Raw genomic sequence first — 72,089 nt, 5'->3', positions numbered from 1 at the left:
ATAATTTCACTTAGATCATGTATTTAAAATGGCCAGACTCAGAGAAAGTATGTACATCAACTGACAAGGAATTATATATAATGTGTGTATATATATATATATATATATATATATATATATATATATATACATATATATATATATATGTGTGTGTGTGTGTGTGTGTGTGTGTGTATGTAAGTGTATATATATATATGAAACGAAAGATTCAATTATATAAAGTGAAATAAGTTCTAGCGTATAAGTCAATATCTAATAATATATGTTATTTCTCTGAATATATGCTAAGGGTAGATTGAATGTGTGTGCATGTTTGTGTGTTTGCATGTTTAAATTTTAGTAGGGGCAGAGAAGGATCAACATGAAATTGAAAGCACTACAAAAGTGTAGTATTGTTGCTTTGGTAAGTATTTTAAATAGAAACATTGAGAAATATCCATTTACCCTAATTGTGTTCTTTTGTTTTACAATAATGGGCATAGCTGAGTAGTGATGATTTCAATCTTTGAATGTGAAGTATCATTAGGCCAAGTAGTATTCAAAGTTTAGAATAAATTATGGGTTCCTTCTAAAATCCAGTGTTATAGAGTTCTTTTAATATTTTTAGAGTTGTTCACAGTGTCAGATCTTCCCATCAGACAAGTGCCCAGCCGACTTAAACTAACAGGAATTCGTATCATTCCTACGATCTGTGCTGCTGATGCCTCCAGGCACTGCTCAGTTATGCCACATGTGTGAGGATTAAATGAAGAGTAAGTGCTTTTGATTGAGATATAAGTTTGGCAATAATAGAGGAATATGTTTTATATTTCTCCAGCATTTAAATGGTAATTACACACTCTTGCCTTTTTCAGATTTGACTCTTTCAGAACCTTAAGCACATTGACCTATTATCTACTTGCTCCAGCATACAGTAGAAAACATAGCCTAAAGGCTCAGTGTTATCTTCATATAAAATTAATTAGTTGTTCATTTACTTTAGAATTTTAGAAGTTAAAAAATGTAAACCTCAAGTTAACTTCTGTGAGTCAATAAGGAGGAAAAAAAATCACAGGGGGCCCCATGCTAGACAAAGAACTACAGGCAAGAAATGATTGTCAACTGGGGGAGGAGAATTAGCCCCTCCTAGGCATGAGCCTCCTAACTGGCTTCCCAGTACAAAATTGTCAGCCATGAAACTATACACACACTATTTTACACACTTGTACACCCATATCTATTCATGTATATATGCAATAATAGTAAAAAAGAGGTTATCAAATTGAGATACAGGAGGAGGCACGTGACAGAGTTGAAGGGAGAATATTTAGGTGGGGCTGAAGTGACGAAAGAAAATGGAAATGTGATAGAATTATATTTTTAATGTAAAGTAAATAAAAATACAGTATATAGTAAGAATGATTTCAAAGTTATAATGAAAAGAATACTTTTCCGCCTGAGCCAGGCGGTGGTGGTGTACGCCTTTAATCCCAGTGCTTGGGAGGCAGAGGCAGGCGTAGCGCTGTGAGTTCGAGACCAGCCTGGTCTACAGAGCGAATTCCAGGACACTTAGAGCTGTTACACAGAGAAACCCTGTCTTGAGTAACCAAAAATAAAATCTTATCCTTAACTTGTAGTATCAAAAGAATGTAAGTATAGAAACCGGCTCCTCATAGACTTAATGTTTTCTTTAAGCACAGCCCCTCATTTTTTTTCTTTTTCTAGGCACTTAAATAAGTGTGATTTGCTTTGATCCTGGTATATTAGCAAAGCCTGTGTCTAAAAACTCAATGAACAATGTATTGTTTCTCCAAAACTACATACTGAGCCAATGCCTGTATTTCTGCAGACATGAGTAGGGCATCAGGACTATCACGCCTTTAGGGGTATTCACATATTCCTGCGGACAGCAATTATTTCTACTTTTCTCATATTCCTTCCATTCTTTCCCTTTCCTTTGTTCTTCTAGCATTCATTACTAATTTTAATTTAGAATATATATGTATGAATGCACATGTGTATGTCTCCCCCCCCCTCTCTCTTGTGTGTGTGTGTGAGTGTGTGTGTGTGTGAGTGTGTGTGTGTGTGAGTGAGTGTGTGTGTGTGTGTGTGTGTGTGTGTGTGTGTGTGTGTATGTGTGTGTATGAGTCAGACAACTTGCAGGTGCTAGTTAGTTCTCTCCTCTACCATGTAGGTTGCAGAGGTTGAACTAAAGCCATTTGGTTCAGCAGGAAGTGCTTATATTTGTTAAGCTACCCCAGTCTCACAAATGTTAATTTTAAAACCAAAACTTTGTTTACAGTTGTGTTTTTGAAAAATAACCATGATTTATTCCAATGTAAATATATTAAAAATATCTCTATAGTAGTTGACCAAAGAGCACTGACTTCATTGGCAAACATATTTGTTTATTCAATTTTATTATATATGAATATTAATCACAAGTATTTGTGGATAGAGTAGTCCTAAGGATGAAATAAATGCTACAGTTACTCAAGGTCAAACAATCAGTTCAATGGGTTACTCACAGACTTCATTAAATAGAAACCTCAATAACTTAAAAAAATGCATCACCTTGAATCAATAAAACAAATTTTTCTTCTTTAGCAAAGAGTATGTTTCATTGTGACATTTACATGCGAGTACATAATGTACTTCTTATAATTCACTTTTCTCATTAGCCTTGCATTTCTACCTAAACCACTTCCCACTGGTCCTCTTCTTCCTCCCCTGAAGTCCTCTTTCTACATTATGTCTTTCAACTCTTTTTAAAAATTTTTTTAAATCAATATTTTGGATCTGAATGGAAACTTGGTATTTGCCCTTTTTCATATGATTCATTTTCCCTAGCATGATAATACTCAATTCCTTCTACTTCCCTAAAATGCACCTTTTGAACATTTCTAGAACACAGATGTACAGTGAAACCAATTACTCTAATAAAAATCAGAGCATCTGAATTGCTAATTGATTTATTTTCTACATCAGATTTGTTTTTTCTAGAAGTGCTTTGATTAGCAAAAGGGAAGAATCTATACATCAAGAATGAGGTGACTTTGGAAGACTTGGAGACGGAGGCTGCTGCCTGCTGCCTGCTGAGTACACTTTATGGGCCATGGGCTGCTATATGTGCCTGAAATAATTGAAATGCAAATGTGGGGAGGTTTGCCATTAAAATGCTTGGCTAGATTAAAGGCTTGATTAGGATGGCTTTTCAACAAGTTGGAGTAAGCACATAATCAGAGCTTTGGTCTGGGAGGCCATATGGTCCATCTCAAATATCATAAGGAAAATTGGTTCTAATTTATTCTCAATTCAGTGTCCAAAAATTCAGTTTCATCTCATGAGCCATGCAACAGAATGGAGTCCTCAACCCAGAAGAGAATGCCATGCTCACTTTTCATAATGTTAGGTGGGATGGGAAAATGAAGTTTTCAACATATATGGATGTCAGGTCAAGGCTACTCTTCCAAAATAGAATTTCTTCCTTTGAAAAGCTGGTAAACTGGCCGACTTTTGTGTGAGCGTGCATGTATTCTGTCTCAATAAGAGCTGCAGGCGAAAAACAATGCACTTGAAAGTAACCTTGGGGCGCTAGCAGTTCAGATTGCCAACATTATGATGCATAATAGCAAGATTTCACTTCTGGTCGCTTACATTTCTGCACATCTGTTACTGTAACATTGCCCTTCCTTCAATTTATGGCCCTTCTACCAAGCCTCTATATAAGTGTACCTTTTAGCCGTCTGACTAAAAGAAGAAGAAAGGGAAGAGTTATCTTTTGGATGGACTGTGGTTAAGAACAGTCCATAGAAACCTGGCTTGCCAAATACACCTTTGATTCTTAGTATTATAAACAGGATGAAACCTTTGTCCATAAACTGGAAGAGAGCAAGATGGAAAGTCCAAGCCTGTGTGGTACAGACCATATCCTAGCAGAGACTCTGAGAAAGAAATCTGCTTATTGATATCAGAATTATAGCCAAGTTGGGGCTCAAAATGGGACTTTGAGATCTGAGCAGTGAAATCTGTCAGCAGTGAGGAAAGGAGCACAGCTCCACTCTCCCAGCCTGAGAGGCTTCCTTAATCTTTCAAAGGCTCCAATTGAGGCAAAGCCAGCAGCATTAGTGGCTTCTACAAAGAGTGAATGTGGGCTTTGTAAACAAGAGTTACAGTTTGTTGAAAGACATATAAAATGGACTTCAGTCCTCTGGAGGACTTTGGAGACTTCTTCTATTCCTATTATTCTTAGGTTTGGTCTTTTTATAGTGTCCCAGATTTCTTGGATGTTTTGTGTCAGGGACCATTTAGTTTTAACATTTACTAGTCACATAATACAGGATAACCACACTATAATCCACCAACCTATAGAAGCTAAATAACAGGACCCTTGGGAGAATGCTTATTTCTCATTCAGAAGGACAGACAAAGGAAGTGTTGAAGAGAAGGAACAAGACTGGAGGCTACCACAGAGGTCCTCTGAAAGACTCCACCAACAGGAGATTGAAGCAGACACTGATCTCATAGCCAAATTTTGGGTGAAGCACAGGGAGTCTTATGGAAGTGTTGGGAGAAAAAAGGGTCTGAGGGGACAGGGACTCCACAAGGAGACCAACTGAGTCAACAAATCTGAACTTGGAGTTGTGGAGAGGCTGCAGAAACTGATGCACCAACCAAGAAACATGAAAATAAAAAACCAAAAATGGCCTTCAAATACAGGGGTTTGGAGAAAAACAGACACTTTGGGAAAAAATAGGAGACTTACAGAAGGTGTGTACGGGGTCTCCAGAGGGGAGCTGAAGGAAGCATCTTAGTGTTAACCATAGTATCAATTTGGTGACTCTCAATTTACATCTCAAAGGGTTTTGAGAAACATTCCCCATCTTTCTTTTTTGATAAGTGAGATTATAGATGTCTTGAGTGAAGGATTTATAAAGTATGACTTTAAACATACATTTTTGCATCTCAGTCAGTGAGAGGCTTCAATCAGATTCTTAGCCAAAGAACTTTTTTCTTTCTAATGTCTCAACAATTGTTTTTGTTCTCTTTTGTCTTAGCCACTTTACAGAAAATATTGTTTCCTGTGTTTATGTCAATGTTTGTAGAATGAATGTGGTCTTTTACTACTTGAAAATATTTCAGACCTGACCTGAGAAAGATGAGGCTTTGAGAGAGCTAAGTATGGTCCCAGAAGTCAACTCAAATTTGTCAAGATCTGTCTTACAGTGTCTCTTTTTTATACAGAGAATTAAATAGTGATGAAAGAACATAATGTTTTCATTTTTTTGCGATGGATAGTTCTAGAGACTTCCATAACATATGTGGAATCTAAAATGTTTTTAATATGCAGCAAGGGTGTCCAGAGATTCATCTTGAAACCAATTGTAAGATTTGAAAATCTTCAAAGTCAATTTACAACTTTACTGTGAATTTTTAATTAGCACTGCATATCTGTACAAATGATTTATATGCACTTATTTGGTTAAAATATAGTAATGAATGAGAGTAGTGAGAAAATTATTGGCCTCACTTGTTTGTAATTTCAGAGTTTTCTGTCTGATGGTGGTACAGTTGATAAAATTACTTTTCACCAGACACACATTTTAGCTGGATTTCCACTATGTACTGTAGTGGCTGTAAATATGTTTTTGTTTTGATCTCAGTAGGGATATGAAACAGACTTGTGTGAGGGTGTGCAGTGTTTTTCCTCTGGAAACAGACTTGTGTGAGAACAAGTGTTGTTTGTCCATCAGAAGAGGAACTGCCTCTTTTGGGGGCATTGTCTTTGCCAATTGATAAAGATCCTAGTATGTACTCTTAGAATATATGTTCACACACACACACACACACACACACACACACACACACACACACACACAATCACACACATACACACACCCAGTGTGAGTCTCAAGGATCAAAATCAAGTCAACCAAACTCTTGGGAATGAGTGCCTTTACCAAGTGAATTATCTCTTTTCCCGAGTTTAATTGTCTTGAATTAAATAAATTTTAATTTTTTAATTTTTAACTGGAAAACAAAATATTTTGTTTAGAAACTTTGGTTTTCTCTCTGGACTTTAATAATCTCAATGAGACACAAGTGTGTTTATTTGCAAATAAAATGAGCTTGCAATCTTGTTCACAAATGAGAAAATGTAATTTCTAATAACATCCTTCAGATTTAAAAAATGTACAATTGAAAATTGTATATTTCTATGTTGACATGCTTGAAAAGATGTTCAAATTGCTCCACATTTATAATTGTGACATATGACTTTAGACAAACATTTCTACATAGGCAGTATTTTGTTCTCTTTCCTATTTTTCAAATCTGAACATTCTATTACTCAAATGTTTTAGGTTGCTTCCTCTTTTGCCTTTCCAATATACCTGAGGAGATAATATAAATGGGGAGAGTAAAGGTGACATGCTAAAAAGAATCCAGAAAAGCCCAATGACTTGTTTCAGCAGCTTTGCTGGAAGGGAACTAATACTGTTATAAAATTGAATTCTTATGTGAAAAGAAAAACAAATAAGGAAAATAGTATGAACTGTGCATTTCATTGGCAAGTACGGTAGTGGATTTGACAATTTTGTCATGAAGTCATAAACCTCCAATTATGTCCTGGGCCCTAGAATCATTTTAAGATAATGAATTGGGACTTCATTCACTTCCTGTCAAATCACTCAATGTCCTGACTAGTTCAACAGTGAAGGTGGGAAGTGGGAATAATTTATATAAGTTGACATTATGTGAACATCCAGAGCAGAATTATAAGTGTAGCAATATGGTTTAATGATGGAATATATCATCAGTGCTTTTGTCATTAATTATTGTCATGTCATTTTTTGAAAATCCAATTGATGACTAGCAAACCCTGCAGGCTTGCAAACAGACAGATCATATGCCCATGTTGGGTGGGACAGTTTGCTTTCTTCTAAAGAGTAGTAAGAGAAATAGTGATATTAATTTACCACATAAGTCAAAATGAAAACAAGTATAATCATCTTAATTCAAGGTATTTGCTGTAATTTTACATGAAATCTTATTTCTACATATGCAACATCAAGATGTTAAATGCTTAATACATGCCTATGTTTGTACAGTCGGATTACATCTAATGATAAAATGTCTAAGTACATCGTACTGTAAAGTTGTTTTGCACTGATTTACATTTCCTTTCTTATTTAATTCCTAAAGAAAAACTAATCATTTATGGAAAAATTGGTGCAAATTAGTGGCTGTCTGTAATTTATGTAGTAATGTGCTAGAGCTGTATTCAGAGAATTCCAGCCATTAGAGAATGATGGAAGAGCTCTATTTGATCATCCTTTAAGGAATCGTCATTAGGTTACCATGTAAGAAGCACATGTGTGGAACTAATAATGTAGGCACTTCTGTAGATATTTTTATTTTTGTTTAATATTGGATCAAAGTGGTTTGGTCTAAAACACATTCAACAAACTTTTTGAACCTGAAATAAAATCTGTACTCATGGTTCCATCTCCTCTGCATCGACAAATCTCTCCACTATGGCCCCTTACTAATCCTGACCTCTGTTCTATTCCAACTGAAGCATAAATATCTGAAGACTCAAAGCTAATTTCACAAATCAGAGAAAGCATGCAACATTCATCTTTCTGGCTCTGGGATACCTCACTCAAAATCATTGTTTCTGCTTCACCAACTTACAGATTTTATAATTTCATTTTTATGAAGAGATGAATAATATTACAATGTGTTAGTATACCATATTTGCATTTTACATTCATTAATTGAGGGATTTCCAAGGTACTTCCACTTCCTGGCTATTTTGAAAAGGGCAGCAATGAACATGCATGCATAGATATTTATTCATAGTATATAGAGTCCTAAGTTTTATTTTTTGAACTTTGGAGAACCAATAGATTGATTTCCATCGTGGTTGTACCAGTTTGTACTTCTACCAGCAGTGAACAAATGTTCTGATTTCACCACATCAGGGTCAGCATTTGTCATCAATAGTGATTTTCCTTCCTCCTTTTCCTTTTATTCTCTTCCTTCTTCTTCTCCTCTCCATTCTTTTTCATCTTAACTACTCAGAGTGAGGTAAAATGAAACACTGATATTAAAAAATAATTTGTGTTTTCCTCATGGCTAAGTATGTTGAACATTTAAAAAATATTTCTTAATCATTTGTATTTTATCTTTTGATAACTGTTTAGGGATTACTTTTTTAATTGATGTTTAGTCTTTTGGATTTAAAAAGTACTATATATACCAATACTCTGAAAGATATATAGATGCTAAAATATTTTACCATTCTGAATGCTGCCTCTTAACTTGAATTATGGTGTCATTTGCTGTACATAGGCTTCAGTCCCGAGGTCTCACTGGACCTGTTGAAGAATTCTAAACAGAGTTCTTCTGTATTCCAGAGGACAGGATGTTATGAGTTGCTGCATGCTACAACACATGCCCACAGAGGAATTTTGAAATAATGATTTTTCTTGTAATTGTATGTTGATTTTTCAAATTTCACAAGTTTTTAGTAACCTGTATTATTTTTAAAAAACACAATTGTTAGCATTTTATAGCTCAGTACATAAAAGTTTTGCCTTGAGCACATAAAAACTAGAGTTTGTTCCTTAGTACCCACATTGAAAAGCTAGGTGTAGTTCCGTACTCTTGTAATTCCACCACTAAGAATGTGAGACAGGGAATTACAGGTGAGAGCCTAACCTACTTAATGAGTTCCAAGCTAGTGACACATTCTTTCTCCAAAGAAAGGTAGACCTAACTTGAGTAAGTACACATGATTTTGTTCTCTGGCCTCCACATTCATGCAAATACATGTGCATCAACACACACACACACACACACACACACACACACACAGAGGAATACAATAGAATAAATAAAATTATGAAATGTTGGAATTGAATACGTGTTAAAGAAATTTTAACTCTATGATTTTTATCATTATGCAAAAGAATCTTCCTCATTGGTGTAGAGACCTCACTCTTTCTGCCCTGCAGTCAATGCTGCTGGCCTCACAAAACAGATTATTTTTTGATTTGCCTAATTTAAAGACTAATTGAGAACTTTAAAAATGCTTCTATGTATTATTTTTAATTCATTAGCTAATAAATTAATTTACTGTAGAGGAAGATTTGGATTCTTTAAAAACTCCATTATGTTATATAAACAGGTCTTTGTTTTAGTCCCAAGTGTGAGATTTGGAAAAGCTTTTAGTTTTTCCACAATTGATAACATGCACTAGGAGAGGGGCATGGTCTTGGCAGCTGAGGGTAGCCTTGTGAGGACTCGGAGAGGATGTAAATATGAGAGCAGATTGAAAAGGAGAGGCTTTGAGATGCTCCAGGAGATGCTCTGAGGAGCCTGCTGCTGATTCATTCTGCAACTGTGTTTGCTGTCTGCTGATCGCTGGTTTAGCTGAACAGCTGGTTATACTGACTACAAAGATTGGAATTACCCTGAGGAACTAAATCCAAAGAGGCCTATATCCTTGTCACTTATAACTTTCTCTCTTTCCTACTTAGCGTCAGGGATTGGAAAGGGGGGTAGAAGGATTAAAGAACCACAAATAAAGTAGCTTCAAAAACGAGCACCTCCAATTTATTTTACATCCCTCCCCCAGTTTCCTCTCCTCTCCTCTCAGACCTTTTTCTCAACCTCCCCCTACCCTATCCGTTATTCCTCCTTTTCTTTTCAGAAAAGTAACTGATGGAAACAGATGCAGAGACCCATGCCAAACATTAGGCAGAGCTTGGAGAATCTCACCGAAGAGGAAGAAGGATTGTAGAAGCCAAATGGGTCTAGGGCACCTCATGAAAACCTACAGAATCAACTAACTTGTGGCCATAGGGGCTCACAGAGATGGAACCACTAACCAGGGAGCATGCATGGTACAGACCTAGGCCCTCTGCCCTATTTAAATGATGTGCAGCTAGCTCCATCTTTATATGAGATGCCTAAGAGCAGGAGGAAGGACCTTCTCTGACTTTATTGCCTGTCTTTAGGACTCTTTCTTGTAGTGGATGTAAACATGTTTTTGTTTTGATCCCAAGCATGAGATGGGGAGGGCGCTTTTTGCGTCTTGGTATTGTCTGGCTCCACTGGAGTCTATTGCTCCACTTCTATGTGCTCCTAGAGAGAACCACTCCAGTGAAGGCTTTGAGGCTCTGGCCTCAGGCTGCTGTTCCAGGTTCCAGCAGCAACTTTGGTGGAATTGCTGCTGGTCTGCTGAAATCCTGCCAACTGTGCCAGGGGAATCACTCTCAGGAACTGAATTCAACAAGGTTTAGGTTTACTTCTCCTGTTCCCCTAAATTTCCTTTCTCTCCTATCTAGGGTAGGTGGGTTGGAAGGGAGGCATAAGCATTCAAAGAACCCCAAATAAAGCAGGTTTGGGAAAGTTGGAGCCAACATTTTCCCCGTACTGAGCTGTATTGACTAGCCTCAGTAGGTGAAGTTGTGCCTGGTCTTAGGGCAATTTGATATGGAAAAGCATAATTTTTGTTTCACAGAACAGCAAAGAAAAGAAGCAGCAGTGATTTAGTGGATCAGGCCTTTAAGACAGCTACAGAGGCAAAGTTCTTTTGGTTGGAAAACAAAAGAGATGTGTGTAATATTATTCTCACACAGGTATGTGGAGCTAATACTTTCAAAATTTGAAAATAGGAGACTTGGAAAGAGGGCTATTTCAAGTTAAATAAATAAGAATAATAGTTTGTTGATAGTATTATCGCTTTAATTTCTATGAGCCACATACATTATAGGAAAATGAGACTTTTGTAAGGAGGCATGGCTGATTTTAACAGAAATCCAAAATAGTACATTATTCTTGACGCACAGTCATAGTACCACGCCGGAGGACTCTGGCCAATGGTAGACTCCAGCTGTTCTTTCCAAAGCCCTTGTTATCTAGTTCCTTTTCCAAAGTTTCAGGAACTTTAGAAAACAGTCTAATTTATTGAACACAATACAGGATTAGAAAAACAAATTACTTCTTAAAAAGTAATTTATTAGAAAAATTTTAATGAGGGAGTACATTTATACAAAAATTGTATTGGGGCATAGAATACAATTTTCATCATCAGATAATACTTTTTCCTTACGGGTGAGCAGAAGAAATGTAGTGGCCTTGATGATCCCTCTCCTGGTTGTCTGAGAAATGCCACTCACCTACACAGATCATCTTCTCTGACCCTGACTTATACCAGTGAAGGTTACAGATGAGTAATGCAAATATCATCTCATTTTAATATATACAATTGACTACTAGATTGATTGAAGTACTTATTATTAAATTCTTATGCATGACCTTCTCTCTGTGTCCAGTTATTTCAGAGCTAGCACAGGGAGTCAGCTTCTATTTCCACTACACACATATAGACACACACACACACACACACACACACACCACACACACGAGAGAGAGAGAGAGAGAGAGAGAGAGAGAGAGAGAGAGAGAGAGGGAAAGAGAGACACAGACACAGAGACAGACACACACACACACACACACATACACACACACACACAGACAGAGACAGACAGACAGACAGACAGACAGACACACACACACACACACACACACACACACACACACGAGAGAGAGAGAGAGAGAGAGAGAGAGAGAGAGAGAGACAGAGAGAGACAGAGAGAGAGAGACAGAGAGAGACAGAGAGAGAGACAGAGAGAGAGAGAGAGAGACAGAGAGACAGAGAGACAGAGAGACAGAGAGACAGAGAGACAGAGAGACAGAGACAGAGACAGAGACAGAGACAGAGAGAGACAGAGACAGACAGACACACACACACAGAGACAGAGAGAGACAGAGATAGAGACAGAGAGACAGACAGAAACAGAGACAGAGAGAGATAGAGAGGAAGGAGAGTTTTTTTCTTCAAAACAGGGTTTCTCTATGTAGCTTTGGTTATCCAGGTATATACCACTGTGGCAACTTGAGAGTTTATTTTTTTTAACACAGATCCTTGTAGTTCAGACTAGACTCAAACTTGCTTTATGTCTTCTAGAACCTCTGACTTTTTGGCGTCTACTCCAGAGATCTAAGATTACAAGAATGGAGCACAGTCCATGGCTTTATGCAATGCTGGGCATTGAATTTAGGGATCTGTGCATGCTAGAAAAGCACTTTATATAATTCCATCTTACTTTAGAGATTTATTTTTAAAGGCCTCTCTAGCTTTAAACTCATGGAAAAGTGTGATATTATAGTATTCTGATGATAATGACTCTTTTCTGTTTCATGTACCAGTATACATTGTATATGCTTCTAATTTTATTTTTCTAAGTAGATCAAATCATTTCTACACACTTTTTTTGGCTAGATTCTTTCCCACACTTTGAGATGACACATTTGTCACATGCTAATATTCAATGCAAGGCATGCTTACATTCTCATTTTCTTTCACCTGGTGAAACATCCTCACTATATCATCACATTTACTCCAAAGAAGGTTTAGATTCATATTTCAAAGGTTTAAATGTATTTTAAGTTACCAAGGAAATTCAGTGAAATTTCTCTCTGAAATTTACTAAACTAAGGTACTGATATAGAAAATTACATCACACATGTAATTCCTTTTATGTGTGGGTCTTTAATTGGAAACTCAACTATAGAACATATAAACATAAAAATATACTAACTGAAGGACATGGGAAGGAAATTTGCAAAAATTAATGCATGAGTGCTTGAAATTAATTTCTAAAATTACTTTTAGAAAAGTAAATGGCAAAATATATCTCATCTTTCAGGTTCTGTTACTACTAATTACTTAGTTGAATTTTGCAAGAAGAGAGGCCTATGAAAAATAGGAACCATATGGATACAGGAGATGAATTGCTCCTTAGAGCTCATTTGACCTTTGGAAATACAGGTGTGGTCATATGCTCAGAGCATGTCCAGACTTTCAGTGCCAAAATTTCACAGCACGTTCTTTTTAAATTCAAGATAAGCATACTCTATCTCTGATAAATGTGAGTATTTTTTCGTTTGAAATAATGCAACTGATATAAATAGAATTTTTGTTAAAAAGCATGGATGTTCTGATTCAAATAGCATTTTACAATGTATACTATAAACACCTTTCAAAGTGTTTGATAGTCTCTACCCATATGCAAATCCAAATCCAAGTCTTAGCAAATCAGTCACCCAAGAGGATAAGAGGCTACAGCACTAAAATGGTATACTCTCTTGGGACAAAAAGATTAAAGAAACATAAACACACTGTATCAGTAGCATTGGATGTTTGAGCACAGAGCAAATTGTAAGCAGTAATGCATAAAAAATGACAAGGATGCAGCAAAACCATCACTCCTCCCTTGTATTCATTTCCAACCCGATTCCCAACCTCTAGACTCTATTTAATACCTCAGGTATAAATGCCAATTAACCCTCCTATACATAAAAACATGGCTGAATATCTGGAAAACAAAAATTACTAAGCTGTGAAGATATACAATCTGTACATTTAATACATATACATATAGTATTATATAATTCTATATTTATTAAACTATAATATATTAAGTTAAATGTATATTTGTGTATATGTTATTATAAGATCATAATAGATCTTAAGCTTCATATCATTTCAAAACAATTTTGGATAATATTGTATAAAAATGTAAATATTTAAAAACTTATACAATGCTTTGTAATCCTACAACTGTTTTTGAAAATGATAACCAGAATTATCTGAAAAAGTAAGCTCTAGCAAGTGCACCACATGTATTGATAGTATCAATGCAAAGCGATAGGTTCTAATATATTTTGTGTAATTAGCACAATAAGACATTGTTAGTTTTAGCAACTACACATTGAAAATTTTTAAGAGAATTCTTGGATGGAGAACTTGCAAATAATATAAAATTAACTTGCATATTTCCAATCAACATATTTATGTTCTTTAGTATATTTATGTATACTTATGAAATATCTTATCAGTGTATAATAGATTACTTGTCTTAACACACAACTTGAAAAATCTCCTCAGGATTGGCAGTGGGAAGCCATTCTCAGCAGTCATCTGCTTTGCTGTTCATCACTTGACTGTGCCCTCTTTCTCTCAGTACCCCTCTTCTAATACTATTCCCTCTCAATTTTATTTATTTATTTATTTATTTTATTAATTTGTTCTTGTTACATCTCAATGGTTATCCCATCCCTTGTATCCTCCCATTCTTCCCTCCCTCCCATTTTCCCCTTATTCCCCTCCCCTATGACTGTTCCCTCTCAATTTTAGATATGGTAGTTTTAGGCTTATCTTATTAATTAAAGCATGTGAATTTTATCTAGCTCTAAGTGAAAAGGTGATATCTCCGTGGAAAACCGACCTACGTAGAAAAGAGGACGCGCGAGTAGAAGTAGACGCGACAAAGATAGGAATCATCAGAAGTCGGAGAGAATCAAGAGAGCAAAAGGAGGGCAATATAATTTCAATACACTGCATGTGTACATGTGTGAAACTACCTAAGATAAAACATTAATAAAAATTGCGCCACTGACTTAAGACATTAAATGCAAGTTGCTTATGTACACTTGTTGGTGTGCCTTTCCAAGGTCATGTATAACCATTACGTGTGTACAGATGGAACATAAAATAAGTGTAGGATAACATTAATATTTACTATAATGTGTGAAAAAACCATCTCTGGTGAAGCTTTGTATGAGAAGACGTATGTGCAGTAGCTACAAATATGCTTTGAGTTGAAATCCCATTTTACATTGTTATTGGAATTGTGAACTAAACTAATTTAAGAATTTGTAATCAAACACAGGTTTACAGTTCTCTTATTTTTTCATGAAAACCTTTGTTCTAACAACAGAAATCTATTAATTTAACTAAGTGATAAAAAGCTTCTACACAAACACACAACACATGAATGTCTTCTATTAAATAAAAGTTTCCTACTATTTGGTGCCCTATACTCAAAAACAGTAATCCAGTGAGGATAACCAGTCACAAACAGAAAAACTCACCACAAAAGTATGATAAAGTTAAAAAAAAAAAGACACAACAGAAAAAACCTCTACCTCTACAAACAAAAATACAAATATCATTACTGTCAGGCATTCCAGGCAAATATTAGTAGAGGAAAATAAGATATAAAGGTACTTTATATGAAGTGAAATTCAGTCTGAATCAATTATTGAAGGAATATTATGTGTCAGACATTGCATTAAATACTAACCAAACTAGCACAGAAATGTATTTTCATTTATGTAATCACTTTACATTCCTTTCCCAGCCCCCTCCCTCCTCTCCTCCCAGTCCATCCCCCAACCCTGCTCCTCCCATTATCCCTCCTTCTACCTCCCAGAGAAGGGGAAGACCCCAATGGGTACCAATCTACCCTTATCTATCAAGTCACTGCAGGACTAACCACCTTCTCTCAAGCGTGGGAGTGACAAGGCAGCCCAGCAGGGGAAAGTGACGCAGCAGTAGGTCCCTGCTCATATTGTTCATCCCACATCATACATAGCATAACTGTACATTTGTTACATATGTGTAGGGGATCTAGGTTCTGTCTGTGCATGCTCTTTGGTTGGTGGGTCAGTCCCTGTGAGCCCCGTGAGCCCAGGTTAAATTATTCTGTATGTTTTCTTATGGTGTCCTTGACCCCTCTGGCTCGATCTGTTCTTCCTCCCACTCTTTCAGAACACTCCCTGGGCAAATATGACACAGATTGAGAGAAACCAGTGACTGGTCCAGCTTAAGACACAGCCCAGAAGAGAGGGCAGAGCACAGTCATTATTAGTGTTACTCTGCTGTGCTTGCAGACAGGAGTCTAGTATAACTGTCTTCTGAGAAGTTTTGTCTGGCAGCTCATGGAGACAGACACATAGACCCAAGGACAAAAATGCTTTTTATTCAAATATAGTACATGTGTGAAAAACATATATGGATTAAGACTTTTTGCTAATGTGGTATAGAGACAGTGGGAAAATATCAGTGAAAATTAGAAAGTAGAATGGAACCTTGTCAGATCTCCTCTGTCTGTGTTGGCATGTTGACTGGTGCTTCATGGTGCAGGTGTTCTGCAGATGACTGTATTGTGTTTTCCCGGGTTCTGCTTCTCTTTTATGTATAGAAGACATGGTCTTTTGGCTCTCCAAATCTTTTCGTTTCCTTTTCTGTGAGTTTATCCTGAGCCTTAGGTATAGGGCTTGCATTTTAGATGTATCAATTGAGACTGAATACCCTATGGTCATGGCCACGTTTTTTCTGCATTTGACCAGTTGTTGCTTCCTGTAATACTCTCCATCCCATTGAGGATATCTTCCCAGGTTGTCCTGGCTGTGGTTCATATGAATTATAGCTGGCATGACTATTGGCTTCTTTAGCGTTTAGCTGCTTTGGAAAACAGTGCTTTGGAAACTATGATAACTAACTATCCAAGAAGGCTTCTAGATTAGTTCCAGATTAGTTTTCTGTAACCACGAGTGAATTGTACGGTGTCTTCAACAATAGTAGCTGATCTTCTGGTTGAAGAAACACATCACAGAAGACCCCTTAGCACTTTCTGAAGCATGAATTTCTCAGTACTTTACTGAAGTAGCTATAATTTTATTAATAAATATTTACTAGAAAAAGATAAATGAAATTAGAATCTCCTCCCTGTGGGGAGGAGAGCAGACAGGAGGAGTACAAACTTGAGAATTCCCTGAGCTACATGCTAGTACCATGTTTAAAAAATAATAGACAGAAAAACTGAAGCAAAACCAAAAGTTGAGTTTTTCAATTGAATAACCTTTTCATCCTAGGGTGCATATTACTGTTTTACTCTTATGTATCCCTCCCTCTTTTGTTAACGTCTGTGTAGTCCAACATTGCTTCACACACACACACACACACACACACACACACACACACACACACACACACACACACACACGACAGAGGGTGAGAGGTTAATGGCATTAATCATTGAATGCAGGGGTATAGTGTTTAATGGAAGCATACAAATTTGTCTTTGACCAGTGAGTAGAGTGTATAAACTAGGCATGTTTTCTGATTTACTGGGGTCTGAACTTTGGCCCTGACAGGCCTAGGATAGGCCCAGTTTCATCTTCAACAGAACAGTTAAAGAAAATTAATACTGAAAAGCAGGAAGCAGAGATTTATTTACTGTGGCCAAATTGGGAAGAGAAAAAAACAGCCCCAATCAACCATACCCCATGTTGAGGGTCCTAAAATGAAGTTGAGTTTTAAATAGAAGGCAAAATGTGTAAGTCAGTGGTCCAGGTCATGATGTGGTTCATCTCTGATCCAGGCCCTCTAATAAGGTAACCTGACCTGTTTTTCTGGGAGACAAGTTCATCCGTTAGCTCATACAAAGCTTCAGCTTTTGGTTTCTCCTGGTGTGTGAGGTTTCTGGAAAAACTGAAATTTCTTGGGCTCTGTTGTTACAACAGACTGGCAGCCGAAAAGAAGCCTACAACAGTGTCTTTGGTATATCTTTCTTCTGGCCAGGGCAGTTACAGATGGGGGTGAAGAGCAGACATGACAGATCTAGATATTATTACAGAGGACATACTATAGGTCCACAGTATTTATATCAATAGGGTATTTTAACAAAGAAAATAATTTACCAAACAAATGTATTTGTTAGTAAAATTATATTTTTCAGTATAACTATAAGTGAGAATAATTCCTAAGTCAATGGGATAGCTCAGTGACTAAGGGACTTTCCATGAAGCCAAGCCTTTGAGTTACATGGTAGAAGGATAGAACCCCCACCTCGGCAAGCACAACATGGCACATTTTCTTCCTTCTAAATAAGTTAATAAATAAACTTAATGAAAATGTCTTATGAAATTGAAAAGTTTGGTTAGGCACAAAGGGACTGAAATCCATCTGTATAATTTTGTTATCTGTTAGGGAATCTGTGCTGTTTAGAGAACCATAGGCCAAGTCAGGAATATCCTATCTTGGGCTCTGTTGTTACAACAGACTGGCAGCTGAAGATAATCCTACAACAGTGTCTTTGGTATAGAATCACCAAGAGAAGAAATGAGGCATCAGAGAAGGGTCGTATACTTCTTTTATCTTGTTTATCATGTCTTAAAACTTTCATATTAATTATTTGAAAATTACCTGGAAAAGGTTTTGATAATATACGCTCACTTCAAATTCTTCCTTTAATTTGTGTTGCCCATATACCATGGGGTATGTGGTCTTCCAATGGATCATGGCCAGCTTACCATAGTATAATACATAACTCTCTCTCCCAGTAGCTATTAATAGTCAACAGATCCTCAGTTGTAGGTGAGACGTGATTCCTATTTCATCCCCATATTGGGATTTTGTTTGGTTTGAGATTTCACAGGTCTTGTGCAGGCTATCGTAAGAACTAGGAATGCATATATGCGTATGTGATACTACTTCGTTTTGTCTAAAAAGACAGTTCTCTTTTGTCCATCCCTCAGTCTCTTATACTCTTTTCCTGTCTTCTGAAATGGCCCCCTAGCTTTAGAAAGACAGGAGAGGGGTATAAACATCACATTTAAGGGTGAGCATTCTATAATCTCCTATGTTTTCTGTACTTTGACCAGTGTGAGTCTTGTTTTAATCACCATCTGCTGCGGATAACAGCTTCTCTGATGAGGGCTGAGAGCTGCAGTGCTCTATGTGTGTAGTGAGAAGTTGTGAGGAGAGGGGTTGATATTACATCCTGTAGGCAGAAGTATAGCTGTGGCATCTCCACTGGGGTCTATAACCTGTCTAGCCTCATGTTCTCATCTCCAGTAAGGCCAGGCATGGGCTTCATCTTCTTTTCAATCCAGGCAGAAGGTGCTTACTCCTATTATGTTTGCTCCACTGCTGCACCAGTGGGAAGGTTTTGTAAGGACAATCATTATAACAGCTTCAAGGGTTTACAGTTGAGTAAGATTAATGATTACTTATTTCTCTCTTGTTGGGAATTAGAGTGAGTAAACTTCCATATCAACACCAGTTGGGTGTCTTTATGTAAAGTATTTTGGTGACCTAAGCAATTGGGTCTTCTTGCCAAGTGGTATTGAAGCTGGAGAGTCTATGGACAAGTCAGAATTTCAAAGATGATTTGAGAAGATGAGAATATTCATTTCCTGTACTGGAGAATTGCTCAGTTGGTGAAGCACTTGTCAGGCAAAACTGACTAAGTGCGATTGAATGCCCAGAATCCATGAGGAATGCCATAGCACAAATGTCTGTATTCCCAGTGTTCTCTGCAGGAAGATGTTAGGAAGAAACTTGAGATTCCTTAGAAGTTACTGGCTAATTATATACATTAAAGGCATTGGGCACCCTGTCTCAAACAAAGTGATAGGTGACAGCAGAGATCCAGGCTTGTCGTCTGACGTCCACATTTGTGAGGTGCACATACCATCCTTCATACACATGAATACACACACATTGCATAACATGCACACACACACACACACACACACACACACACACACACACACACACACATACACATTTAAATCTTAGACAGAAGCTACAAAGAGAAGGGATGAGGACATCTATTGAAAAAAATACCACTTAGAGTTCAGTGTTGTTTAAAATCAGAGAAAAGAAGTATAGGTGGAGAAACAAGGACAGACGGGAAACAATTCCTGGTTTTCTCTGTGTTGTTTCTATCTGTTGCTTTAGAAGAATAGCCATTGCTCCGTTTCTCACAAGCTACGTCAGTCACTCTTATCCTCTTGCTGTTAAACAAATTTAAGCTCAGAAGATCCTGACCTACTGCTCCCAAGCGAGGTATATTTCCTGGAAAATAATTTTTGCTTAACCAACATCACAGAGTAAAAATTTACTGCACCTTAATTATTCTTGATTTTTTCCAGATAGTCTTTAGATATAGTGAATGGGCAGGATAATCAAGCCATAAATTTTGATTTACAAATACAAGTCTGAACTTAGTGTGGAAAATGTATTTTAAGAGTGCAATAAGAACTATTTTTTCTCTAACAATTTTTAAGTTATAGTTTTTTATTCCTGAGAATTTCATGCATATATACAATGAAATGTGATTCTATAATCTCTCTAGCTCCTCATTACTCCCTCTTTGCCCAACATTCCCTCATATTTATGTCTTTTGTTGTTGTTAGTGGTAGTGGTTTTTCTATAATTTTTTAATGAATGAATTGTTTTATTTGTACATAGATATTGCATTTTCTTGATTCACTAATTATTTGTCAATATCTACTTTGGTTGTTTCTGTATATTGGCTACTGTGAACAAGTTTTTCTATCATTTTTAAAATTTTTGAGGTAATATTAAATTTTTCCTATTTATTTAAAAATTTCCACACAACATACTTTAATGATATTATTTCCCCCTCACTCCTTTCACATCTTCCCACATCTCTACCCACCCAACTTCATATTTTCTTCTTCCATCTCTCTTTCTCCATTTCTCTCTCTCTCTCTCTCTCTCTCTCTCTCTCTCTCTCTCTCTCTCTCTGTGTGTGTGTGTGTCCTTGTCTCAAAAGAAATAAACAAAAAATATAAAAACAAAATATACAAATAACCAAGACCACATGCATAGACCTGAACAGGTACAAACTGATAAAAATCCCAGCACTGATGAGGGGAAGTGGACACAAAGCCCCAGCCAGAACCAAGAAACCATTTGCAGCTGACAACTGCTGGGAGAGGGAGGATCAGTTTTCTCTAATGGAGTGTTGCTGGGTCACCACACTCCAGTACAAACTCTATGGCCAAGAACAAAAAAAGGAATATATGATTTTTGGTCTTTTTTTCTTGTGGTATTTATTTATATGTTTTGTTAGTTAGTTAGTTATTGTTTTTTCTGAGAGAGGGGCTTGGTTATCCTGGAACTCACTCTGTAGACTGGGCTGACCTTGAACTCAACAGAGGTCCTCTTGTCTCTGCCTCTGAGTGCTGGAATTAAAGACATGCACCACCAAGGCCTGGTTCCTTGTGGAATTTATTTGTATTATATGTTATTTTGGCACTTTTGTCTTATTGGTTTTTGTTTATACTTAAAAACACTCGTAAGGCTCAACTTAGGGTCCTTGTTTTGTCCTTCCTGTGAGGAAACTGAATGGGATGTAAGACAAATATAACAATGGAGATAAAGAAGATATTTATGAAATCTATTCAAAATAAGAGAGAGAGATATGTAATACATATGGGTTTGAACTAACTAAAAGGCGCCAGATCAATCCACCTTGTGGTAGGAATTACAGCCACTCTAAAGACAAAAGACACGAAAAGAAAGCAAAGAAACACCTGTGTACCATGGTCTTTACAGGTAAACCATAACTTGTGACAAATGTTCTTCATAAAATGAGAACATCGGAAGAAACACACACACACACACACACACACACACATACACACACACACATACACACACATACACACACATACATACACACACACACATACACACACACACATACACGAGAGAGAGAGAGAGAGAGAGAGAGAGAGAGAGAGAGAGAGATTTTTAAAAAGATGTCATAAATTTGAAAAAGAGTACTAATGTGTATATGGGATGGTCTGGAGGAAGGAAAAGGAAGGGGAAAGTGGTGTAATTATGTTATAACCTAAAAAGCATTTTTTAAAAAAAGAACAATGATAGCAACAAACAAAACAAATATTTTAAAACAATGTTTGGGTAAGATAGTATGTGTGAGTAAAAAATACATAAAAAGAGAAGAATCTACATGATATATGTGAGAGAAATTAGTAACTTAGTTCACTTTAAATTAATTTCTAGGAGCTCTGTCTTTTTCCCATTATTTCTTTGTAATTTTAAAATATGTTTAGATAGGGCTTGGGTTGATTTGGTTGAGTTGTTGCTTTGCATACATGAAGCTATAGATTTAATGCTCAGCTCTGCATAAAACTGAGCCCAGTGGCCCAGGCCTGGCACTCCAGCACTCAGCCTGAACAGGCTGGGGGAGCATATGTTCAGTCACCCTCAAGCTCATAGTGAACTGAAAGCAAGTCTCTCAAACATGAGACTTTGTTTCCAGACAAAATAAATCAAAAGATATATTTAAATATATGTTTCAATCAGCACATAACAGCTACATATATTGAATTTTTAGCATAATTTTTCAATTGTAGCTTGTAGATTTTTACATGTATGTTTTGGTTTTCTTATTGTCTTTACCTTCTTATTTTTGAAGTTATTTTTCTTTCTTTCTTGGATTCTACGAGTGCTTACTGTATATCTGTCTCTTCTAGGGAACATAATGACTTATTTATTTGCCTTTTTTCTTTGATGAGTATATTTGCCCATCTGTGTTTTTATTCGTGGCCATTTGTAGTGTTAGATGTGTTGGCATATCTAAGATCGTGTACTAATTATATTGCACTGCAGGAAGGAAAGTGTCAGATATCTGACAGTTTCTGTGTATAAGAATCTTCTCTTCTGTTGCTAGGCTAATGACCTGTCCTGTTTTGTAGTTAGCATTCTGAAGTAAAGTATACAACAAATACTATATTACTAATACTCACCGTTAAAGAGTTGTATCCATAGAGTTTATATGATTAAGTTTCAGAAGTAATTTATTAAAGAAAGGAAGCCCATTATATGATATATAGGCTTAGTGACTCATGGGAGTTAGGATTCCAGATCCCCATAGTGTCTTACTCTCCATTTTGAACAATGTAAAATGACAGAAATCAATGCTGGCAAGTATCTTCAGAAGTTACAAACTGATGTACCCTAATTGACTAAAGTGAAAGGTAAAATCCAAGAAAATGTTCTGAGACACCTAAGCACAGGGTCACATAATAGCAAAATTATTTTGGATTAAGAATACCTTAGTTTAGACTGCTTAATATTTAATGAGATAGCACAAAATCATTACATAGTAAAATACATGTCTACACTAGAAATACACTACTCTGGACTTGTTCCTAGGAAGAAGGAGGCAGTGTACAGCCTGTGTAGGCTTAGAATACAGGGTTATGTTTCTGTGACTAGTCTGTGAAGCTGACTAGTGAGTTCAGGAATAACACTTAAAAATAAAGAATTCAAGATTAATAGCAATCGTTTTAATGTTCCTTGTCATTTACCGTTACTACGTTTAAGTCACTGTCTGCTTGGCTTACTGTGTACAGTCACACCAACCACTTCGAACAAGGCCCCAGTGTGAAGTAAGCCGGTTACTTACACAATCTGACGTGACTCTATGAAGAACTGGTTTGAGATCCAGGCAGTCACTCACTTTTAAGGCTGAATGTCTGACTGATTACTTATGTTAAATAAGAATTTTAAAAATAATTTAGATTATATGATTTTTATGCTTTACACATTTTACACATTTATACACAGCAAGCACAGAAGCATGTGCACAGAACTCCATGCTGCCATCATTTCCTTCAGCTACAGTGAGGTTCAGGTAAGTCTTACTTTTATGTTCTTCATTCTATAAATATCTAAAGTGTTTCTTGTACATACACTTATAATTATAGTCATGGTATTACATTTTGTTTCATACACAGAAAATATGGAATTTAGAAAAACACAGAAAGAATAAACACTCGTTGTGTTGATTAGCATTTTTGTGTAGTGTGTTAGGTTTTTCATTTCCATGTTTGAGTGCTTTGTTTTAATATTTTCTTTCTGTTTGAAGGACTTTCCCAGCAAATCTTTTGAATAGGTGCAACAAAAACCAACCCCAGCACTCTCTCACCGCACACTTTTCCTGCTTCTCTCTGTAGATGGATGTTGAGAATCACTGTGCAGAAAGGATATTTTTTACTGCATGCAGAGTTCTGGTTTGACCTTTGTTTTTATTTTTGTTTTTCCCCCCATGGTGTCTGGTTTAAGTCTCATGACATTTGAGATGTTTTTCCCTGGAGAAAAGTGTCACTTCTCTCTTGTCTGTGTTTCTTTCAAATGTATTTCTTTGATTGTATTTTCAGAAGTCTGACTGTGATGTCTTCACATGCAGTTCAGTAGGCTTATTCCTTTGGGGGTTTAGACATTTTTATTGAAGAATATTTATGATCACCACTTCAGAATCTTGTCAGGCTACTTTGACAACTGTGCCAATTTGTTGTTGGAATTTTCTGATTGGTTTTGGTTATTTTAGCTGAACCAGTGGGTCTTGTTATGATGAAAGACCTTCAACTGAATCCTGGACATTTGAGTCTTTATCAGTAAAACTCGAGCCTTTTTTAATCTTGTGTTTCAACAAGCTTTTAATGATAATGTTGCAGGAAAAATAGGAAATGCCTCATTCATGTTAGAAGTGGGCAGCATCCAGATTCTTCGCTCAGCCTTTGTTGGCTCAGGCTTGGTTCATGGATTTCTTGCCATCGCTGGTGGGGCAATTACAACGCCCGTTAGTCCTTTCATTTCCTTCTCTGGTATGTGGGAGGACAGGCACTTAGTTGCTGTCCCCTGACAGCCTCCAGGGTCGCTGCGAATTCTTCTAATGGGTATTTCCTCACTAGGCCTCCTAAGACTTTATACGGTTGGCGGAAATCGGTATGCTCTACTAAAAGCCCCTGGAGTAAAATCTAGGCCTCCCACTGGCCGTCTAGCGTGGGTGAGTGGATCAGGTTTTCCGTGGTGTCTGACTGGTATGAACTCCTTTCATATAAGCTTTCTCTTACTGAATGTTTTCTTTGCTGAGATTTCAGCTTACAAGGCACAATTTTAGGTAAGGGGTATCTTCTTTCTTCACCTTATACTATTTCTATAGTGCCAGCTTCTCTACTATCGGTTTTTTGGATTATATGATGATAAATAAAGCCCAGGGACAACAGTGCCCCATTGCTCCTTGACTCCCCACGCCCTCAGTATTTTTATTTGACCTCATATTTGACCATCTCCCCTTAGTGGGGAGCCCAGGGGGCACTCAAAGAAAGGATAAGTAGGCTACCAAGATGAGACTTGATAGCCTGTGACCATAAAGTGGGGGAGGAGGTCCCCCTCGGTCATGGACCTAGAGGAGGGGAATAGGGTGGATGGTGGAGGCAGGGAGGAACGGGTGGATACAAGTGATGAGATAACAATTGAGTTGTAATCTGAATAAATTAATTAATAAAAAAATAAATAAAAGACAATATTTAATGGAGTTCAACTTTTGACAAAAATAATTAATTTGACTAGAAAATTGTTGCTTACATTCTTTTATGAATAAATACTTAAGATTTTGGGTGACAATAATCTCTTTGTAACACTTGTAATTTCAAATTATTCATTTTTATAAGAAAACCAAGTGTGTACTTAGTACTGTCTTTTTTTTTTCTGTTTTCTTCAATGATAATTCTTCATATAATCAATAGAATATCAAAATAAAAAAAAACAGGCATGGGAACATATGGTACTTGAGTTATAGTTACTTAAAATAGTTTATCGCTATAAACTTACCTTATGTGTGTGTTGTATGTGTGTTGTTATAATTTTTATAAAATATATGTCTTTGTAACCATCACTCAACAGTTAGAATATGCAATTATTCAATGCCCCCAAAGTAACAACCCTCAAGGTATTTCTTTCTAAACCCAGTTACTTTTCTTGTACCTTATTTTTGCTTTATGAAAAGTTGTAATATTTTAAGGATGTTATAAAGAAAATGAGAAGACAAATTATAGGTTGTAAGAAAATAATTACAAAGATACTGCTGAGAATAGGTCATTGGTAAAAATATAAACCAACACTTTAAGCTCAACAATAAGAAAATAAACAACTTAATTCACAATAGGCCTTTAATAGATATTAAAAAAGATCTACATATGCAAAACAAACATGACAAGAGACTACAATCATTAGCAAATTAAAATAATAAGATAGCACTACACCCCTTAAAAAATGACAAAAATACAGAACACTCACTGACTGTACCAAAGGCTGATAAGAATGTTCAACAAGGAATGTGTGTGTGTATGTGTGTGTGTGTGTGTTTATGCACTTGTGTGTGTGCACGAGTGTGGGTGTCTGTGTATGGTGATCATGTGTGTCCTTGGAGTCACATGTGTACAAATATATGTAAAGGCCAGAGGACATTCTCAAGTATTGCTTTTCAGGCGCTGTTCACATTTTTCTTTTGAGACCAGGTTTTTGACTAGGCTGGAGTTCATCCAGTAGGCTTGCTAGGTGGCTTGCTAGACTCCAAGGATCAGTCTGTTTCTGCCTCTCTGGCAATTGGATTACAAGCACATTTACCATACATGATGTTTTTACATGGATTCTGGGCATTAATTGTTTGTCCTTGGTGTAGCAAGTACTTTTTATGATTTATAGCAACAGCTACTATCCCTAGCAACAGTCTATTTGGATAAAGCTCACTCAATAGAAGGAAATTCATGTCCGGTACTGTACAACTATGCAACTACCCATGGCTGGAGAGTTCATTGTCCTTAGAGAACTTATTAATCCTGCCTTCCTATACTTATATGATTTTCTGACTGCATTCTAAATATTGTGCTTTTACCCACTAATAAGTATTGTTCTCATCAAAGAAGCTTCTTTTGCCCCACAACAGGAGATCATTACAGAAGTCCACAACTGTCCAAAATTCACAAAACACACACACACACACACACACACACACACACACACACACACACACACAGAGTTAGGATCTGGGTATTAGTGAGGTGATGTAATTTTCACTCATTTCAAGAACAGAGCAATGAAAGTAGCCAACCACTGATTGTTACTTCTAAATGTATGAGTCTAAATGAATGTCTTTTCTTTTGATTTTTCCCCCTTAGGTATTTGTTCCAAAAGTGAAATCCAATTTACACAGTATTATAACAAATCATTCAGTTTAATAGGTAAAACTGTCAAATCTAGTATGTTACTGCTGTGGACGACAGGGTGTGAACTGGATCTCAAGAGGCTAATGGCGAGAACTAGGAGAGTTGAATTCCTTCTGGAACATCTAGAGCACTGGTTCTCAACCTCGCTAATGCTGTGACCCCTTAATACAGCTGCTCATGCTGTGGTGACCTTCAACCATAACATTATTTCAACTACTTCATAACTGTAAATCTATTAGTTTTAAATCATAATGTAAATATTTTTGGAGATAGAGTTCATCACAGGGGTCATGACACACAGATTGAGAACCGCTGATCTGGAGAGTGATGTTTTATGCCATTACTACCTTTGAGTGATTGCAGGCATCTCTCAGCTCCTAGAATCTATCCATTTTCAATACTAGTAACTGCATCACTCCATTTGCTTATTCATTCATCTCTCTGCCTCTGAATCTGCTATCGTTTCCTTTAGTGTTTTCTTTTATAAGTGTATCACATAGATATTTCATCACATTCTCCACATGAACAAAATCATAGTTGCTTACATAACTTGAAAATATACATTTTTTTGCTATATCAAGTAATGCCTACAAGTGGTGAGGGTTAGAACATTGTTTTATCTTTGATTATTCTACCTCCTACATAACCATCAAGAAGTAGCAATCTAGAATATAAACTTAAACATATTGGTAAAATGTTTTTTCAAAATATTTAACTTATTTCCACCAATTATTACACATTCTACACAAAATGAAAGTAGGAGCAGCACAGGATACTTTCTTAAAAAGAGTACAAATTCTGAAGGAAGTTTCAACTCAAACATCAGAAACATTTTCTAGTCCTTTCTCTAGATCAAAGAATAAGAAAGATAATGACCATTACTATTGTTTTTATTAATGTTTTGTGTTTGTGTGTATGAGCCATGGGTCATGGTGTGTGTGTGGTTGCTTGTGCTTTATTCCTTTGACACAAGGCCTCACTGAATCTGGATCTATGCTGGTGGCCAGCAAGCTCAGGTAACACTTTTGTCTCCATGCCCCCATTTCTAGAGTTAAGGTGATGTGTTACCATGCCTGGCTTTTATTCAAGTGGCATTGGGGATTTAAATCCAATTCAGCATGGTTATTTAGCATGTACTCTTACCCCCTGAGCCATCTCCCCAGACCTGCTACTCATACTTAATGCTTTAATTACTTTCTTGAGAAATGCAGGTAGGTTATAACAGTTTTTCTGCTTGTAAAATATAGGCAATTTCCTGGTGATAAAATTTTTATTCACAGTTTTCCCCAGACCATATCCTCCTTTAGAAACATGACTTAGTGTAGTCAATTATGACTATAATGAACTAAAAATTTCCTCTTCATTTGCTCTAATTTATTCTAGTTGCAAATGCTATTGTTCTCCTCAGTTATAAGCTAAATCTCACTCTTGGATAAATTACTGTAGTTTGGAGCTAGATGTGAGTTGTTACATATTATACAAATTTATAAGTACCACTTAGCTGTGATTTGAAAACTATTGCATTTTAAAAAATGATGTATGTGATTCAATTAAAACATCTTTGTGAAAATTTTCAGGTAGATAATGATTTTACAATTTCTTAAAGAAAATACTACACCAATTATTATTTTATTTAATGAAAAGTTTATGCCACCATACTAAACTCTTTGGTAAGTTTACTTGAGGTAAAACCCATCCATCTACTTTTTTTTTAATTTAAGTAATTTATTCAGATTACATCTCAGTTGTTATCCCCTCACTTGTAACTTCCCGTTCCCCACCCCCCCCTTTCACCTTATTCCCTTCTCCTATGTCTGTGACAGAAGAGGATCTCCTCCCCCACCATATGAACACAGCCTATCAGGTCTCATCCTGGTAGTCTGCTTATTCTTTCTCTGAGTGCCACCAGGCCTCCCGACCAAGGGAAGTGGTCAAATATGGGGCACCAGGGTTCATGTCAGAGTCAGTCCCCACTCTCCACACAACTGTGGAGAATGTGCTGTTCATTGCCTAGACCTGAATAGGGGTTCTAGGTTTACTGTGTGCATTGTCCTTGGTTGGTATAATAGTTTGAGCAGAACCTGCCCTGGGTCCAGATCCACCAGCCTTGATAGGCTTCTTGTAGATTTCTAGGACCCTCTGGTTCCTTCTATTTCCCAAGTATACATCTAAATTTTAATGTGTTCTACATTTTAAATTGTGAGTGGGAAAATTTTTGATAACTTTACCATTAACCTTCATTGAAATATTCTTACTCTAATACATGCAGAGATTTACTTCTCATGTGTATATGAAACATTATTCTATAGAGATTTCAGGAGTACAACTCTATTTGCATGCTTAGGTTAGCTTGTTGAATTGTTATTAATTTTTAATATTGATTCATATAATATTTAAGACCATAGTTATTTCTTAATCCAGTATTATATAAACAAAAAACACAGAAACTAGTTAGATTTTTGATAATCTGTAGTACAATGGTTCTGGGCAGACATTAACCCTCTAAGCTATTTTGTGTACTTCCCAGCCAAACTTCTGTACATACTTGCACATGTTTTCCATCTGGCCTCTTTCTTTCCATCATGCCAGTCCTCAGAGCAATTCCTCCCAGCCACATACTTCTAGTTCCCATTAACCCATGGTGACTTTTTTCTTTCTCCTTCCTCTCCCTCCTCTTGGTCTTTCTCCAACACTCCCAAGTCCATGAAACTTGGTCCTGCCACCCTCTCTTCTGCCCAGTCCATGTTGTAAGGATAATTTGGAAGGGACAGTTTACACAAAGTCATTTTGGATATGTGACAATTTGTTCATAAGACAGTAAGAATCTTGGGGTGCAAGTAATTAGTATTTAAATACATAGTATTTCCAGATCAACCCAACAATTCCCATTTTCTGTCTAATTAAAAAAGGTTGTTTTAAAAAAATATAATACTACATACAGTAAGAACAATTATGAAATACTCAAGAAAATCATATATAAAAATTTCAATATAAAAGTCTTTAGTGCTATGTACTTTCCTCTTAGCACTGCCTTCATTTGTGTCCTATAAGTTTGGGTACATTGTACCTTCATGTTCATTGAATTCTCTGAAGTCTTTAAAACATAGGAAATAAATAAACTCACATCCACAAAACCAAAAGAAAGGAGGCACACACACACACACACTACCAACAACAACATAAAAAAAGAAACAATCCAACAGAAACTAACAGCCATAGGTCATTAATATCTCTCAACATCAAGAGCTTCAACTCCCCAATAAAAAGATACAGGCTAATGGAATGGTTGCAAAAACAGGGCCCATCATTCTACTGCATGGAAGAAACATACTTGAGCAATAAAGATAGACATTACCTCCGAGTAAAAGGCTGGAAAATGTATCCCAAGCCTAGGACCCAAAAAGCAAGCTGGTGTAGCCATTCTTATATATAAAAAATAAAATAAAGAAATAAAAGACTTTTAACCAAAACTAACCAAAAGATATGAGAGAACACTTCATACTCATCAAAGGAAAAATACTCCAAGAGAACATCTCAATCCTGAACATCTATCCCCAAACACAGGAGCTCCCACATTTGTAAAAGAAATACTCCTAAAACTTAAATCACACACTGAACGCGACACACTAATAGCGGGAGACTTCAACACCCTACCCTCACCAATAGGCAGATCATTGAGAGAGAAACTAAATGGAGAAGTCATAGCTTGTATTCTTCAGCTTAAGAAGATCTTTCTTGACCTTAAAACATTTTCTTAAATTTTAAACAACTTAAACCTAATTATGAAACCATGACAAAATTATTAGCTAGGAAAGCAGGTAAGCAAGAAATAAAGACAAGCAGCTTCCAAAACTACAGAGATGACAGAGATAGTTTACTGACTGGTCAATCACTCAATATTTCTCTATAATGTTAGAGCATCATCTTGAGCATTCTGGTCCAGTATATCTGAAAGACAATCATGAAGCAGGAAATACGAAGTAGTTGCTTGTTCTTATTTGGCAGAGCTAGGCAGTTCTCTCAGGCTGTGTCTAAGTCTTATCCATTTTGGACAGCATATTGTCTAAAATGAGCAGGGGGTATTATTGCCCAGTTGAAGTAAACTCCAAAATGGAGTCCTATGATGCTCATCATCTGCTTCCAAGTGGAAATGGTCTCCTGCCAGAAGTTGACATTTCAAAAGTCAAAAGGGCTTTAAGTTAATAACAAAAATCTATAAATGGTAAATTCTGTAGGTCTCTGAGGTTTTGGAAGACCGTCTATCTACCTACTCACATATACAGTGTACATAATCATATATACCATCTGTCTATCTATCTATCATCTATCTATCTATCTTTTATAATTTCTATCATAAGTCTTAGCAGGCAAACATTGATTGCTTTTAGGTTTTTATTATCTGTTTAAATTAGGATGTATATTTTTGTGATAAAGTAGACTAGTATCTGATATAAGTCTGATTGATTAAACCATTACTTTGTTAATTTGTATTATCCAATTAACCTAAGAGTTTGTAATAACAGTTTCTAAAAGTATTGGAAGTAAATATTGCATCTATAAATGAGTTGCATTGGTCCAATACCTCACACCAGAGTAGTAACATATGTATATGTAGGGGAGGGGAGTAAGGGGAAAATGAGAGGGAGGGAAGAATGGGAGGATACAAGGAATGGGATAACCATTGAGATGTAACAAGAATAAATTAATAAAAAAAAAAAATAAAAAAAGAGAAAAAAACACTACAAAAAAATGAACCTTATTTGAGAATGACAATAGTTCTAAATTGAAGAGTAGATTCAGTAATCTACCCTTTCACCTTAATATCCATGCACGATATTCCTATATTCTCCCTTTTTCTTCTCAACCTCTTTGTAACAACAAGTACACAAGTGAACAACCAAACCCACCCTACTCAACCTATCGGGATGGGACAGTGGTATCTTAAAATTACTTTTCTTGCATTAGGAGCATAGAATTTCTTTCTGGGGGTTCGAAAGGAAATAGAAAAAAATGGTTAAGTAAGCTAGAAGTAACATTTGTTGCCCAGCCTCTAAATGTCGAGAAACTTAATGGGAGCCGTATTTGGAACAGTCCCATAAATACTTGCTCTCGTTTTCCACTTTAGCTGCTTCTCTCCATCATGCCAATCATCAGAGCTAGCTCCTCCCAGCCACATGCTTCTAGTTCATGCTAAGCCATGGTGAGCTGCTCCTATTTCCTACTTCCTCCTCCTCTTCCTCGGCTTTCTCCAACACCCTTAAGCCCAGGAACCTTGGCTCTGCCCTCCACTCTTCTGCCCAGTCCAGGTTGTAGGCAGCTTTATTAAGCCAGTCGGGGATAATTTGGGAGAAAAATTTGCACAATGTCATTTTGCATGTGAAGATTTGCTCATAGGAAAATAAAGATCTCAGGGAGCAAGCAATTGACATTTGGATACATAATGGCTCCAGGTCAACCCCAACATTAGCCTCTTGATCCATTTCACTTTCTGTCCTCCAGAGCAGTAAGATACTAAATTTCTGTCAATTTTAGTGATTAACTGCACTATAAAATTTTATAATGCTGTTTATAGTGTGTAAGCTTCATGCATAGATATGAGAAGTAATAATGTATATATTTATACATATGTACAGTATATATGATATTTTATATAAAAATGTATGTGCTACTTCATGATAACCATTACAATATTAGTGGTTGGACCCAGGATCTCATTGCCTTGGTTCCTAGTTCTGAGGGCGTGGGTGCTGCAGAATTTCCATCATGGGCTGCTCACAATTTTTTGTATTTCTTGCTTCTGATTTGCTTATCTGCTGGGGTAGCTGTGTCTTATCTCTGTTTTCCTTTTACTACTTTCAAATTTTGTTTTATTTCACATGATTCCTCTGGCGGGCTATCCTCTCACAGCATTGTGTTTACTACTTGTATTTAGGAGAAGATGAGCATGGTAACAGACGTAGCAATGTGACAGCAACAGGAGACTTCTAGTAGGAGGCATCTGTGTGTCTGATAAGAGGCAGACGCAATGTCATGCACTTCTACGGCTTCCGTCAGTAGCTTTTCCTCACAGTGGTAGAGAAGGAAAGGTATGTATTTTTTTTCTGGTAAAGACCTCCTAGTCTCAGATCCTGTCACCTGAACTACACGTCTGCTATTCACTCCAGCATTGGTCTATCCCATTCTCTGTCTGTTTATGCACTATGCAGGCTGTATCTTCATTTGTGTGGCACAGGTCTTGTCTTTCCTGCTCTTGCTGAGCTGACCCTGGGGACATTTTGCTGTCAGCTATGGCTGCTGCTGCTCAGTGGGGTCAGCATCTTCACTAAGTACCAGGGTCAACATGTCTCCTCTCTTTGAAGAAATGCTAATCTTGACTCAATTCTCTTTCCTTCCAGTGTTTCTCCTCTGAGAATATGTATGTTGTATTTTTATCTTAACATTTCTTCATGCAGTCACCCAGGTACAGCATTTAATATGATATCTTGCCTCCAAAATTCATCTCAAAGGGAAATTTTAAAGATTACCTGAGTCATGACTAAATGTTGAGTAGGTCCTTCCATCACTTTAAGGTGTTCACAAAACAGAATCAATTTCTGAATAGGAAGCAACTTGAGTTTGAGGAAAGTGTCATAAAATTCATTTGGAGAGATGAACAGGAGCCAAATCTCACAGAGCTTGGAAGGCAGCTCTGCCCACCACTGTACCACCAATGCCACACCATCTCACAGAGATTGACTGCAAGCAGCAAGTGAAAGTTTTAGAGATACCCAGTGTGTGACTTGTGATTGAGTTCTTAACTTCTGTTCCCACACTGTTGGGACTTAGAAAGAACAAGATTCTGATAAAAAATATTTTCTTCTGGCCTAAGATTTCACTGAGTTCCTTTTCCCTACAAAGTATTTTCATGTAGAAATCCCTGGGTACATTTTTAAGTTTCCTTCCCATGACAATGACTTGAGGGTTCCTTTGTGGCTTTGTCATGGGAGCTTCCCGGGCTTGCTTTACTCACAAGGTAGTAAACACTGTGTTAAAGAGGAAAAACACATCAGCCTCCCTTTGTTATGGTTGTTGAACCAGTGTTTCAATTTCAAATGGAAATGATGCCACAGACTAAAATGAGTTTAAAAGTATGAAAACGTGCTGGAAAATGCATTATGCTAATTTGCTTTAAAACCACTTATAATTAGACCTTTGCTTATTTGCAGCTTGCATTGATGAAAGTGTACATTAAAGAATAAATGTGATGAATTCATTATGAAACAGCTTGTCTAGGTCTTTGGCTAACTGTGATTGAGCTCAGTCACATTGGATTTAGTAAGAATTGAGAACTTGCCGATTCATTGGACAGATTCTGTCATCAAACCTCCTCTAGAAGCAAACCTCAAGGATAAGTTGGAAAAAAATTATTTGCCAGCTATGCTTTTGTCCTTCAGTCTGGTCACGATGATACTTAAAATCTGTTATCACAGATCCACCATTGTCCTTGAATGCTCATGTACACTTCCCTAAGACACACTTATCTTTCAACCAAAACACTATTGAGTTCACAGTTCTTTTTGTTGTGGATATCAGGCAGGTTCCTACTGCCTTGCATTTGCCTTGTTCTTGTTCTTTAAGGTCACCCATTAGTGTATTTAAGATCTCTGTGAATTTCTTAGTATAAGCACTTTCAGCTATAAACTTTCTTCTTAAAACTAACTTAGCTGAATCTTGGAGATTTGGATAAGGTCGGCTATCATTTTCAATTAAATCTATTATTGAAACATATAACATCTCCATGATTTTTTAATGGTCTAGTGTCATTTAAAAGTATATCTTACAGACAAGACAGATTGTAGGTGGAGGTTTTGTGGCTGTGCTGATGTCCAGGTTTCTCTTTTCATAGCCTGCAGAGTACCTTCTCTCACCAAAGAGAGCAAGACATAGGGATGAAGATTCTACCTTCTTATATTCAATGAGATGTGTAGAATTTACACCCAGGGTCAGTTTCCAGAGAGCAGCCTTCTGTCCTAGCATCATCTTAGGTTGTTTAAGGAATTCCACTAGATTTCCTTGATCAACAACTCAACTGAATACAATCCAGTGCTGCAGAAGAATGTTAATTCAGAACCTGGCTGTTCTGGCAAGAGAGCACATCCAAAGCCCTTCTAGGTCTATGAGATCCAGCTGGGAAGAGAACACATCTGAAGATTTTCTAGGTCTGTTGATATGTCCAGACCTGTGGGACAAATTGAACCAGGCTTCACCTGAAAGAGGGAGTGGGGATTGAAAGTGGGGGACAGAGACATGAGAAACAATGAGTCAAGTCTGGAAATTTCTGATCAAGACTCCCTTTAATGCAGACAAGTAAGACTATATATAGCAATGTCAGTAGGATCTATTCTAATCCCACTCTCCCTAGCCCCCAGGCAAGAATACAAGAGCCTGAATAGCTCTTTGTAGCAACCTCCTTAATCCTGGGTGGTTCCCTGTAGGTACTTCCCTACTTCTCTGGGTAGCTTCCTGTAAGAACTTCCCTAATTCTCTGGGTGGATAACCCAAGGATAGCCTAGAACACAAGATGTCCTTCAGCAAGGGTCAGCAACTCAAAGGTCACAATGTGCAGCCTAAGCATGAGATTTCTAACATGGCAGAATTTAGCATGGCTCCCTGCAGTCTGTGTGATCAGGCTGGAATACAAAGGCAAACAGATCACTTCATGGCCAGTCTGGTATAGAGTAAGTATCTGCTAAAGAAAAGCTTAGATTCAGGCATAGTGATAATATTCCTTTAATCCCAAACAAAGGCAAAGGTAGTTTGTAGAAGGAAGTACCCATGTCTAAAAGTGATGTGTAGTTGAGTGGTAGAAAAGGTGATGAATCAGAGAATATTTGACAGAATAAAAATCGCCCAATTCTCATGGGAAGAGAGTGGAAAGGGAAGCAACATAAGAGGCAGTTTTTCTGAGAAAGCAGGCCAGTTTTACCAGGACAGTAATAGATAGGTTGTACAGAGAGAGAGAGAGAGAGAGAGAGAGAGAGAGAGAGAGAGAGAGAGAGAGAGAGAGAGAGAGAGAGAGAAACTCAGGTGAAGGCAGGAACGTACCAGAAAATGAGAAGACAGATTAGAGCAGATTGTTGAATTAGTTTGAGGCCAAGCAGAGCAATTCTGAGCAGAGAGAGAACAGCCAGATAATCTGCTGGGAGAAGAATTGAGCTGGAACAGCTGAGCTGAACTAGCCAGCCCAGAGCTCAGTAAGAACAAGTAAGGGTGAGCTTATTAAGCAGTCAGTCTCAGAGGCTGAGAACATTCTAGGCCTAGCCTGGATTGTATGGAGGCTAGAAGTCTTCAGAACTAGGCCTAAGAGGAGGCAGTCAGCTTCTCAGACAATAAATGAGCCAGGAGAATAAAAGTTACTTTTACACAGTCCCACCACTGGAAGCCTTGCTTGGCCATAAAAGATGGTCAATTTACACTCCTAACCCTCTATTACTAAGAGTCCTCATTTGGGTCACTCTTAGAGATTCCAAAATTTCTCCACTGCACTCAATGCAAGGATTTTTATCTTGTCATATTCTACCTTGTTGTATTTGATTGTTATCTTTTGGATGCCTGCTTTTTCTCTTTTCTGGATGTAAATCAATGGGCAGTGGATCTAGAGCAGAGAGGAGCAGAGGGAGGGAGCTGGCAAGGGCAGAGGCAGGGGTGTGTGTGTGGTCAAGATATATTGTATGAGAGAAAAATCTGTCTTTAATGAAAGAGAGAATCTTGCTTAGTACACACGTATTTGTGCAGTTTCTGTGATTTTTCTAGTTTTATTTCATAGTGACTAATTAAATGCTAGAAAGTACCTGATATTTTTGTACATGATAATGGTTGTCTTGTAGTATATAATATGATCTATTTGAAAGTTTGGTGAGCTGCTATGACGAATGTAATTCCTATCACTTTAGGATAGAATGTTTTTTTTTTTTTTTTCTATTTACAAAATTTAATGGATCTGAGGTTAGACTCAGGGATTTCTCCTTTTTCCTCTTTCTTTCTTTCTTTCTTTCTTTCTTTCTTTCTTTCTTTCTTTCTTTCCTAGGTCTGAAGATAGGAGTTGAAAAGAATTACTCAGTTATCCATGAACTGTTTTACTTAAATTTAAAATATTTGTAGAATTTATACCTCAAAAATGGATTTGGTCCTTGATTTGTTACTATCTCAATTGGAGCATGTGTATGTAGGCAGTTAATTTATTCAAATATTTTAATTTAAAGTTTCGAGATGCTTCTATGATGTATCCTAAGCTTTATTTACTAACCATTATTTATTTTCAGAAAAAATGTTATTTTGTATTTACTAATGGAAATGTTTTGTAAAAGATCATAACATTTATTGGTAATGTTTATATTTTTTATATCTTTTTTCTTTTTCCCATTTGTTCTATAAAAGACTGTGTGAAACATGTCAAGTTTATAACTATGATTATGAATTATCTTATATACTTAGTTTTTCATTTAGTGTCATGAATTTTTAATTTATACATTGTATTTGTTTTACTACATTCTTACTTGGGGTCATTTTTACTTCATTCTTACACATTGATACCTTAGTTAGGAAATGATCCCCTTTTAGTTTTAACTACCTCTTTTTTTCTATTCCATGCTTTTGTGTATTATATTTTATACTATGAAAATAGAACCAGAGTTAAATAAATAACCAACTTTTTCATAGAGCTCTAAATTCCTACTATATCATTTTATATGAAAAACTTATTTTACATTGTTTGTGACATGTGAGAACTCAAAAAACTGTTTTACAGATGTCAGCCTTCATTTGCCTTCATTTAAAATTAATCTTTCATGTATAACTTCTATATCATTGGACTTTTATTGCCAGTAATTTCAGCATGACCAGGTAATTGTAGTGTTTTCATGTGCTTTGTTACTGCTGAACAATTAGTACAGTTCATATCTTTATTATTCTCTTTATTGTGATTTTCCCTTTAGCTTCTCTGCTGTTGCTTTAAGACTGTACAACAGATTTTTTTCAATATTTTACATGTGTTTGTTTCAATGTACTTTTCTTTGTGTTTTGTTTACATTGCTGTTCAGTAAGTTACTTAAATAATTTTTTAGACTAGATCTATTTGTTTTCAGATATCTTTGTCATTGTTTTCTTCTCTTAGAATTTAATTTAAAACATACTGGATCATTTGGCACACTCTTAACAGTATATGTTTTTCTTCTCAATATTGCTTGCCCAGATAACCTCTGAAAATAATTTCTTTCACAGACACTAATCCTTTGCTATGTGTGAATTAGTCTGTTATGTTGGCCATTCAATGAGTTGTTTCCTTAAAACTAGGATCTGTTTTGTAGGAAATAAAAAAATTATATCATTGAAAGTATCTTACCCCATCCAATCTAATTTTTCAATAATTTAGTCAAATTATCTACAATCCAAACATCTAGCTTTTAGCTACTCACTTATTAACTTTATTATGATCCACACATCTTTTTCTTGACATGTTTAGTATATTTATTTATGTGCTACACACAGACACACACACACACACACACACAAACGCACATATCCTAGGAATTATATAATGAGAAGTTAATTAAAATATGTTAAGTAGGTTTTTATTTCAAGTTTGATGTTAAGGCTCCTTAATTTGTGGTGTTTGTTTCATATATATGTATATATGTTTCACTATGTTCTCCTGTTACAAAAATTTATAATGTATCGTGTAGGTTTTTAGTGCTTTGTTAAATAAATAAATAAACAAACAAACAAACAAACAAATAAATAAAATTCACATTATCCAAAAATGTTGCAGAACAGGAATATATATATAGGAATATATATATTCCTAAGGACACCTGACTTTTTACAAAGAAGCCAAAACTATACAATGGAAAAAGAAAGCATCTTCAACAAATGGTGCTTGTCTCACTGGATGTCTGCATGTAAAAGAATGAAAATAGACTCATATTTATCATCCTGGATTTTAGATTTCCTTTTTCCTAATTTTACTTTTGCATGAATTGAGAAATGTTTGTCACTTTCCAATAAATTATTTTTAACAAATTAGTTTTTCTATATGAGGCTTATACTGTGAATTTAAACTCTACTCAAATTGCTAGATTATATTAAAATCTGTGAATTATTGCTTTAATTTTGTCTGTCTTTCTGACTCTCTCTCTCTCCCTCCCTCCCTCTGTGTGTGTGTGTGTGTGTGTGTGTATGTGTGTGTGTGTGCGCGCGCGCGCGCACATGAATATCTATGTATTTGCAAAGGCAAGAGATACATATCAGGTATCTTCCTCTCTCATTCTCCACTTTACATTTTTAGAGACCGTCTCACTGAAGCTGGAACTTAGCAATTTGACTTGGTTAACAGGCCAAAGAGCTTCAGATATCTACTTGTTTCTGTCCAATTCTCAATGCTGAGCTTGCAGACATATGCTGCATTGCCTGTCTTTGTATGCAGGTTTTGGGGATCTGAGCTCAAGACCTCACATTGTTGTGGAAAGAACTTTACTGAATGAGTCATCCCCCAGCCTCCTGAACTCAAATTTTAACTCTCTTTCCCTCCCTCCTCTTTTTTGTGTAAAAAATAATAGTTATGGGGCTGGAAAGATGTCTCAGTAGTTAAGAGCACATACTGTTCTTGTAGATGACCCAAGTTCGATTCCTAGAACCACATGAAGCAGCACACAACTGCGCATAACTCCAGCTCCTGGTGATCCAATACCCCTCTGACTTTCACCTACATGCGCACACATACACACAGAGACACATGTAATAATTAAAACTTTTAAAAGAATAGTTATTGTATTATAGCTGTGAATTATGTCCTACTCATTTAATAGTGCCCATACCTTACTCCTCTAAACCTATGAATATGCCCACAAGGCAAAGCAGACTTTGAAAATTTGGTTAGGATTAAACAAATAACACATAGAATCAAAAAAGACATATTAATTGCTTATTGAGTAAAGTCGCTTGCATCCAATATTGTGTGTCTCTGTGTGTGTCTGTGTGAGTATGTGTGTGTGTGTGTGTGTGTGTGTGTGTGTGTGTGAGAGAGAGAGAGAGAGAGAGAGAGAGAGAGAGAGAGAGAGAGAGAGAGAGAGAGAGGAAAGAGTGAGAAGTGGAGAATAAGGAGGAAGAAAAGGTGGAGAAGGGAAGGGAGGGAAGGAAAAAAAAAGGGAAGGGGTGCTGTATTGATATACTTTAGGCACGGTTGCTGGAAGTAAGTCCACAATCTGATGGAGTCGGCTTATAGGCTAAAGATATAGAGAAAACTTCTAGGTTATATGTAAAGGCAATTAGCTGTAAAAATTCATTCATCCTTCCATTTGAGGGGTGGTGGGTGATCTTTATTTTATTAAAATGAAAGACAGAGCAACACACTAGTGGAGTGCTTAACATTCAAATGATATGATGAATTTACAGAAGCATACTACATAATGTATTTTTTTGTTGTAGGAATAAGTTAACGAAATTTTTCTACAGATATCTGATCTAAAACCTCAATGTATTTGGGCTGCCTTACAATATTAATTTAGAAGAACATAACAATTTTCAGAGAAGTGAAACACTCCAATAAATGTTTTAAAAATACAGACTCTGCTAGTTATAAAAAGCTTTCATTCTACATGAATTCAAGGCATCAAACACCTTACGTAATTAGACAGCATACTATCTTGCTAATAAAAGAGTTGAAGCAGAGAGAATATTGTGTGTTATATTTAGCCTGGGCTGTAAGAACAGCTAGTAAAAACTCATTTGTGAACATACTGAATATTTATAATTTGGTACTTAAACTCCATGACCCCAATTACATGGTAAGAATATATATATTTATACATATACACCAAATATGTACATAATTATATATAAATACATTCTAAGTGTAATGGGAGATATAATTTGTTACAACAGCAAATATGTTTTAAGTTAAGGAATTATTTTTAAGTAATGCATATGTTCCTCAATGTTATCTCTACCTGAAATTTTAATAATCATATGATTGTGTACATTTTACTATAATTAATGTATCATGTTATAGTTTATTAAAACTCAAGTCTACATGGAGAAAATTCATTTAAATGTTCACTTTGCTTCATTTTCAGGCCTGGTATGCACTGCAGAACCATACACTGCCTCCTATATTAAATCTTCCATTTCTTCTTTGCCACTGACTTGAAATGTGGAATAACCTCTAATGATGCTAAGTATTTTAGCAGATTTATATTACTTAGGATCTCAATGTAAGTATTTAAATCAATCTGTAAGTGAAACTTTCCAGTAAGTGTTAGGAAGCTAATTTGTAATACATACCTAATGTATAATACAAAAGCAAGGGCCTAAATAAATTAGCCAATCCTAAACAGGTTGTGAAATATTCTTTTATTAATATAAGTAACAAATGAGTATGTAATTATTATTTGTGACTCAGAGAAAATACAATGTCATCATATATATATATATGTGTGTGTGTGTGTGTGTGTGTGTGTGTGTGTGTGTGTGCACGCTTGTGTGTGCTTCCTTATACAACCTATGAAGTTCTCTCTGCTCTTTAATGCTTACACAATTAGAACATGGGTTAACAGTAGCAGACTCCATGTAGAAAAAAAGGCACCGGTGGAAGATGCATCCTAGGATTTTCCAATATTGTAGTTGTTCCATTTCCCTTTACCTGGTCACAACTCCTGGCTGTTCTAAAGCTTCTTTCAGGAAGATAAGACCTAGAGCTCAGTATTTCCTTTATTTTAACTACCTTCATAAGATAGCCTAAGAAATTCCAATTCATTTGGAGTGGGAGAAGCAAGTTATGCTTAATAAAGTATAATCTAGTAGTTGACCTTTGATGTCAATTTTCCCTTTCTCTATTATGAAATTCCCTGAATCTTAATTGTAAACCTTACCATTCATAAAGTAGTGACGGTTTCTTAGCCCTGCCCCCTTTTTTGAGTTATCATATTATGGTATGAAACCAAAGAAACATGAAGAGGTAAGATATGAACTACTTCCCCTTGGTGACATCAAGAAGTGCCTATTCTTACTCAAGAAAGTTTTTTTGGGGGGCGGGGAAGGGATAAAATATCAAAGCACTCATGCAGCTATGTGTCAAATATTTTAATGAAAATATTTACTAACAAGGTATAAAGCTGGGTGTCAGGAATATTTCAAATACCATCTGAAAACCAAGAATTCTGTAGGCAATTTAAAAATGAAAATGTTAGAATAAAATCATTGTCTTAGATGTGAAATAGCACAATGGCGAACAGGACCATGGCTTTAGCAAATTACCAGAAGTCTTCACAAAGTCTGTAATGAACAACAGTGAGGTTAATAAGTTGCTGCAATTTTTGTTTGCATGGGCATTTCCTCCTATGACTTCAGACAAATTGCCTTCTACTTGTTTTATCTGTAACCAGGTAATTTGCCTGTCACATTCTTGTTCTTCTCGTGCTATATTTTTTTTTCTTGAAGTTTAGATGTCTTGCCAGTATCAGAAAATATATTTTTGGAATTTAATGAAGTCAGTATAAAAATCCCATTTAGAGGAGTCTGAGTTCTAAAATCTTCAGCTAAATCTTTGTCCTAATAAAAATTTCTAGTCAGAGATAAAATATATGCCATTACTAGTATAAGAAAAGATAAATAAACAAAATATATACACAGATTTACAGTTACAAAAATTTGAAAGAACTCAAACTTGCTTGAATTCAGGAATTTGGCTTGTTATAAATTAACAATACTGACATTTGTGTCAATCAATGATTGTGTGAGTGAAAAAAGAGGCTGTGTAAATGTGTGTGATGTAGGGAGCAAGAACAGACACCCAAGGTTGCCTCTGTAGTATGCACCCCTCGCAACAAAAACATACAGCTATATGCACAAACACTCTCATATGTAACATATACACACATAAACACAAAAAAAAATAAAATCAGTTTGCACTAATATTTTTTATTTTACCAAAGGCCTGAGCATTAGAGGAGAAATCAGTATGCAACTTAGCTTGCAGGGAAAGAAGAAAAGGAATGAAAACAACATTGTGAATGAGGACACCCGCTGCCCATCGACAGCCATCTAGTTTGAAGATATAACATCATAATTCAGGGTCTCTCAAAGGTAAAAATAACGAGTGATCATTAACTCCAAATTAAAATCCTATTGGGAGAAACCATGAGAAATCAAGATACAAATAATTGCAAAGTTTGTGTTAGGCTGGATTTCAGCTTTATATACTTATAAAAGTAGAATATACCATTTGTAAGCCACTGATTTTTGGGTTATCTTTCTTTTAAGATGCCCCCAAGCCTGCTTGAATAATAAAAACATTTTTCAAATGAAGTATGTATTACTCTAGTTCTAAGGTTTTTAGTATTTTTTTTATGTATTCCAAAGTCTGACCTCCAAAAAACTAAAAACTTGATGCCCTAGAGAAAAAAATACAGCCTTTAATTTTGATGGCTTCCTCAGGCAACAGCTGCAGTTAGTTCTTTGAAGAAAGGGCAGTGTCCTAGGAAACTGCATCCATATGTAGGCGCATGCTCACGTTGAGCAGCGTCCCAACATTTTACTGTGCTATAAAAACAGACATGTCACATTGTTGAATTCAGTGCTGAATGCAACATGGCCCTTCTGTCCATCTTCCAGAAGAACATTGCTCTTTATTTATTGTCAAACCATCTCCAGACTATTTTGTACCACCTCAATTACTCTACATTTTATTATGTTGCTATCTATGCAAACTCTAATTTGCCCCAAATTCATCATACATTTATGTATCATGCATTTCAACACCTGTAAACCTCATAAATCTTGTGGCTTCTTAACATACATACAAACATACATTTCAGTGTGTGTGTGTGTGTGTGTTTATGTGTGTGAGTGTGTGTTTATGTGTGTGAGTGTGTGTATGTGTGTGTGTGCATTTTCAAGAACTTGATCTATCAATGTTTCTTCTTTCTTTACTTTATCCACTATTCTAACTAAACTAAAAGTTGTTTGGTTATTTAAATATGACTAAAATTTCTCCCTGACTGCGACACCTCCTCCCACCAATGGAGTTCACTCTTGTCTTCCTTCTACATTCCATATTATGAAACATTTTTTAAACTTCAAGAAAAATGTGCTCACTTGTGATCAGGAATTACATAAATGTTACATTCATAGTGTTTTGGCTTTATAATTTTGTCATTTTAAAGATTGTTCTTGGCTTGTATGAGATGGGAATAGAACTTTCTTTGAAAATTTAATATCTTTTTGTTGTGATACTGTGTATACAAAATCTAAATCACGGGCTAAATGCTAAATGATTTCCCAGGCCTCTCCTCTGAGCTTATGTCCAACTGCCTAGTCATGGTCATTAGGGAAATTTAGAAAAATCTACATTTCAGCCTGTTTAAGATTAAGTATGTGGTTTTTTCATTAATACTAGTGAATTCTAAGCCCACAGTTTCTGAGTCAGTTCTTTCCTTCAGTAACTCTGCTCACGTTCTGTTTCTTCACTATATTCCTTGTCTAAGATGCTACAACTTCTCTGCAACTGGATTAGTACATCTTTAATCTAAACTATAACCTCCCTTACACCCCAAAATAAGTCCAGTTGACTCACAGCTTGCCCTTAGGCTTGATGGCAGCCTTCAGCATTTGTATTTTACCATAAAGTTGAAGAGATTTTTTAAAATGCACATTTTCTTCTTTAAGAATGTGGACAGCTTATCCTTTTCCTCTGTGATAAAGATGAAATATTAGCATGCTCTACGGGCTGTCATGAAGAGCTACCAACAGTAGGCTCAGAAGTCATAGGCTTTTTTTTTTTTGGCAACTTTTTGTGAACTTCTTTTATTTCGACTAGAGTTTCTCCATCCACATAGTTCTAGCTTAATGCAGTCCATGTCTCTATTTTTTTTTCTATGCCTCACTTTACCTAAGATACTGCTCCCCATCATATATAGTCTTCAAATGTCAACTTTTATGTACCCAAGTCCAGACTGGGTATGTAAACTTTTATGTAGTGCAGTTCCAACTTCATACTTCAGACAGACAGCGATGAAAACTTTACAACTGAGTACTCATTGTCCTATGCAATTCTCTCAAAAATGCATTTTACATCCACTGTGTTAACAGGTTTCTAGAAATGGCCTAGAAATATTATTTCTTGTAAATATGGCAAAGAAAAATGTAAGCATAACAACATATCCTATATTCTAACAGGAATGTATAATGGAGACACAGAGGAAGAAAAGAAACAATGGACTTACTGGTTTAGGTACAGACAAAAGCAATCTACGGAACTTTAGTATCTCAAGTTGCATTTTATCATTCAAGAGTTATATGTGCAACATGGATATACTGAGGTATTTCTAACACATCAAATATTTTATATTACTTACAGATATTCAGTAAAAACAAGTGTTGCTTGAGTTCTCCTGTCCTTCAGGATAGATTAAAAGAGCTCTCACCAGTTACTGAAATGCAGAGGCTCTACCTCTGGGAACCAGTTAGGCTGTTGGGAGAACTAAACAGCTAAACTAAAACACTTTGTAAACAGTGGCTATGAGGTGCTCTTAAACACATTGACATAAACTCTTGGGGGGAAATGAGTAGTAGATCCTATATAGAAAGAACTGCAGCTATGAAAAGGCACATCCACTGACATATGTGATACCTGTGTGTTATGAGAATCAGCCTTGCTCTCAACATAGTGACATAAAAATGCATTTAAAAGTACTTCTTTTTAAAATTAATTAATTTATTTACTTCACTTTATCCCAATCGTACCCCTCCTGGTCCCACCCTTCCTCTTCCTGTCCCTGCCATGCCCTCCTATGTTCCTCAGAGAAGGGGAGCCCCCACCCTCAGCAACTCACCCCAGCTCATCAAGTAGCATGATGACTGAGAGTGTCCTCTTCCCCTGTGGCCTGGTGAGGCAGCACCCCAAGGGGTAGTGATCCCAAAGCTGACAATGGAGTATAGGTCATAAAAGTATTTCTTTTATAATTATAATTTGATATTCAAATATAACTACATGATTCCTCCATCCAAACTCTCTTATGCACCCCTCCTTACTCTTTAAATTCATAGCCTTTTCTACATTAATTGCTGCTATGTCCATATATATATATATATATATATATATATATATATATAGAGAGAGAGAGAGAGAGAGAGAGAGAGAATGGCATTCAAGCCATGTATTTCAGTGTCATTCAAGTACTCCAAATCATAATAAATATGAAGTATAAAATCTTAGTTACATATTATTTAAAAACAAAATTTCAAGACTAACAGAATGGATAGATATTTATTTGAAATTTCAGTTGACTAAACTTGTCAGTCTTTAAGTGGCTTGCAAGGTCAGATTTAAACTAGCATCCAACCATAGCTTCTTAACATTTTTAATGTGTGTAAAGTCACTTGGACAAAATAAGTTCATCAAGAAATATAATACTCCTCATTCTGTAACCATTAAATACCTAGTCGTCATCCAATAGATTTCAGGTCCTTTAACTTGCGGATGGTTTCCAATTTGATAGATTTTATTTATAATTATTTTATATTTTTAATAGGTGTGCTCTTTCCTGGGAAGGACTATTTCTTCTACTCTCTGCATTCCTCAGTTGCCTGTGGTTACTCGGTTAGGGCTCAGGCCTTGCATGCTTTCCCCCCTTCCACATTATTATGTCTATTGGAGTCATCCTTCTTCTTTTTTTGTTTTTTGTTTTTTGTTTATAATATATATAATTTTACTGGAGTAAGGAAAGTACATTTTCCTTAAGAATAACAGAATGTAGGAGATTTTATTTGGCCACTGTTCACAGAATTTCACTAGAGAAATGTTCTCATTTCAGTGGGTGAAGAAATATTGAGTTTCCTAATTTAGATAATTACTTCTTCAAATACACTTTGTGTGCTAATTTCCTGTGGGATTGAACTTGCTCACTTGTCCCTCAGCGCTTTGCAAGAAGTCACTTGTTTTGTGATGTCTTATATCGATTCTAATTTTTAATTCAGATATGAAATAAAGACAGCCTGTCCCTTGAAATACAACTTTTTTCATTTCTGTTCTTACTGGATCTTTTTACTCCTTTTTTAAGCTTTGTCACATCTTCTCAAATATTTAATTTTCCAAAAATCACTATAATAACTTGCTAATTTTTGAGGTACAATATTTATTTTTTATTTATTCATTGAAATTTTATACATGTAAATAATTGTCTTTTTTCTTCAGTAAATAGTTTTATTAATGTAGAGCCATAGATACTCAGTTTTTATAATGGAGCTGTTTTACACAATAGCGATAGAGGTGAGTATATTTGACTTTCCACTGTTTTTCATTTTCTTCATTTTATTGAAAATAGATTCTCTTCTCATACACAATATCCTGATTACGGTTTCTCCTCCCTCTGCTTCTCTGAGTTCCTTCCCACCTCTTTTCCTTTCTGGATCTACTCCCTTTCTCTCTTTCATTAGAAAAGAACAGACTTATAAAAAGTAACAACCAAAACTGAAAAAAAAATAAAATAAACTGGAACCATCAGATGCTGTAAAAGTATCTTTTATTCATCTGATGTAATTGTCATCTTGGAGGCTTACTGCCTCAGTCTGACAACCTAAGCCTAGTACTAGAAACTTCTAGTCTCCGTACAATCTAATCTAGGCCCAGAATATTTTCAGCCTCTGAGACTTACTCTTGAATAAATTCGCTGTTTTTTGATCTTTCAGAACTCTGGCTGGCTGACTCAACTCAGCTGTTCTGGCTCAAACCCCTCCCCAAGTTGACTGATTCAATTTCTTATTGAATTGCTGTGTATGGCCTCAAACTAACTCCAGCAATATCTTCTAATCTTCTAGTTTCACCTCACTCTCTGGCTCATTTTGTCTTCATCTGTATCTAGCTTGCTCTCCTTTCAACCCATCTCTGTAAAACGCTTCTAGTAAAAACTGCCTCTGAATTCCATGAACTGAACTGCCATGAACTCAGCTTCACTGCGCTGTCTCTTAACTCAATTCACTCTCAACCAGACTGCCTCCTCTTTTTCTCCCTCTGTGCTGCTCTGAGATTTCAACTGCCAGATGTAGGGTTGGTGAAGCTCTTTTCCCAGTCTGTAGGCTGTCACTTTGTTCTCTTGACAGTGTCTCCTGCCTTACAGAAGCTTCTCAGCCTCATGAGGTCCCATTTATTAATTGTTGACAGTAATGTCTGGGCTGTTGGTGTTCTGTTCAGGAAGTTGTCTCCTGTGCCAATATGTTCCAGGCTCTTCCCCACTTTTTCTTCTAAGTGACTTAGTGTCTCTGGTTTTATGTTGAGGTCTTTAATCCACTTGGATTTGAGTTTTGTACAAGGTGACAAATATGGGTCCAGTTGCATTTTTTTACACATAGACATCCAGTTAGACCAGCACCATTTGTTGAAGATGCTATCCCTTTTCCATCAAATGGATTTGACTTCTTTGTCGAAAATCAAGTGACCATATGTGTGTGGATTCATATCTGGGTCTTCGATTCGATTCCACTGATCAATCAGCTGTTGCTGTGCCAATACCATGCTGTTTTAATTACTATTGCTTTATAGTACAGTTTGAGATCAGCTGCCTTTGCTGACCTTCACTGAACTCATCTGACTGGAAAGAACTGACTAGAACTCAGAGTCTTCGTGCTTCTGTCTCCTGAGTGCTGGGATTAAGGGCGTGTGCCACCACTCCTTGTATTACAGCCAGATCACATAGATATAGGTCTTTGATTGTGATCTCTTGTGATAGCAGCTATGTTCTGAACTAAAATTACTCTACAACATGCAGGGCAAACAAGACAACCCTACAGAAGGAAAAAAGTCCAGTGAGCAGACACATGCATCAGAGATTCACTTGTTCACAAACTCAGGAGTCACATAAAAATTAAGTGTGTGTGTGTATATATATATATATAGTGCGGACCTGAGCAGGCCCTGTGCTTGCTTCTTCTTTATGAATTGACTTAGAAGTCTTGCTCTCCTGGTGTCCATGTAAGGTAAGGATTATTGATAACTGGTTTGATACTGCCTAAGAAGTGAAACAAAACATTTAATACATTTGATTTTCAATACCAAGGTCAATTATTACTTTCCTTATGCTTTATGCTTTAAGTTATATAAAGGAAAATACACACACACACACACACACACACACACACACACACACACACGACAATGTCCAACTCTGGAAATGCAGCATTTATCTGCCATAAAGCAAGTTGAGTTTAGAGTTGCTAAAGGGATAGTGAAATCCTGCCGTGACCAAGGGCCACACCCTTGTCTCTCCTGCTCTCTTTGTCTCTGACTCCATCCATCCACACTCACTGTGGTTTAAAAATGCATACAAGTCATGCAGAAAACGCATCACTTTATCAACTGCTTACTAAAAACCACATCTTTTCTTAGCCTCCTGGTTTTCAATAGGATTAGATAGCAATATACACTATCAACTACTAGTGAGTATAGTCTTCTAAAATGTTCTTTCTTTTAACTTCTAAAGGAATGAGGAAATGACACTTGGAGTTATATTTTACTATCTTGGCATAAGATAATATTTATTAGTCTAAGAAATAATGTAACTGACATCAATTTTTACTGTTACATTTATTTTAAAATCTCAAAATTATGTGGTTGCTAAGCACCATGGTACAATGTTGAAAATTAGACATATGTTAAACTCCTGTATAAATATGCCTACATACATAAATGTAAACATATATGCTCTTAATTTGTCTTATAAATATACACTGACCTTAAAAAATGAGCATTTATGTTGTACTGAAAGCTTTCATTTATTTTGTCTTACTTCTTCTATAACTGACACCTGGAAAACATGATGCAACTTTTTAAAAACATAAATTACCTCTTAATTTTGATTAACTTCTGCATAAAAGTGTACAATATTCTAAGCATGTTGAATTATGTTTATTCATTAATTCTGTATCAATATTAATATTATGCAAACCTGTGGAACAATATTAAATAATATTCACAGAGATACTTGTAATCTAGTTTGAACATCAAAGGCTATTTTTGTACATAGACCATATCTTGTATGAAAAGGCTATTACATTGGCACAATAGCAGAAATTTTATAGTGATATGCTTTTTAGAGAAAGACTAAAAGGAAGCATGAGCTTAATTACAATTGATACAGATACAACCAGGATGAAGAAAGATTGGACCAAGAATTTGCTATTGATTTGTGATTATTATTAAATGTTCAAGGACAGAAAATTACAATTTACATAAATGTCACACACAAACAAAAAGGACAGAAATCACTAGTTTCAAAAGCTAGGCTGAAAATACTTTGAAAGTTAACAAATAGCAGACTCCTGTGTGTTGTTCAGAGATTTGAAACATAGGCAATTTCATTATTACGGGTATTACATATACTGAACTCTAAATAGCACTTCTACATAGGTAAGTATATTGGTTAAAGCTAAAGACAAAAGGCTGATTTGACCAATTATGTAAATGCAGGACTAATTATGTAAATATAGGAAGCTAAATTTTAAAAGTCCCGGAAATTTTCTAGGACATTAAATGTAAGCGAGTGCTGGGAAGAGAGCCCAGTGCAGGATGACAGGACTTTGGGAAGTCATGTGAGCACTTTACATCTTAATTTGTTTTGTTGAAAAATAAGTGGACTAAATTAGTGATAAGTGTGTTTCTGCTTTAATGTCCAACTCATTGCTCCTCACCAAGGAAAATCACTAAAATCAGAGACTTTTAAAGCCATAAAACATGAAGCATTAATATCCAGTGACTGTTGCTTTCTTTAATGTCTACAGTTAATATATATATATGCACACATGCATACACACACATAGACATGTACATGAATACATGTACACACATACATATACATTCTCACATACACATACACATACTAACATATCCACACAAGCACACACAAACTAACATATATACACACATGCTAACATATACACACATACACATATACACGCACATACACAAAGGGATAGATGAAATTGCTGTTATGTTGTGTCATTCTTCAACTTGATGTTTTTCATTCATTTTATTGGAAAACATATATATATATTTGAAAGTAGATGGATGTGGACTACTTGGAGTGGGAAATGCTAAACGTGGGTGGGGTGGGTATTGTACAAAAGGTGGGGCCTAAGGAGAACACTGCCAAAACTCAAGATATATCAGAGTCAGGGCTCCACTAATTTACATGATAACTGACAAACAACAATAATATAGTTTGCATGGAAATCTGTTGCATGGGTGGAAAAATCTTAGTGCTAAATATGGGTTGCTTTCCTCTGAGTTATTGGCTAGAATACCTCCAGGGCTTTCAAAACAATATATGTTTTGACACTGTTCTTGGTGTCCACTAAAAGTTGATGATATGACCAATTGCTAGAGATGCCACACAATTTGCATACAGGATACAGACATTAAACTGGAATTGACCTGGAAGCTTCCTCCCTGCTTGCTAATTTTCAGAGCAAAAGGAGATACTATTCAGGCTTCTGGTGAAGAAAATTCTCCAGCTATTTCACCCAGGTATGATTATGTGTTCTATAAGGCTCTGCAGGCAAGATGAAGCCATTTATTTAACTTAAGAATGGTTGTTTAAGGAGTTAATGCCCACATTCTGATTAGATATGAGGCTTGCAACACATAACACAATATGTGACCTGTTCTGAAAACCTCATCAAAAGTTTATAGATGGTTATGCATGTCCTATGGAGGAATTTCATACTGATGTTTTGCTAAATGAACATATTATCAATGTGCCCCCTAAATACGTATGTTTATATTCATAGATTATTACCGCTCTCAGCCCTGATCAAAGAAACTTCCTTTTGTAGATGGTAAAGGTGAAAGCAGAGACTCATAATTGAAATTGCTCAAGGGTTGAGAATAAGTTACTGTTAAGTCCATATCCCTAAACGAGCATCTTTAATAACCCTCTAAGCACAATAAAACATTGTGCAAGTGGGGACAGAAATATTGTATGAGCGACACGGAAAGGAAGAGAGCTATGAAAGGCTACCTTCTCAATATGGCATGGCCTTGGCAATCATGAACACACCACAGCTATCATTATCTGCACAAGATCTGTATATATACACACACACACACACACACACACAAACACACACATACACACACACACATACACACACACAAACACACACACACATACACACACACACATATACCCATACACACATACTAATATATACTCATATTAACACACATGCACACATACACATAGACATGTACATGAATACATGTACACACATACATATACATTCTCACATACACATACTAACATATCCACACAAGCACACACAGACTAACATATATACATACATGCTAACATATACGCACATACACATATATACGCACATACACAAAGGGATGGATGAAATTAGGTGGAGGGCTACTTGAGAGGAAGAGTGATGAGGAGTGTAAAGATGAATGAGAAGTAAATGAGCATAAATATGACCATACTATGTTGTATGTATGTACAAAACAGAAGAAGACATCAACTTACATTATTATAGAGTCTGATGATACTTTAAAACACATTATCTTTTCCTAATATCTTAAAACAATATTATGGTAAAGAGCAAAAACTGCAACATAAAAGGAAATGCCATCTTCATAGTTAATACTGTGTTTCCTAGTCTAAGAACAAACAAAAAAACTTCAGTGAATTATATCTAGACCAAGAGCTTGAAAACAGTCTTAATCTCCAAGTTCATAGTTAAAAGGTTTTCGGGTATTTCCTATTGGTCAGAAACATTAAAGACAAACAACGTTGTAGTAAATAAGTTCCTTTCTTTCGCTCATGAGGCGATTTGCCCGCACCTGAGTGCATCTTCTCACAGAGAGAGCCTCGAGCCACACACTGCAGCTTCGCCTGCTGCCCAGGCTTTTCATTCTCCCGTGTTGTATTTTAATTTAAATGACAATAAGGACCATTTGAATTATTTTAAAACTTGAAATTGCTGTTATGTTGTGTCATTCTTCAACTTGATGTTTTTCATTCATTTTATTGGAAAACATTCACGGCAACACAGCCAGCCTCTAATGACTGTGCTGTGCATTGCACTTCATTATGTAAATACACTACATTTCCCTGTATAAACACAAGGCACTGTTTCCATTCATTTGTCACCTATTGTTCCTATTCCACTTGCTGTTGATTATCTTTATGAATAATTATTGTTTTCAACAACGTACGAAACACTGCAGTACACACTTCTATGGCTTTTCTAGTTCTTGCCAAATTGCTCTACAAAGCAGCTGTGTTAATGAACACACTTCCATAATTCTGATTTTTTACAACCTAAAAGATTTTTAACATTAAATTTTGTCATTAAATATCAATGAACATGCAAAAATGCATTGGCTATAATTTACATTTGCCTAATTAGTAGGAAGTCTGAGTTTCATTTTTAAATATTTCATAAGCTCCCCAAATTATTCTTGTGATAAAACATCACCAATTGTTTAGAAATTTGACAAATAATATAGAATGTATATTTGTTAAATTGTAATGATGGTCTTTATTATTATACTAGAAAAGATTTGATGCAATTTAGAAATATATAAACCTTTTACTTTGTATATATAGATGTAGATGATATAGACTCAGACATGGATGTGGGTGTGGATGTGGGTGTGGGTGTGGGTGTGGGTGTGGATTTGGATGTAGATGCAGATGTGGGTGTCGGTGTGGATTTGGATGTAGGTGCAGATGTGAGTGTGGGTGTGGGTGTGGGTGTGGGTGTGGGTGTGGGTGTGAATATGGATGTAGATATAGATGTGGGTGTGGATGACTGCTCTAGTTTGGATGCAGAGTGCACTCTAGAGCTCCATTTAACTCAGTCCTTAGTCCACAGAAAAGTACTATTGCTATGTGTCAGAACTCTTCAGGAAGAGACCTGTGGGAAAGAGGCCTTCAGGTTATCAGGGACGTATTTTGAAGAGAATAATATCACCCTAATTCCTCTTTCTTCACTTCTGCTTTCCAGTAAGGAAGTGAATTCCTTGTTCTCTCCATCACATGCCCAAATGCTCTGCCTCAGCACACGCCTGAAATCATTGAGCCAAAGGATGAAAGGTCAATTGAAAATTTTGGTTGAAAGTTTGTTTTCTCAGGTATTTATTAGTGACATAAATCTGAATAAAATATGGTGTAGTATTATTTAATTCATTTTCAAGAAAAACTTGTTCCAATTGACATAGACCTACACACAAAGCAGAGTTGAAAAATGCAGTGTGAACTTGGCATTTTCAAATCTGGGTCACTGTTTATAAGCCTATATTGAGCCTATTTTTTATATGAGGGAGCAAAGATTACAATTCTTTTTTAAAGCAAAACTAAGAAAAAAAATCACAAGACACTAAATTTCTAGTAAAGTTTTATATAGGCAAACATCAACCGACTAATTTTAGAAAAAAATATAGTCATGTTTTATACTGTTTTTCCATAAAATGAAATAAAATATTTTAGGTTATTTTTGAAATAATAGATGAATGTGGATAATTATTTTACTTTTGGTTTTTCTCAGTGAACTCCTCTGTATTTTAACCCACCATCTTCTACAGATAGTAATGGCTGAGTAGTACTTGAAGTTTCACATTGCATGGCCAACATCCCACATCTTCACTGCCCTCCACTGTTTATTTGCTGCGCTTGTCACAGATTTTTCAGAACCAAAGTATGTGAAGAGAATGCTCAAAAAAAAAAAAAAAAAGATTAAGGTAGACTCAAAACCACTTAACCAGCTTCATGAGGAACTGGATAGAGAAAGCATACATCCTAGCATATTGTATGGGCTGAAATGCTCAGGGCTTTGCGGATTTTGTCTCATTTAATCACCCTATTTAGAATATTTTGAGAAGTACACGACTTTTTCTGAGGCTACAGCTAAGGCAGAACCTAGTGGAAATAGGTAAGAATCTTTGACCTTCTTTAAGCACATATGTGTGCGTTACAATTTGTTGGTTTTCTATATATTAAATATATATATTTAAAATTTCTATATATTAAATAACCCAGTGAGTTCATTCCATTCATTTTCTTGCTTAACTTGTCTTAGTTTGCTTTCTATGGCTTTGCTAAGGACCATGACTAGAAAGTACCTTGAGAGGAAAGGATTTATTTGCTTTACAGATCACACAATCCATCACCGAGGGAAGTCAGGGAAGAAACTCAAGCAAATCAGACCCTTGGAGGCAGGAGCTGCTGCAAAGGACATGGGGAAAACTGTTTATTGTCTTGCTCTTCCTCGTTTTTTTGTTTGTTTGTTTGTTTTTGTTTTTGTTTTGTTTTCTTTTGTTTTTTTACTCAGTCCCTCCCTCCGCCTCCCTCAGGTATCAACCCAACATGGCATAACAACTTACAGTAAGACTAGGCATCCCCTCCCCCACTCTTATAAAGGCTGGATGAGGCAACCCAGTAGGAGGAAAATGGTCCCAAAAGCACAAAAATGAGTCAGAGACTGCCTGTGTTCCCACTGTTAGTAGTTCCACAAGATGTTCAAGGCACACAGATGTAAGAATTATGCAGAAGGCCTAGACCATGCGTCAGATCCAGACTATGCATCAGGTCCAGACTATGCACCAGGTCCAGACCATGCAGGACCCTGCTTGTCAGTTCAGCCTCTGTGAATGCTCACAAACACTGATTAGTTGATTTTGAGGGTTTTATTGTGGAGTTCTTGACCACTCTGGTTCCTATAATCTTTCCTTCCCTTCTTCCACAGGACTCATCCAGTAGCTTAACGTTCAACTGTGGGTCTCTGCATCTGCTCTCAGGCAGTTGTCATTGAAAAGCAGCCTATCTACCTAGGGTGGTACCAAAAGAGAGGGTCCAACCAATCACTTTATTAAGAGAATTCCACTCTCAGGGTTGCCTAAATGCCAATCTGATAATAACAGTTTCCCCCTCAATTGAGGTTCTCTCTTTTCAATTTATTATAGCTTCTGTCAGGGTGACAGCAGCAAGAACAAACTAGCCAGCACTGTTGTGGGACAGTCTGATGTATTTTGATGCTAATTGCTGCTTGAGTTTCTGTTTGCTTAATAAAAGGCCATCCCACCAGGGCAGGGCAGGAGATAGGTGGGGCTAGGATAGAGAGAAGAATTCTGGGAAGAAGAAAGGATGGCCAAGAGGAGAAGGAGAGAGACCTGAAGTGAAGAGAGGAAGGGCACCATGGGTTAGCTGGAGGAGAAGCACATGGCCAGCGGCGTAGATGGAGAATCTGGCCCAGATGAAGAACACTAGCAAGTATTTGGAATTATGGATGGTAGGTAACTTGATAGAAGTTATTAGAAACAGATGGCATGGGCTGGAGAGATGGCTCAGAGGTTAAGAGCACAGACTGTTCCTCCAGAGGTCCTGAGTTCAAATCCCAGCAATCTCATGGTGGCTCACAGCCATCTATAATGAGATCTGGTGCCTCTTCTGGCAGGTGTACATGCAGGCAGAGCATTGTATACATAATAATAAATAAACAAATCTTTAAAAAAAAAAAGAAACAGATGGCATGGGATTGAGGCAGGTGAGGCCACACTGTGAGAGGTAGTTTAGAGGATTGATATCTGCCCTGCTCCAGGTTAACTAAGGCTATTTTAAAATATAACAAATGTCAGTGTCTTGATTCATTGCTAGCCAGGCTACAGATACTACTGATAATATAAATAATACAGATAATTAAAAAAAAAACAATACAGCACAATTCTTAAACTTCATGGGATTGTGGAGTACCTAACAGAAGAGTAAAGTGCTCTCCAGCCTACCCAAAGGTATGTGACAGTGTTCTCTGTGTGGATTAACAAAGGGGTAATATTAAACTTCAATGTGAGCAGCCCTGTTCCATAGGGTAGGGACCCAAGTGAAAAAAACAAAACAAAACAAAACTGGGGGAAAAAGAAATAGTGAGTCACTACAACTGTCTCCAACTGTTTCCTGTCTGCCTCACGCCTGTGCCACAGGCCTCCACTGCCAAGATGGAGGTGCACCATGGCTGCAAAACCGGTGAAGCCAAAGAATATGAAGTGTGTTTTATGAAACAATAAAATTGAGCTAAAAATTTCTTCTGTTTAAGTTGCCATGTCAGGCCTTTTATTTTCACAGCAATGAAAATTCTAACGCGCTGGCAAGCTGTTCATTCTATCTCCTATCTTTCAACACTAAAATATAACATGCAAAAATAATACTAAAATAACACCAGAAATTTGATTTTCATATTTGAGAAAAATCATATTTTTTCCCTTAAGGACTGTTTATTATAAGGACAGTTATTATAGGTATCAATATTATGAATTGATCTGAATTAAAATCATTAAGCCCAATATTCTACCTGGATAAACAGATGAGAATTAAGATATATTGGCAGAATCTTAAAAATTTGTTTGGAAATTCTGTCTTAGGAGAAGTAAGTTTTGAATACATGACAAGAAATAGTTAGAAGGCATGGTTGGGAAAATGGACCAAGCTCATGCAAGAGGGCAGACAGCATACTGAAGGAACGGAATATAAAAGTGAAATTACTTTGTATAAAGTGGTAAACTCTATTCCAGAGCAGAAGCAGCTTGGTCAGAGGAATGTAAGAAATAAGATCTAGATGTAAATGTGAGCCAAGCGCTTGCAGTATTTGCTTGTGAGTGTGTTCGCCTTGAAAACCTCTGCCGTGCTCCCTGATTAGAAGATGGATAAACATTTACTGCTTTGAAAGTAGAACATGTAACTAAATTCATGCAGAAGTAGAAAACCCATGATCACACTGGCTGGTGACTGTTCCAGGTATATGGCAGAGCCCATCTGCTGTACCAGATGCCCAGTTGTTGATTGGACAACAAAGGTGTGGGAGGTAAAAAGCAACTCTTTCCAAAAAGGCCACCAGGAAAGATGCCAAGGCAAATGTGCCAGGGCAATTGTGAACCTCTGTCCATAGCTGCACATTCGCTTTGACTTTGCTAAGTTAATACGAAAGCTTCACTAATGCAATCCTGGGGAGAAGACTGAATGGATTTTCTGGCTTAAAATGTAAACAATGCAAAAAACATTTCTGATGAAAGTTATTTCTAAGATGTGTGTCCTGCAGACTTCTCTGTTTGCTCGGCCTTTCTTTAAACAGAACAGAACAGTGGTAGTTTATGTAAATGCCATTGTATTCTGAGTTGACTCTGTTTTCACTGAGTTACACATGAAAAATTAATTCATTTCTAAGATACAAATGTCTTTTCTTGATTATAGATTTAGGAGGAAATTTAAAAATCATCATTTAATGAATCAAATGTATTTTAGATTTCTACTTCCTCCTTTACTCCTGGCAAGAGATTTGAAACATAATTATGTAGCTATTATCTTAAATTTATGCTTCCTTTTTCCTGTCATCACAGAATTGATGTTATTTAGGTCATTCTATAACCAGAGTTTAATATTTTACTTTCATTGACCAGAAATTTAACTAGTAAGTATAACACATCTTTTCTTGTGTGTACCAACTTTCTTCCTTTTTTTTTAATCTTTATCATTTTCTGCCTCTGTCTTTCTGCATTTCTGCTGTCTTCTCATGCACAGACTCATGTACACACAAAGGTCATAGATGCATGGTTATTTCAGTTCCGCTACTATATAGTGAACACGGTTGTAGTTCTTTTCATTACAGGATACAGTTAATGAGCAATGCTAGGCTCATAAATCTCCTAGAATTAGGTCACCTAGAGACTGGGAGTCTTGTCAAGGCCTCTTGGGAAGACCAGAGGGAAGTGATGCTTTTCTTTTTATCACAGATAAGGAGCATGAAAGCCAGAGTGGTTCAATGATGGGCCCCAATCCACACAGCAGCAAATCTGTCAGGCTCCAAAGCATGTGTTCAATCAAGTCTTCTGAGCTTTCTTGTCTATAGAATACTGAGTGCTTTTACAGGGCAAAAGCAAAGAAAGGTGCTATTTCTGCCATATAACCTGCAGAAAGAAGCATGTGATTCTACTGTGAAGGCACCCTTATCTGACTTAGTACCCATTGGCACATCAGAAATGGCCAAAGTAGCCAGGTGTGGGGGAGCACACCTTCAATCTCAGCACTCTGGAGGCAGAGGCAGGTGGATCTTTTTGAGTTAAAGGTCTACGATGTGAGTCTTGGACAGCCAGGGCTGTTAAACAGAGAAATTCTGTCTCAAAAAACCTTAACATAAAAAAAAAAGAAAAAGAAAGAAAAAGAAATGGCCAAGGAGCTCTGTTCCATCTCTATCCCCACACTTCTCGTGTGGAGAACAAATTTTAGATCAAAGTTGTATGTGAGTTGGTGTCCCCCTCCCTTCAGTGGAAGTCCTGTCTGGCTACAGGAGGTGGCCACTTCAGGATCCATATCCCCCTGCTGATAGGCTGGTAGGAGTCTCAGCTATGGTCACTCCATAGACTCTTGGGAGTCTCTCCCCTTCCAGAGATGTCCACCCCTTCTCCACCAATTTCCATTCTCTCTCTCAGCCTTCCCCACAGCTCCTGCTCTTTCCACACATGATCCCCGTCTCCAGTCTCCTCCCCGCCACATCTCCTACCAGGTCCCTTCCTCTATCTACTTGAGATGTATATTTTATTTCCCCTTCTGGGTGAGATTTAAATATTCTCCCTTTGGCCTTCCTACTTAGTTGTTTTAGGATCTGTGGATTGTAGCATGGATATCCTGTACTTTTATAGCTAATACCATGTGTGTCTTCTGGGTCTGGGTTACCTTAATGAAGATGATATTTTTTGAGGGGGTACCCAACAATGACTGCCCCAACTTGATACCCAGCCCACGCGAGATGGCCAACCCCTGACACTATTAATGATAATCTGCTATGCTTTTAGACAGGAGGCTAGTGTAACTGTCTTCTGAAAAGTTTCACCAGGAGCTGATGGAAACAGATGCAGAAACCCACAGCCAAACAACAGGTGGCGCTCCAAGAGCCTTGTGTAAGAGTGGGAGGAAGGATTGAGGTAGCCTGAGGGGTCAAGGACACCATGAGAAAACCTACAAAGGAAACTACCCTAGGCCCATGGGGTCTCACGAGAAGTGAATGACCAACCAAATAGCATTCATGGGCTGGACCTAGGCCTCTTACACATATGTAGCAGATGAGTATCTTGGTTTTCATGTGGGTCCCCTAACAATTGGAGTGGGAGCTGTCTCTGATTCAGTTGCCTGCCTTTGGATGCCCTTCCCATCACTGGGTTGCCATGTCTGGCTTCAGTGGGAGAAGAAGCTCTGCTTAGATTTGATGGACAAGGATGGGTTGGTACCGTTCTTTAAGAAGAAGGGGAGCAAACGGGGAGGAGGGGTGGGGGAGGGGATATGAGGGTGGGACTGGGAGAAGAGAAGGGAGGGTATAAGATCAGGCTGCGAAATGATTAAATAAATAGAATAATGAAGAGAAACAACAACAACAACAACAACAACAACAACAACAACAACAACAACAAAACAAAAAGAAAAAAAGAAAAAAGAAATGACCAAGGATGAAAGAGGCACCAAAGACCCAGTCAGTACAGCATGAGCCTTAGGATAAGATGATGTTTGAAGATATGGGTCAGAGCAAAGAAACTGCATGCAGACATAAAATAGAAAAGACACAAGGCATGCCTTTTAAAAGTCATAGGGGAGGAGAGGAAGGGAGGAATGGGAGGATACAAGGGATGGGATAACCACTGAGATGTAACAAGAATAAATTAACCAAAAAATCAAAATAAAATAAAATAAAATAAAATAAAAGTAAGATACTTAAAATATTGCTTATTTTTATTATTTTATTTTCTATCATTTTCAAACAATGTAAAAACGGTCCATCTTGGATATGAGAGGAAGGTACTCTGATCTCAGGGAATGATAATAGATTACCTCGAGTTCTCATGGATGAAAATAAAGCAATTCCTTAAACCAAATGGAAAGAATACATACTCTTAAAATATACATACAACCTAAAAAAATACTCATGCACTATACTTGTTGTAATAATCTTAGTTTATCTAAGTAAACATTGTTTGTGATTTCTTACAGAAAATTTGTTTTGATAAAAAAGAGCTACCTCTTAATTTTTTACATCAGAACCTGGTTGAAAGAAAAATGAAAGCATGTCAGATTGAACATGACCATAAAATTATGTTTATGTGAACTTTTTTTAATTTGTAAAATGTTGATCAGAGTTAAAGCCTCATTGAGGTTTGATGCTGATGAGATGTGTTATGACAACATGGAAAAATGTTGGCCTCTGGTACTGTTTACCAGCATATGACAGGATGTTGACTCACTGTAACCAATTAATGAGAATTACAGAATTCTATAATGTAAAGAATAGAAATGAGGTTTGGTTTTAGTTATTCCAATTAAGTGTAGATTAAATTCCAAACAACATTTTTGGATTTGATAACCATCAACAAACAGGATTCCATACAAGTCTTAAAATTATTCAGTTGTGAAAGCTCTCTCTCTCTTTCATGCATATATTATACCTACTTTCCTGCTTTATGCTGTGCTGTGATATAGTTAGGGAGGAGAGTAGTTGAGGCAAGGTCTACCTGCAAGCTGAGATCCCTGCAGGGTGCTCACACTGTGGATTCTGGTCTCCTCAGAGACAAGACAGGCTTATTGCGAGTAAGAACAGGGTAAGCGATTTTCTGGTGTGTCCAGTCCACTGAACACTTGTATTATGAGGCCCCTGGTCTCTCCTTAGCGGTGTCTAAATCCGTAAAAGATAGTTTCGGAAGCTGCTCACCTGCACTTCTGGTTTAATAAAGTAATTAAGTTTTGCTTCTTCTCAAGTCTCCGAGGGGGCTGAAGACCACATAGTTTAGTCTTACAATTAAGCTTAGCTTAGAGGCTAAGATGTTTTTAGGTCTACACAGATGTTTTAAGTTGATAGAGATGAGATATGATAGATATTGATTTATATTCAGAATTTTAGACTCACCAAGACAGGAAAGATGTTTACTTCAAACTAGCCAAATACAAGTAGCCAAAATACCACGAATATAGCATTTATATAATTTCTGATTGTTTCATGGTTCTTCTTGATGTATGTAGTTTATTTCATTTGTATGTAATAGTATAAATGTATATATATATATATAAATTAATATAATTTTAAAAATTTGCCTTTGGGAAAAAAGACAGAATCGATGAACAGGCAAATTCCATTTCTGTTATACTTTTGGAACCCACTCAATTAAAATTTGTGATTGATTTTAATTAATTCTAGACCTGTCTATAAGGAATTAGGGTTTGTTTTAGAGTTTCATGTAATTTCAACAGCTGCCTCACTATAATTTGAGCTTAGAACTTAAAGAACTGAACTTGATCTTTTCTCCTTATAAGTGATCAAGTCTACTCCTCTGGGCCACCCTGACTGCTGTCAACAGCTAAATGAAGCAGTCACTTGGCTCCTAGTGAACCGGATTTACTGCCATGAAACACAGGTGATAACATAATTAATTATGACACTTGTACACGGTGGAGAGCCACAGAATCTCATTTATCTCAGAACCGTGTTCCTGACTAAAGATATGACAAGACTCATTCGAAAGTCTCTGTCTCTTTCTCTTTTTCTCTCTAGATCACATTTGGTTGGAGAAAACTCTCCTTTATTTTTTAATGAAATAAGTTAATCTTTTGCTTTGACAAGTTCATGAATGTATAGAGTTTTTCAATTATATTCATCCTCCACTTCTGTTCTGCACTTCATCCAAGCCCTCCAACCCCATGTTCTCTTAACTTTATGTCCTCTTTAAGAAATAAATATGTAACCCACTGAGTTTCATTTGTGCTGCCCACATTTGGCTTGATGTGTAGGGCCATCACTGGAACATGGTCAACTACAAGAGACAATACACCTTAATTAAGTTGACCCACTCTTCTTTAGCAGTCATCAATTGTCAATAAGTCCTCAGCTATGTCACTCCTAAGAATATATCCAAAGTCACTTCCTGCTAACACAAGAATACTTGCTCAACTGTTTATAGAAGAAGCTTTATTCATAATAGCTATAAACTGTAAACAACTAAGATGTCTCTCAACTGGAGAATGCACAAAGAAAATGTGATATATTTATACAATGGAGCATTATGCAGCTGTTAAAAATAACATCATGAAATTTGCAGGCAAATTGATAGAACTAAACAAAATCATCCTGAGTGAGTGAACTCAGACCCAGAAGGACAAGGTATGCACTTGGTATGTACATACCAAGAAAGACATGGTATGCACTCATCTATGAGTGGACATTAGATGTAAAGGATACCCATGCTACAATCCACAGACTCAGAGAAAGTAATTGATAAGGAGGGCTCAACTGAGGTAAGAGTGACTCTCTCTGAGAAAGGAAAATAGAATAGATATTGCAAGTGGGCTTGTGGTGGGCAGGTTTTGATACAGGAAGCATTATGTGAGGGAAGGATGGAGAGAAAGCACTGGAAATGACAATTGGAATTGAGGGGGCATCTCAGGGAAAAACTAGTAACCTAGCACAGTGGAAACTCCCAGGAATCTATGAGGGTGACCCTAGTTAAGACTCAGCCTGAGCTGGCCATCACCTGTAACCAGGCAATACTCCCAGTGGAGAGGTTGGGACAGCAATCCACTCACAAAGCCTTAAACCTACAACATGTCCCGCCAACAAGATATGATATGGTAAAAGTGACAGCGCAATTGAGTCAGTGGCCAACCAGTGAGTAATCAAGCTTAAGACCCATGCCAGTAAAGGGAGCCCAATCAGGACTGACAAAACCCAAACAACAAAATAGTCAATGAAATGACTCCTAATGATATTAAGCTATACTTATAGATTGGTACCAGTTGTCATCAAAGAGGTCTTATGCAGCAACTGACGGAAACAGATGCAGATACCTAGAGCCAAATATTAGGCAGAGCTCAGGTAATTCTGTAGAAGAAAGGAAAGAAGCATTGTAGGAGCCAGAGGCATCAAGGACATTATAAAAATACCTCACAGAATAAATTATCCTGAGTTCCTAGAGGCTCACAGAGACTGAAATGACAACCAGGAAGCCTGCATGGGTCTTATGTAGACCCTCTGCAAATATGTTACAGTTGTGTATCTTGGATTTCTTATGGAACTCCTAAGAGTGGGGCATAGGGTTGTCTCTGACTCTTTTTCCTGCTTGTGGCACCCTTTTCCTGCTACTGGGTTGCTGCATCTAGCCTTAATAAGAAGTAAGGTGTCTATTATTACTAAAACTGGATATGACATATTTGGTTGATATTCATTGTAGGGTTGATCTTTTATGAAGATAAATGGAGGAAGAGGGGATGGAAAAAAGGAGAGGGAAATTGGAGGTTAGGGGCTTGGAGGCGAGGAGGAAAGAGAAACTGCAGATGGGATAAAATATATAAAAGAAGAATAAATAAAATAAATACTAGGAGAATCAAAGCCTCTCTAGCTGTCTCATCCACTTCTTTTTATCACTGCTTCCTTTACAATAGAATTAAAACTACAGTAATTATTCTGATGTGACTTGATTTCATTTTACTCAGACCAAAATACTTGTGATATTTTTGACCTTATTCCATTATGTTTTACTTCTCAAGGCCTAGATACACTTATTCTCTGTTTGCACATTAAATCTTTGCTACACATGTTAAAATGTGATGATAGATTTTCACTATAACCTTTGTCTCAACTCAAGCCTTTCCTACTATTGCATTGTTTGCTAACTGTGGATGCATCCCTCTTTGTTTTCTCTAGAACATGAACTTCTGTGAGTGACTTCTAGGTGAGCCAATGGATTGAGCTGAAAGGAAAGAGCTAGGCTCAGAGGGGAGCACATGGGGTCCAAAGAAGCTGAGCCATAATCAGGGGACTTCTTTGTTCTGTTCAGTGTCCTGTGTTCGCAGGAGATCTCTGAAACATCAAAGCCTCTGCTGAGAGATTGCTCTAATTGCTATCCCAAGCTTGGGAAATAAAGCACCTGAGCCTGAGCCAAGCATTGATAGTTAAAAAAAGCTGGAGAGAAAAGAACAAGGCTTAACACAGTTGACTTATAATGCATCCTTTTCTTTAGGTTTTGGAAGTAGATTGAATTGAATAATGACAATTTTAGATGTGCTATCATTTCTTGTTTAGTAATGTAATGGAGAAATGTTCTCTTTTATTTAGTATATATGCTTCTGTTTAAAGGACCTGTTATTTTCAGATGGTCATGCAGCAAATACGAAAGTTTATATTTCATGTTTCCCATATTTTTAGGTATGTAGTGAATGGGGCCTCATACAGTTTGTTTCTCCCTGTTTTGTTTGTGAGTGGATAGGTAGTTTGCCATGAATTTAGTGTGCATCTACATACTAATTATCATGATTGAAGAAATTTCTACTTTATGGCTCTAATTTTTGCCTCAAATCTAGAAAACTCCATTTCTCCTTTTTATTGGGCAAATAAATTCTTCTAGGATTCTCAATGAGATAGCATATACGAGTTTATCAAAGGCTTATTTCTCTGTATCTCATGCCAAATCCAAATGCCTAAAAGGCACACACAAATCCTCCTTAAGAACAGGACTCAGCTGACAGACTTTGGTCACACAATAAGAGTGTTTTTCTTGGCTGCATTTCAGATAATGACAAGGCTTGGAAAGTGTTGACAGAGATTTTCACACATCTGTTACAATGCTTCATACTTCTGGTGACAATAAGCAACTCTTTAATGTCAGTAACAGTAACCTGACTTAAAATACTTTACTTGCTATTCGTTTAGCCATTATCTTAAATTAAACCTTTTCAAAAGGTAAAGCCGGAATTTGTTAACCCTGTGGTATTTCCTACCAATATGGTCATTAAAATTACAGATACCAAAGTTCAGATAAAAATATTTAATCCCCTTTATTCACTCACATGGATTTTATATGACCAAGCATTCCCAGTTAAATTAAGATAATAATGGTATCTTCAAAAAGCAAAACAAAACATATTGTTATAAAGCAACTATGCTATAAACTGTGTTAGGCTCCAAAGGATGACACTTTCTATAAATAAGTACAGGAAAACACTAGACTCAGCCCTGAAACTAAAGACACATTTAGAAACAGTTCATTATTGGTATTTCACTTTTATCACATCCAGAGTTCACAGTCTCTTTGTGTAGATTCAAGTTTCCATCTGGACTCATATTCCTTCTGCCTCAAGGGCTCCCTTTAATATTTCTTATATTGTGTATACAGGCAATGAGTTTTCGGAGCTTTTGTTGGAAAGCCTTTATGTCACTTTCATTTTGTTAAGATATTTTCAATGGTTACAGAAGTCTGGGCTCATGGCTTTTCTCTCGCTTTTTTCTCCTATTCGGTACTTTCAATAAGTCATTCCATTGACTTCTGACTTGCTTAGTTCCTGAGAAGTCGGCTATAATGCTTGTCTTTATTATACTGTGTGTAATGTTTCTGCCTTCATCTGCTTGGTCCTGCAATAACTGAGTAGTCCAGACGAGGGAATCAATAAAGACTAGAAAGTCATTTTCTCAGAATTGGGAAGGCTATCCTGAGAGGAAGGCATCTGATATCTGCTCTACCTCAGGTGTCCACACAAGACAGAGGCAGCAGGGAGATGGTCTTGTGTATCTAGCCCTGGAGCAGAGGCAAGCACACTCATTTGGGCAGCTCCTTTTTTAACTGTTAATTCCCCTGTGAGTGTGAAAGTACATCAGGACCCATCACCTTCTAGAAGGCTCCACCTTTCATCATTTGCATTGAGACTTCTAGTACATGAGTTTTGGAGGAGATTAATAATCAAACCACTGCATTAGATCCTCTTCTTTGATTTATTCTGGCTGGACTTAAAATCTCTTTCTTTTAGAGTCAAATAGTAATAACTCTCTCTCTCTCTCTCTCCCTCTCCCTCGCTGCTTGTAAGTTTATCTGTTTGCTAATCTCTGTTTGAATTTTTTGAATATTTGCTTTGAATATTTTAGCATTTTTGAAATCACACTGGAATATTGTATTCTATGTAGATCTTTTCCTGTTATATGTTTTCGAAGACTCTGATTCAATGTATGCTAGCCAGCTTGCAATTCTCCCAAGGCTTTAAGGTGCTTTACTCTCTCCCCCCCATATATGTGTGTGTGTGTGTGTGTGTGTGTGTGTGTGTGTGTGTGTGCGCGCGCGCGCGCGCGCGCGCGCGTGCTTGCGCTTGAGTGTGACTTTGTAATGTGAGCAGTGTATCTATCTGTGTGTTTTATGTAAACACATGCATCTGATCTTTTGTGCACACATGAAAACAACTGGAGGATGTCAGACGTTCCACTGTATTCCATTCACACAACGTCTCTCACTCTAATAGAGAGTTCACTGTTATTCTAGTTAGTCTAAGCGGAGTCAAGTCCCATCAGCCCCTTGTCTCTGCCCCATACTGTTGAGCCCTCCCCCCGGCAGGAACGACACAGACATCAGGATTCTTCTCAAACACGCTTTATTGGGCGCGCCCTTGAAACTGGCACGAAAGACTCTGAATTCCCGGGAGCCCGTGTTTAAGTACCGTCTTTGTGTGGCAGATCGATACCTCATGGGTTGCGGGTAGATGCTTCATTAGCAAATAGGAGTGGATTGGTTAATAACTGCCATCCACGATAGCTCATAAGCATATCCCCATTCGGGAGGGGCATGCTGAGCTGGCTCTGGTTCTAGCGCATGCGCAGGAGCAATTATTTACGCACAGCGAGCTCTTGGCCGTCACCATTATTGGATGTGGTCGTGCCTTACACCATACAGTACTGGAGTTACAGGCATAGGTTTTTTTGTTTGTTTGTTTGTTTTTGTTTGTTTGTATTTTGTACAAATGTTGAGGATCTGAACTCATCTGAACTTGCACAAGAACTCTTACTCACTGGAGCACTACATCTTGATATTTTTTTCTGTTTCAATTCATGTTGACCAGCATTTCTTTTAAAAAATTCTTCTTTTATATATTTCCACCCTGATCACAGGTTTCCCTCCCTCCACTTCTCCAATCCCCCCAACCTTAATGAACTTCTCCTCCTGCCCAGATCTAGTGATCCTCAGTTTCCTTTCCAAAAAGAGCAGGCCTCACAGGGATAGCAACGAAACATGTCCTATCAAGTTACTGCACTAGGCACAAACCCTCTCACCAGGGCTGGACAATGCAACCCAGTACAAGGAAAAAGAGTCCAAAGCTCAGGAGAAAGTGTCAGCGTCACCCTAACTCCATTGTTAGGAGTCCCCCAGAACTTTAAGCTGTACACTAACTATCATTCTTTTTTGTGATTATAATTTATTCAGACTGCATCTCCATTGTTATCCATCCCTCCCTCTGTTGCCCTATTCCCCTCCCTCAGACCTCTGACAGAAGGGGACCTCCTCCCCCACCATATGACCTAATGTAATTATTTCCTTAGCTGTTTACTATATACGTCTATGCTATAGATTCCATATCTTTGTTGAAATGCCTTGTAACTTATGCATCGGTACCATTTCTTTTAGCTCATTTAATTTGAGGATATAGTTTGTTTAAAAATAGAGACCAGGTGTTCAAACATCCATATTATCTATTTTCTTGTTGTTCTTTTGCATAGTTTCACTTAAAATTCTTTATCTATCTCACAACTTTTATTAATTTTGGACACTGGAGGTAGAATATTAGTTCTTGAAAATTAGCATGACTTTTCCTCTTCCTGGTTATGAATGGTGGATAGTTGAGTGTTGCTTTTTAATTGGTGATCTATAACTTTGTTATTGTTTTTATTATTTTTATTGTGACAGTTATACTGTTTTATTATTGTCTTATGCCATTAATATAGATATCAATTATCAAGGAGGTTCATGTGTTAATACCTCATTCCAGGCCACCTGCTTTTCTTATAGTTATTTATCAAAGATAATGTCTCTTACATTCCATTGCTTTTCCAAAACTACTAGAAAAATGTTGTTATTTCAAGGTCAAGAATTGCTGGACTGCAGCTAAAAGGTGTGGCTGGTGTTCTGTTTTCCTTGGTTACATTCATTACTAGACAGGCCTTGTGATTGAATTGGAGTGAGGGTTCCAGGCCTTCCTTCCTAGTGCAGCAGCATTCTTCCGAATAACTATGGCAGGCCTTAGGCTAGGTAGAATATTATGTTTACTTCATCTGCTCCATGGGATGATACTTCTGTGGCTTCTTCCCAAAGGTTTTCTTCATTTATTCTTAATCTGCAGAGCATTCTTTCTATATACTATAGGGTCTTCTAGTCTCCTCCCAAATTTGGATATTGAAATCCTTGCCAGAAAATAATAGTACTAGGGTGTGGGATCTCTTGGCTCCACCTCATGAAGTGGAGTTCACCAAACAGACCGCAGGGAACTTTTGCTCTTTGCCTGAGAACAAATGAAAACATTCTTTTGACAACCGGAAATATGATTATCTCACAAGACATCAAATCTAATGGTGCTTTGTTATTACACATTCTACCCTACAGAATTGTGGAAAATGACTTTCTGTTGATTATAAACCATGTTCCATATGGAGTATTGTTATATAGCAACAACAATGAACTGAGACATAACTGAAGGGCTACAGTACTTGTGTCTGTCACCTAGAAGTCTCAGTATTTCCTGTGGAGATGTGAAAGGTGCAGGCAGCAGGGTGAGGTGTGTGTGTTTTTTCTTGAATATCAGACTAAATCATTGCATAGTAATGACATCTCTCAGATGGATCATGGAAAAATATGACTTTTGTATGTCACTCAGCTTTATCTCATTAAAGTTCATTCAACACGTGTTCCCTGCAGATTCCTATAACCCAGGCAGAGACTAAACTTTCCACAGATTAATCTTCAACAGTATTAGCCTTGCCACTGATTAAGCTCACTCAAGATAGCCATAGTCAAGTTACACAGTGGTATCAAGGGATATGATAAGCTCTGTGATATAACAGAAGCAGAGTTTATGTAATTAACCTTTCTGTCTATAATTAGCATACATGTAAATATCTACAGCTTAAATCAAAATGTTATAATAAAATATTGTACATTAAAGATCCCCTGTTTTCCACAAGCTTGTTAAATTTCAGGTTGAAGTTAGATAATATATCTTTGATTTTAGACACTTGCCAATAGATTTTATGATAGTGATGAATTTTCACATGCTTCTGGGAGACAGACTTCCTACTTTTCTATTATCTCTTTATACTCCCTTTTTTTGTGCGTGAGTGTATATGTGTGTGTGTGTGTGTATGTGCATGTGATTGTGTGCATGGGCGTGTGCATGCATGTGTGTGTCTTTAAGCTAGGTTCTAATCACTAGGCTGTGATTAGAAGGAAGGAGACACTGTGAACATGAATCAAGCTCCTCATAGGTCCCAATAATCATGGGAAATTTCTTCTATGTCTGAGTAGATTTTCTTTCAGTGCTCTTCCAATAAAGTGGAAATACCATTAGTATAATAACAAAAATCCTGAGTATGAAAAAATTGGTGCCAGGCAATATATGTAGATTATTTTTAAGCATTCTAAAAAAAAATAACTAAAAAGAGGTGCCACTATTTAAAGAGGTAGTACTCATTGACCTGATAACCATATCTGTTGTATAACATTTTCTCCTCAGTGCTAATCAAAAGATACCCCTAGTCTAGTTCTCCTAGGAATATATATGGATGTCTCTCCATAAAATTTTGTTTCTCAAAGAAGTTCCTCTTAGCCTTATATTTCTATACTATTATGGAAACTTCAGTTTTCTATTACTTCCCAAGTATTTCAGCATCTCTCGGATGTCTGACTGAGGTTACCTTAGATATTATATAACATACTCATATCTCACAAGAAATAAATCAGCAAAGATCCTGCAGTAGGGTAGCATGCCTTATACTGTAGTGAATATATGGATGCTTTTGTTTTGATTCCAAGTGTGAGATCTGAAATTGCCTCATGAGTGGGTGTGTGATGTTTGTCAGCTGGGAACTGCCTTGTGCAAGGGTGTGGTTTTTGCCAGTTGGAAAACATCCTGGTGCAACTTTGAGAGCTATAAATAGGAAGCCCTTCTACCACCACGCCCCAAAATATTAAAAACAGAAAAACATCTCTTTTCATCACTTCGCATTGCTTGGCTTTGCATCACTTTGCTTTGAGATGCTCCTAGTGAGAAACACTCCAGGAAAAACTTCAAAAGGGCTGATATTGGTCCCCGCTGTTGCTCCCACTGTTGTTTTTTCTGTTTGCTGTTTGCCATTTGCTGTCTCTGTTTGCTCTTTGACTGGCCTTCTATAAACTTGAAGACAAAGAGTGGAGTTATCCCAAGGAACTGGGTCCAGCCTTTTCTCTTTCTTACCTCAGGTTAGTGGGTTGGAAGGGAAGTAGAGGCATTAAGGAATCCAAATTAAGTAGATTTAAAAAGATCAAAGCCTATACTACATGTTAGGTTTTTCTGCTTATAGTAATACTTAGAATTTTGATGTCATCCCTGTTTAAAAACACATTACAGTCCAGTGAGTCAAAGTCCTGATGATTACTCAGAATTGAGCTGAAGATCCAGCCAACAGTTTGTATTTGATGAGTGTACTATGATAAAAATATGACTATTTTGTATACTTATGAGGCAAAGTGAAAAATTTAAAGTAATATTACATACTCAAATACAAGTAGGATGGAAATTAAGGTGTATTTAAGTTACCATTGTATATAGTGCCCTACATGCAAATAAAATACTGTGTTTTTCTCCTTGTAGATAGTTCATAAGACATGAGTTTACACAATGGGCCTCAGGTAAAAAATCAGCCTTACTCACATAGAACTAAAATATTTCACTTGACTCTTGTCAAAATAGCAGCTTAATAATTTATTTGTTTGTACATTAGGACATTTCAATTCCAAAAAATAAACTTATATTAGGATTTGTTCCAAAAATATCTTCTTATAGTTTTTTTCATAGATATTCAACCCAGTGACACTTCATAGATTAATGTACATGCACAAACTGACAGGCAATCTTTCCTGTTATAAAATCACAAGTGTATAAATACCAGTTCTCTTCCATCTTGCTTACAGTGAACTTACTCTGAAAATAACATATTGAATATTTATAAATTTTAACATTTACTTTTATTTTAAGGTGTGTGTGTGTGTGTGTGTGTGTGTGTGTGTGTGTGTGTGTGTGTGTGTGTTTGCTTGTGTGGAAGTTGTGACCATGTGAGTGCTGGACCTGGGAAGTGGAAGATCAGTAGAGGAAGATGGATCTCCTGAAGTTGCATTTATAGAGAGTTCTGAAATGCCGACTGAAATGCTAACATCAAACTTGGGTCTCTCTGCAAGAGCATGATATGTTATCAAGTGCTGAGCCATCTTTCCAGATCCATGTTTATAATTT

This window comes from Acomys minous (genome assembly GCF_964271855.1).
Source record: "Acomys minous genome assembly, chromosome: 6".
Taxonomy (NCBI): Eukaryota; Metazoa; Chordata; class Mammalia; order Rodentia; family Muridae; genus Acomys; species Acomys minous.
This window is presented reverse-complemented; position numbering follows the sequence as displayed.